A 72,089-nucleotide genomic window follows, 5' to 3' on the forward strand; every position below is an offset into this window, starting at 1 on the left:
ATGCACATATATATATACATATATATATTCTTTTCCTTTATAGTTTATTATAAGATATTGAGTATAGTTCCTTGTGCTACACATTAGAAGTTTGTTATTTATCCATTCTAAGTGTAATAGTTTGCATCTACCAACCCCAAACTCCCAGTCCATCCCAGAATTTTTAAATTTATTGTTACCATAACTAAAAGTCTGAGGTAGCTGGCTTCAGATACGGCTTGATCCAGGGGTTCAAAAAGTGCCATTAGGGATCCTCAGCATGTCTTGGCCTCTCCCTTGTGTGTGCCTCTTCTTTTATCAGTTTCCCCTCAGGAGTGGTCAGGACGGCACTAGCAGCTCCAGACTGACATTCGTCCAGCTCTGCAGCTTCAGTGGTTTAAAAAAAAAAGTGTCTTTTTCCAATAGTTTTATCAGAAGCCTGGAGCTGACTCTCACTGCGCTCACTTGGGGCAAATACCGATCCCCAAGCATGCACTCGATTCAGGGAACAGAATTTGTTGACTGGCCAGAATTGGGCCCTGGATCTAACCTATCTCCAGAGGTGAATTTAGGACCACTGAAAGCATGTGGACTGACCACGGCTCATCTGCCAAATAAAAGAGGAGCAGTTTGCCAAAATATACAGAGATGACTCTTGGCACTCGGAAACAGATGGCCACTACAAGTAAGCAAAAATTCAAAAAAAAAGAATAAATAAATAAATCAACAGTGGTCCAGAAACTTAAGAAAATAACTAAAGCTGTGATTTGTTAAATAAGAACAGCCTCTTTTGCATTATTTAGATGTTATGATTAACCAAGTAACTGCTTTCATATGGAGAAAATAAAAAAATATAGCAGATAAGTTAGCAGATAAAATATGTTTGGCCACAATTATTTTTTAGGATTTGCCGTTCTTAAAAAAAAAAACAAAACTCATATGAGATAAGTATAATTCTAATCACAAATGGTTTAGTCTAATATTTTTTATTTCCATTTGAAGCATTCTTATAAGGATGATTCTAGATTTTTGTGCCAACTATTTCCATGAAATCATCTTTATTCATTGGGGGTGTGTGTATGTATCTATGTAATATATATGTAGCTCTGTGTTTGACTTGTAAAACAGAAATAAAGGAAGAAAATGTTTCCCTTTTTAAACTATGTTTTAAAGTAAATAAAATAGATCATAATTTTTCATCACCATTTGCTAGGCTAGGGTTAGGGGCATGTGAATAAGCATTCACCCCAGAACAAAATTTAGGGGGGTGCCTATTATAAGGTGGGGGCTTCCTTGGTGGCTCAGATGGTAGATTCCACTTGCAATGCAGGAGACCCAGGTTCAAGCACTGGGTCAGGAAGATCCCCTGGCGAAGGGAATGGCTACCCACTCCAAAATTCTTGCCTGGAGAATTTCATGGACAGAGGAGCCTGGTGGGCTACAATCCATGGGGTTGCAAAGAGGTGGACACAACTGAACAACTAACACTTTCACATATTTCTATTATAAACTAAATTAATATCTACACTCCAAAAAATTTGTAACTGAAGCCCTGACTCTCAGTGTGATGGTTTTTGGAGCCAGGGCCTTTGGGATGTGAATAGAGTGAGATTAGGTCATGAGGTTGTGTCCCTCATGATAGTATTAGTGGCATTATGAGATGAGGAAGAGATCTCTCTGTGTGTGTCTCCTTCGCTCCTCCAGTTTGTGCTCCAGAGAAAGGTCGTGTGAGGACACAGTGAGAGGTGGCCATCTGCAGGCTGGGAAGAGAGTCCTCCTTCACCAGAAACCAAATTGGCACATTGATCTTGGACTTACAGCTTCCAGAACAGTGAGAAGCAAATTTCTGTTGTTTAAGCTACCCAGTCTAGGTTTCTTTGTGACAGCAGCCTGAGCAGACTAAGACAGCATCAAAATCAATATAAATAACATTTTAATACAATGTTTTTAAAATGCAAAATTAATGCAAAAATCCACAATGAATAAAATATCAAAATTCTATATCTTCTGGGGCCTAATCTAGTTATAGTGCACCTGCTTATGACGTCTTAGTAACTATGAAGATAGTTTTGATTATTAAGCTTTGAAAACTCTTTCTGGAGTTCCCTGGGTGAAGACTCTCAGTGTCTTGGCACTGAGGATGGTGCTCCTGCAAGGCTGACTCCATGAGTGTGCCACCTGTGTGGGCACTCACTCAGAAGGACACTGTACATAGAAGGATTTCATAGTTGGTTAGTGATCTATGTGTTGCCATCTTGAAAGTCTTAATAATCTCTGAACTAGGGTCCCTGCATCCTCAGTTTATTTTCAGCCCCACTAATTATGTAGCTGGCCCTGTACACCCGCTGCAGGTGCCCTTTACTCAATAATAAGATAAAATCCACAATAAAGAAGACATGCTACATATATACAATGGCATACTACTCAGCCATAAAAAAGAATGAAATAATGCCATTAGCAGCAACACAGATGAACCTAAATATCATCATACTAAATTGTCAGAAAAAGAAACACCATATGACATCACTTGTATGTGGAATCTAAAATATGACACAAATGAACACATCTACAAAACAGAAAAAACAGAAACAGACCCACAGACCTAGGGAACAGCCTTGTGGTTGCCAAGGAGGAGGAGGGGGGCAGGAATGGATTAGGAGTTTGAGATTAGCAGATAAAAACTATTATATAATGGACAAACAACAAGGTCCTACTGTATATTCAGTTTTCCATAATAGACCATAATGGAAAAGAATATGAAAAAGAATGTATATATGTATAACTGAATCACTCCACTGTATAGCAGAAAGTAACACAACATTGTAAATCAACTATATTCAATAAAATAAAACAATTTTTAAAAGGTAAAATCCTTGATTCCACAGACCCTACACTGTGAAATCCAGCTATACCTAAACCTTACCCCAGTCACAAAGGGAGACTATAAAACACTTGAGATAAAAGAGAAAGCTGGATTTCACCCTGCAATGTACTAGTCATCACAGAAGCCAAGAAGAGTAAAAAGGGAAAGAAAAGATCAGTGAGGCAGGTTCAAAATATCCATCAGACTCATCATAAATAAAAGCACATTGGCCCTTGGCAGGATACTGTATGTATTCCATCAGAAGTTTCAATCTTGCAAGATACTCCAAGAGAAAGGAAGTCACTCATGGTAGTTTAACAAATTTGGGACATGTTTCTACCTCCTGCTCTTGGAAAGTTATAATGAGCTTTGTCATATGGAAGAATTCAAGAAAAAAAATACCTTAGACCATGCAATTCTTTTCTTTGTGAGTCCCTTTAACAGTCTACAGAGTATTCATTGGGAAACACTGTAAAAGTGCATAGCATATTAATCAGAAAGTGTAGCCTACAAGGAAAAGGCAACTTGGGTTCCAAGAATAAAAGAAGTATAGAGAGTTGCCAGGTAAAACACAGGATACCTAGTTAAATTTGAATTTCAGAAAGACAATAAATACTTTTTAGTATAAGTTTTTCCCACACATAAATTTGTCTGAAATTCCAATTCAACTAGGCATCCTGCATTTTTATTTGCTAAATCTGGCAATCTTAGTAGTATACCCATTCTGCCATGTCCCCCAACCAGGTGTATTTCATATGGAGAGTGGGTGGCTTATGAAAACTGGAAGATGAAGGAAATAAAAGAGGCAGACACTTCTAAAAGGTATTCCAAGGTCCTTGTAGGTTAGGGGGTAACTCCCAAAGCACAGAGATTCTCAACCATGTGGAGGTCTAAAAGTGCTATTGGCCAGGCCCTACCTCCAATGACAGGTGGGTAGGTAGATTCATCCATTAGGCACAGTACACAAGAATAAAAATTATAAACATATATATATATATCTTTTTTTCTGTATGTGTTGTGCTGTGCTATGCTTAGTCATTCAGTCGTGCCTGACTCTTTAAAACCCTATGGACTGTAGCCGGTCAGGCTCCTCTGTCCATGGGGATTCTCTAGGCAAGAATATTGGAGTGGATTGCCATGCCCTCCTCCAGGAGATCTTCCCAACCCAGGGATCGAACCCAGATCTCCCACACTGCAGGCAGATTCTTCACCATCTGAGCCACCAGGGAAGCCCAAAAATACTGGAGTGAGTAGCCTATCCCTTCTCCCGGGGAACTTCCTGACCCAAGAATAGAACCAGGGTCTTCTGTATTGCAGGGGGATTCTTTACCAGCTGAGCTACCAGGGAAGCCTATTCCATATATAAGCATATAAATAACATATTATTATATAATAATAATATAAACTACCTTGGATTATACTTCTTATATAGTAACACAGTCACCAAATATAATTTTGATAATTTGCATTATTTTTTTATTGGTGGACAGGACCTAAAAAAGCAAGGTGCCTAGGGCCCACAAAAGTCATAATTCCATGCTGCCCAGAATTTCTGAATTAAAGACCACACCACTTCATCCATATAATTCTCACTTTTTATTTAGTTATGACTAGAATTCCCATTGGAGAAGGCAATGGCACCCCGCTCCAGTACTTCTGCCTGGAAAATCCCATGGACAGAGGAGCCTGGTAGGCTGCAGTCCATGGGGTCGCTACGAGTCGGATTCAACTGAGCAACTTCACTTTGACTTTTCACTTGCATGCATTGGAGAAGGAAATGGCAACCCACTCCAGTGTTCTTGCCTGGAGAATCCCAGAGACGGGGGAGCCTGGTGGGCTACCGTCTATGGGGTCACACAGAGTCGGACACGACTGAAGTGACTTAGCAGCAGCAGAATTCCCATGGAAAGTAAAAATGAGTTTTTCAGTCTCCTGAGGAATAGTTAAAAATCAAGTACTCAAAGACCTTCTAAGCTACATTTCAGAATTTCTTTTTCAATCTGCTCTTTCCTATTGTAGAAAAATCATAATTCTTCCAGGTAAGCATGTTAATTTCATCCAAATTTCCAATGGGCTATTCTGTTTTTACTGCTATCACTACCAAAATGTCTAGGGTCTCTTCCAACCTAAAAGAGACAGACTTCTATGGAGTTTTATAAATGATTCTTACCCAGCTACTTTATAGGAATATGTCTACATGAGTCTAAGTGCCCCTAAATATCAAGAGCCTCTTAAGAATGGGCACCATGTTCTATTGGTTTATCACTAGACATTCAATAATGATAGCTGTTAAGAACATGCCATCTTCAAGCGTTCTGTTTGGTTTTTAATACCAAATGCGTAATGTAGTCACCTCTATTTCGTTTTCTCCACTGAGTCTCTCTCAGCCCCCTCCCGACATGGATTGTTTGTAAGAGACATGCTAAACTGGAAGGATTTCTGCTTCAGAGAAGAGGATCATTATTAATATCGTGGATTTCCCATTCCTTATCAGTCCACCAAATGCATGCGCTGCCTCAGCAGCCAAGGAACCAGCAGGGCCAGATGGAGCATGACGGAGGACAGTCCCTTCCATTCTTTTTTATGTCAACATCTCCCAAAAATGTAACAGAAGAAAAGTAGAGCTAGCATACAGAAAGTTATCATTGACACTAACAAGCCAAACTTATCTCCTGTGAATGGTAGAAAATCCAGCCTGGAGAATGAATGCTTAATCTTTGAGTCAAAAGACTAATGATATAGTTCCTGCAGAAAATAACACTGGCCGATGAAAGAAATCAAAGCCATGTGCCACAGTCTTAGACTGGATCTTGTACCAGTACTGATGGCCAAAATGAACAGCAAACAGCTTAGTGAAACAGTTACTCTAGCTTTTGAAAAAAATAATTAGTACTGGAGCAGCCTTTGGGGATTAAAAAAAAAGCCAGGAAGGAGATACTTGGGTCCAAGTCTTTACATAGACCAAATAAAATCACGGATCGGTATTGCCACCTCAGAGCCTCTTGCTTAGCAAAAGATATCTGCTGCTTAAGGAATTATATAATCTACCATCTAACGTGTGGTATGTGGGGCATGAAGCTCTTTGTCACTAACATATTACCTCGTTGCTTAGCCCTGGTGTTAATGAAGCAAAGATCATAGCTTTGATTGACAGATGGGCCTCATTGCTCTCAGGTGTTCTGCAGCCAAGTGTGCAAGTGATCGACTTGATTCCACTATCAATATTGACTATGTCCATACTAAGTACAAACCAGTGGGCTGTGTGACGTAGAGACTGCAAAACATAGTGAGACAGACAAAAATTCAAGATAATTTTTGTCCTCATGATCTAGCTGGGGAGACAGATGCATTCCCAAATAGCTCCACTACAAAGTAAATTATGCTAAGCACAATAATAGAAGCACAAAGTGTAGTGGGAAATCAGAGGAGAAAGATTAATTCCAACCCATGAGGATGTGAATGGATCGCCACGAATTTATTACCACCCCAGGAACAACAACTTACCACATATGTTATAATAACAGTGGGTTTGGATTGCTATTTTAAAACACAAATGAAAAATATATTGTAATTAGATGAGATCTGCCAGCCAAACAGAGCAAACCAACCAGAAGTCTAAAATACAAAATGACAAATAATGATTTGGGCTTTTTCATTTTGTGCAGAATTAGTTTGCTGCTTATTTTATTGCTATAGGTAGTAAATGGCAATTTTTTTTTAGTGTGATCTAGGAGGTATAAGATCTACCTGCACATGGCGGATCTCAGGACACATTAGAGTGGTCCCTGGGGAGTGACCAGATCGTGCCTGTGTGAGTTTAAATCCACGTCATGAACAAAGTTAGCCTTTCAACCTAATGCTTTAGTTTCAGAGTCATCTCATGGGCTTATGTCTGCAAGCATGTAAATACTAGGACTAAAAATGCTTTCTGTCTGTTTATCTTCTGGTGTGCAGTGTGTTCCTGCCATCAAAACCTCTAAGAAATTCAAAAGTAGGTGGAGACAAAGGGCAAAGCCCTGTTTCTACAAGAAAGAAATGGAGTGTTCACAGGAGAGAAGCTCAAGTTCCTTAAATATCTGTAGCCTGGCTCAAGCTTCCCTCAGATGTTATTTTAACATTCCACTGTATTTCCTGGCCCAAGGAGCAAAATTTGTAAATAGAAGGATATAATATTTTCAAAATAATAGGTTTCATTGATAACATATGTGCTCTCCTTCTATACCCCAAATACTAGGCTAACCAGAGGACAGTGCCAGAGACATGAGCCTTTCCTTCACAAAGAATGCCTTATTTTTAGCCTCCCCCCATTTTTATTTTAAAATAATCCATCAAATAATAATGTAAGGCCTAGCTAATATAATAGCCATGCACATCCAACAACCTATAAGACAAAAATATATTTATCCCTATTTGATGGAACAAGCTAAAGCATAGGACCTTACTCAGAGTTAACTAGCAAGAAAGTGGCAGAACCAGGGATTCTGGTTCCAGATACCACATACTGATCTGCTTATGTATAAAGTGTTAATTTCTCAGTTGTGTCTGACTCTTTGCCATGCCATGAACAACCGTAACCCTCCAGGCTCCTCTGTCCATGGAATTCTCCAGGCAAGAATACTAGAGTGGGTAGCGATCCCCTTCTCCAGGGGAGCTTCCCAACCCAGGGCTCAAACTCAGGTCTCATGCATTGCAGGCAGATTCTTTACTGCCATGGGTTCAATCCCTGGGTCAGGAAGATCCCCTGGAGAAGGGAATGGCTACCCATCTGAGTATTCTTACTGGCAGAATTCCATGGACAGAGGAGCCAGGTGGGATATAGTCCATGGGTTTACAAAGGGTCAGACACAACTGGGCGACTAACAAAGTATTAATATAACATAATCAAACATCAGTAAATAATTTAGCCATCATGTTTTAAAACTTAAAATCAACTAAAGTACTCTTTAAGTGCAGCTATTCTGAAATATTCTTGGTAAACATTTTGCAAAATTATAAATTTGCACTATGTTCCTAAAGGATATTACATAAACAAAGCAAATATTCATTTGTTTGATACTCTATACGATGTGTCCTTGCCTGGAGAATCCCAGGGATGGGGGAGCATGGTGGGCTGCCGTCTATGGGGTCGCACAGAGTCGGACACGACTGAAGCGACTTGGCAGCAGCAGCAGCTATACCATAGTCTGCCCCTTGTGTATCTCATGGCTTTAAGTTTGTTAATTTCTATTCCTCAACAGGACTCTTGCCTTGAGTCATTGAGGGAAGGGATTGTGTCTTCAACTGTCTTTCTCCAACATCACAATGGCTTGTTTCGAAGGTATCATTCAATAAATACTTGTAGATTGGTAACAGACTGAAAAACTTTGAGCTGCCAGGAAAGCCCTAATGATCTTAGAAAGTGTGTGACTATCATGCAGGCAAGTAGTAAAGATTAACTCTTTCTAAATGTCCTATTCCAAACTTCTCTTAAAATTACATATGCAGAATACATGTATGCATATGCATTTCCGTTGGTCTTATATCTAGGAATGGACTACACCTACTATATATATATATATATGTTTAATAAATTATTTGTACTAGAATAACACTACTTATAATAGCCCCAAACTGGAAATTATCCCAACTCCTGTCAACAACAGAGTGGAGAAACAAATTATACTACAGGCATATAACTGAGTACTATACAGTGTTCTTGCCTGGAGAATCCCAGGGACGGGGGAGCCTGGTGGGCTGCCGTCTATGGGGTCACACAGAGTCGGACAGGACTGAAGTGACTTAGCAGCAGCAGCATACAGCAATGAGAGTGAATATTCTACAGTTATGCACAACAACATGGATAAACTGCACCAACAAAAATGCTAAGATAAAGACATCAGACCTCTCAAAAGTATATCATGAATGATACCATTTATATAATGTGCAAAACTGAGCAAAACCAAGCAATGGTGTTAGAATTCAGGAGAGTTCTCTCTCTCAGGGAAAAGTGGCGGGTAGCTGGAAAGGGTAGGAAGGAGGCTTCTGGTAATGTTCTATTTCTTGATCAAGATCTTATTACACAGGGGTGTTCAGTTTGTCAACATTAATTGAGCTGTGTACTTATTCTCAGGTATGCTTTTCCATCTCTATTATACTTCCAGTGAAAACAATAACTCTCCACATACTTGCAAACTCTACTCAGATTCTTTCTTCACTCCCTACCAACGAACTCTTCTCATAGTAGGCTCACACGACTTTTCATTAGAAAATCATGTACATGTTGTATGTGCTAATTCAACTCTAACTTCCTTGAGAGGTGGGGCTGTCTGTTATTTATCTTTACTTTTCCTCATAACATCTAGAGTGGTAACACAGGAAAGTGTTTTGTTGAAAGAATGAAAAATAATGAAAGAATAAACAATTCAATCTTCGATTCCTCTAGACTAACAGAAGCTCACTGTCATGAAGATGACAATCATTGTTAGAGGATTATGTCATACACGGCAGTCTACTGACCTTCCTGTCTATATACATGGGTCCAAAAAAGAAATATCTAGACTAAAAAAGCTTAAGTCACCTGATATATTAATTGGATAATTCTTCATTTCATGAATAGATTCACTGCTAAGTTTTTCTACTTCTTCTAATATTCATTATTTAGTCAGGATTTATTTTGTACTAGAAACAGTGCTAGATAATTTGTTATTTGATCACTTAATTCTCTAAGCAGTAAAGTCTGAGTTGTTAAGAAATCAAGATTTGGATTCAGACCAACTTAGGTCCTAATCATGAGTCTCTCACCTAAAAACTGAGCACCTAAAAAAATGAGTTCTCTGAACCACAGTTCCATAGAGTCTATGATGGAGATAGACATATCTACCTTATTGCAAAGATTCCATGAGACAGTTGACTCTTGAACAACACAGTTGGAATTGTGTGGGTACACTTATAAATTTTTTCAATAGCAAAGACTTTAGTACTACACAATCCACTGTTGACTGAATCCAAGGAAGCAGAACCATGGATATGAAGGAATTGTGTGTATGGAGGGCCAAATACAAGTTATACATTTGTTTTTGATTGTGAGGAAGATTAGCACCTCTACCTCCCACCCCTAGATTGTTCAAATGTTAACTGTAAATGAAGCATTTAGGCTGGTTCTTGGCAGATTTTGTATGAAAGATTTCTATTCAATATCACCAGGACCAGAGGTTGAGAAATTTCCCCACATCTATCTATGCCCATCCATCAGTAAGTTCTGTTGATTGCATCTCCAAATTATAGTTCCAAACTTCTTCTCTCCATTTCCATTGTGTGTGTGTGTGTGTGTGTGTGTGTGTGTGTGTGACTCAGTCATGTCCAGCTCTTTTTGACCCCATGGACTGTAGCCCTCCAGGCTCTGTCCATGGAATTCTCCAGGTAAGAACACTGGAGTGGGTACCCATCGCCCTCTCCAGGGGATCTTCCCAACCTAGAGACTGAACCTGGGTCTTCTGCATTATAGGCAGATTTTTTACTGTCTAAGCCACCTCCATTTCCATTATCACCTCTCTAATCTAGACCACCCTTTTGTTCTGTCCACTTTCATAGGCTTTGTAAATCCTTGCCCTCTTTCTGCTTTTTCTCTCTTCAACTCCTCTCTCCATAGCAGCCAGAATGATCTTTTCAAATCTTAAATTGCCGTAAACATGCCAATGTCCTCCTTTGAAAGAAATTCCAAATTCTTCACCAATCAGTTCAGTTCAGTCAGTCAGTCGTGTCCTATTCTTTGCAACCCCATGGACTGCAGCACGCCAGGCTTCCCTGTCCATCACCAACTCCTGGAGCTTGCTCAAACTCATGTCCATTGAGTCAGTGATGCCATCCAACCATCTCATCCTTTGTCATCCCTGTCTCCTCACGCCTTCAATCTTTCCCAGGATCAGGGACTTTTCCAATGAGTCAATTCTCCACATCAGGTGGCCAAAGTATTAGAGTTTCAGCTTTAGCATCAGTCCTTCCAATGAATATTCAAGACTGATTTCCTTTAGGATGGACTTGCTTGATCTCCTTGCAGTTCAAGGGACTCTCAAGAGTCTTCTCCAACACCACAGTTCAAAAGCATCAATCTTTGGTGCACAGCTTTCTTTATAGTCCGACTCTCACATCCACACATGACTACTGGAAAAACCAAAGCTGTGACTAGACAGACCTTTGTTGGTAAAGTAATCTCTCTGCTTTTTAATATGCTGTCTAGGCTGGTCATAGCTTTTCTTCCAAGGGGTAAGCATCTTTTAATTTTATGGCTACAGTCACCATCTGCAGTGATTTTGAGCTCCAAAAATAAAGTCTCTCACTATTTCTATTGTTTCCCTATCTATTTGCCATGAAGTGATGGGACCAAATGCCATGATCTTAGTTTTCTGAACGCTGAGTTTTAAGCCAGTTTTTTCACTCTCCTCTTTCACTTTCATCAAGAGGCTCTTCAGTTCCTTTTCACTTTCTGCCTTAAGGGTGGTGTCATCTGCATATCTGAGGTTATTGATATTTCTCCCGGCAATCTTGATTCCAGCTTGTGCTTCATCCAGCCCAGCATTTTGCATGATGTACTTTGCATATAAGTTAAATAAGCAGGGTGACAATATACAGCTTTGACATACTCCTTTACCAATTTGGAACCAGTCTGTTGTTCCACTTCCAGTTCTAACTGTTGCTTCCTGACCTGCATACAGATTTCTCAGGAGGCAGGTAAGGTGGACTGGTATTCCCATCTCTTGAAGAATTTTCCACAGTTTGCTGTGATCTACACAGTCAAAGCCTTTATCATAATCAATAAAGCAGAAGTAGATTTTTTCTGGAAAAACATCTACTTCACCACTATCCAGTCTCATATAAGCTGATCCTCACTACCACTCAGCTCTGACCCTTCTGGTCCTTAGAGAACACTAGACCTTTCACATGTGCTCTTATCTCTGCTTCTCTTCCTTTATGGCTCAGCATAAAAGATGAATCAGAAAAAGTTCCCCATGCCACCCAGTAGATCTTCCCATGATTCACTGTAGTCACTAACATGTAAATTTCACAATTCTGTGTTTACCTGTTTATTGTCTGTCCCCCGTTTAGACTGTAACCTCCTCGACAACTTTGCCTTGGCTATTCTACACTCCACTGAATAGCCACCACTAACTCAGTGCCTGGAATAACTATCTTCATTCAAGTATGTACTTATGGCCTTTCATGAGCACATGCTAGAACTGTAGATTAATACACACAATAAATAAGTCAATGTATTATGTTAGCAAGTGATAATCCCTATTGAGAAAAGCAAAACTGGTGGGAGGTAGATAGAGAGGAATGGTTGGGAGTAAGGGTACAGTATACACCAGGGTGGTCAAAGGGGACCTCTCTGACAGGAGCATTTGGGCAGAGACTGGAAGAATGTGAGAATAAACCATGGAAGGAGATTCAGTTAGGAGTAAGGGCAATGTTCTTGAGGTAGGAACATGCTGGAGAGTGTGAGAAAGAGCCGAGGGCCAGTGCAGCTGGAGCTGGATGAATGAAGGTGAGAGTGGTAGAAGGTGAGACTGCAAAGGCCAGAGAAAGCCTCTGGGCCCCTCTAAAGATTTGGCTTCAAGTGGGGGAGATGGGAAGCCATGAAAATTTCTGAGCACAGACAAATACAATCAAATGCAGATTTTAACCAGATGCCTCAGGATGCTGGATTGACGACTGTGTATAGAATATAAGGTGTCAAGAGTGAAAGCACAGGTGTCGTTTAGGCCAAGTGAGAGATGAAGGCAGTTTGGAAGTAGTAGTGGGATTGCCAGAAAGTGGTTAGATTCTGGATATAATTTTAAGACAGCACTGAGAAAATTTGCAGACCTTTGGTTTCTAGAGTGTGAAAAAGAGGAGTCAAGAATTACTCTGAAATAAATATTCAGTTAACCTTTGTTGAATGGATGAATAAATGAATGAGTGAGTGACACATAGCTATTAAACAGCAGGATCAGGCTTAAAGCAAGGTTAGTAGGCCCACAAAATTCTAGTTGTGATTCTCAACTTTTTAGAATCTGAGAGAGAGCCTTTCTTTAGAAAAATGTACATATGTATGTATATGCCAAATTTGTACACAATCTTAGGAGGCCCGAGAACCTCTTGACACCCATCCAGGAATCCCCTGTGTGAAGAGAGCCTACATATGATCATACAAGCAACTAACATAAAACTTGATTTTCAAGATGCAGTTTGCATATACTTTTGCAAAAAATAAAAATCTCCTTATAAAGTACCCACTGCAATCTTACAAAATAGATTCATACAACAGGAAGAAGACACATTGCACTTCTGTGTTCTATGTTTGTAAGTAATGATTACAATTCATATTAGTGGGATATGGCAAAAATTTTGAATTCAGTAGCATAAAAAATAGTAATTGGGGACAATAAATCATTCTTAATATTATAAAAACTAAAGAAAACTACATTTTCTTACAATAAGATCACAGAAGTTAATAAAACATCCTTTCTTTACTAATGGCTGGAAACTTAATAACTCAGTCTAGTGACACTGGTTTTCTCACTGGTAGACGTTTCCTTGGCAGATTTAGGTGACCTTATTTGATAACAAATTATTAAAAGAATTTAATAAATGCAATTTTGTGATCAAAATAAAGAGTATGCTTCATGGAAGAAAAATAAGAAATGTATTTCCAGAAAGGACTGCAGTGTTGTTCTGCACAAAGGTTAAAATCAAAGACTGCATATTGTAGTGCTTTGTGAGTGGCCTAAACAACAATGTATTTTATTGCATAATAACTGTACCATTCAATCTAGTTTTCACTCTGAAAGAAATCTAAAAAACAATCCAAATGTTGCTTTATTTCCAGATTATCTGTATTCTAAGTCATCCTTGCATATATACATGTAGACAAACTATTAAGACATCTTCATTTAAGTTATATTTTAAGCCCTCTAAAGCTTCAAGGGGAATAAGACTGTTTTGTGTTTTTGTCTTATAATTTAAATACCTTTATTTAAATCCCAAGGGCTGTTTTCCAAAGTGGGGGATGCTCTGCCACAGCCATAAAACTCTTTCAAGGCAATGGGGATCACAGAGTTAAAACTCTAGGGATTAACACTGGTAGGCTCACAGGCTTCCAGGCTGCCCTGAAGCGCTTAAAAAAAAAAGAAAGAAAAGAAAGAAAGAGAAGGCAATAGAGAAAATTGTCCAATATCTATCTCAGGAAGTACCCTACTTGTGAGGAAAAGAACTCCAGTCTTGAGGTTTTGTTGCCTAATCCTGAGCAGGTCGACAATCTACTGCCTTATACCCTTGGAGAGCTAAGGAAAATGCTTGTCATGTTCCAAACTGATCTCTTAAGTAATGAGGGGATTGTGAAAAGGAAAGTCAACAGAATTCCCATTTGCTAAGACACAGGTACCAACTGAATGACCTAAAAATAATAACACTTGAGCCTTAATTTAGACTTTTAGTCTCTGTTGCCTTGCAACTGAGTCAAATTATATCTAAATTTACCCTGGGTCATTTTTATAAGTGAAATATAAACATTCACCCACTGAAAGCAAGACAGAGGCAGACAGACAGACATTGGGCACTTTAAAAAATCTATTATAAAATGTCACGGCCCCAGAAGCAAAGATCATATCAGTTCAATTAATAACAAATTGAGTTATAGGTGTAAACTTTGGTGTGCAGCGATTGCCGTAAAATGAGAAAATAGGTTATAGAAATGGGGATGATACATGCCCCACACTCTGAGTATGTGTCTATAACTCAGAATGTATTTCTGTTTAGAGTATTAGTGTTAACATGCTTTCTTAGCAGAGAGTAGAACAGCCGTTATGGTGTATGTTATGAATGCATATTAACAGCACAGACATTTGCATATCTTAACTATAGTAGAAAATGCATAATGAAATTTCATTTGAAAGATTATTGTACAAACATACTGAATCCTTGCTAAATCTTGACATAACAACTTTTTGTTTCCTCTTTTTTGGGGGAAAAAAACTAAGACTATCAAACAATAGATTAATATTCAGAAAACCTCAACACAGATTCTATTCCCCCACCCCAACACATCACTACCACCACCAAAGGATTTTATTTCATGTTCAAAGGCAGAAATAGAACAGCCCCAAATGTTTTCATGGAAAAGCTGTTTCTCATTTGTCTGCACATCGCAAAGATAAAATATAAAATCTATCCCTGGGATGAGCTACTCCGGTGATAATTTTCTACCAACACGTCATATTATCTGTTCCTTGGATTTTGATTTTCATGTCTGTGATGCCTGTAATACAATGCGGCTTCTGGAGACTTTGCAACTTTAGAATATAGTGCACTATGCAACATTCATGACAAGGCTGGCTGCTCTGCGGCTTATGATTCTGATACTTAGGCTCCTTCACATTTGAAAAGTAAACTATATTTGAGAACAAAAAAACCTGCACCTGGTCTTCCTATAGAAACTCTCTGTGCTGATATAAAAAGTATATGTAGTTTCTGAACCACAAGCTATAGGAAATAGACTCAAGGGACCCATTACCAGGGCTATCCCCTTAAACAAGACATTTTGAAATGCCTTTGGCATATCGGATTATTTAAAAAAAAAAAAAAAAAAACACATGAGCTAGGCCAACCTACCCACCTATTTTAAGTTACGCGTGTATAGCCTTATTTTTATTTTAAATTTGCATTTTTAAACCAAACCATTGAGAGAAAAAAATAACCCTCCTTTACTTAGCATGATTCTTCTTTTTGTCAACTTCTTCCAAATTTTCTAAAACAGTCCAAGAAAAGTCAGGTAACTTTGAGAGGAGACGGAAATGAGTGGGGTATGACAGGAGAAAAGCTGCATTTAGCTTGAGGCCCCCGATGCCAATTTGGAACTAAAATGCATTAAAGCAGCAGAATTTTAAACCTTTCAAAACTGGGATTTATAAGGGGAATGCTAACACAGATTCAACAGTTACGACTCTGCCAGGGATTACTTTAATACCAAAAGCATACTGTCTCACTTTATAGAAAGAGATTACTCAGTTGTCAAACAACAAAGGTTGTGTTTGTCTATTTTTAAACTTTTATTTTTTTTTAAAGTGCACTATTAACTTTAGTGACAGGCAATCCTGAAATAAAATGTCCTCTTATTTCAGGGGTTGGAGGTGATGGTGGCAGGGGAGTAGAGAAAAGAAGAAGGCAAGGATTGCCTCTGGCTTCACAGTTCGTTTTATCCACAAGGCTTTGCCAGCCTTGCTTAACTGTTTCTACCCTGCTTTTGTTAAGAAACCAAAAGGGAAAAGTGGGAGGAAAAAGATAAATATGAAATAAATCTGACAGAGAAAAATAACTGGACACTGGTATAAAGAAGATATTTAAATTGATTTTGATCTACAGGGGAAAAAATGTGAAGGGATGATTTTTAGGAGAAAGGGGAAAAAATCTGAAAGCTCTAAAAATAAGAAAGCTAACCTTTGATTAAAATACTCATCAGAATGTCAGGGAGAGAAAGACAAAAACCTAAGTGATCATTTTTATGTTTATTGTTAATGAAATGAAATGAGGAACAGGTCAGTGAAGGCTGTAAAGACAGGGACAAGAGAGTAAAGTTGTGACTTTGGGAAGAGGGCATGAGAATATAGTTTGAAATCTTTTCACAGTGGGCTTGCAGTTGTCTGTGCATTTTATACAGATACACAAAGAATCTCTCTGAAAAGTTGTTGAAAGATACCAGCAAGTGTAGAAAGGGGAGCATCTGAGCATGTCTTTCACAGACCCCAGATGGAGAAACTGTTCTTTTATTCCAAATTCTTAAGAAGCACAGAAGTCTTACATGTTAATAAGAGAACACACAGACACACACCCATAAGTTTCATGCCATGAAACAAAACAAGGAAATCAGAAGACCTTTGTTGATCCCCGTTCGCTTACACAAATCTTAGTTTGGTTAAGCATCTCAAGACCATTTTCCTGATTTCAGCTCCTTTTCACTGCCTTTTTTTCCCCTGGGTACCCAGGTGCATAAACGGGATGGTGATCTTTACAAAACATCAACAATAACAACAACAACAACAAAAAACCTCTCTCGCTCACACAAAAGCCCATCTTGTAAATGAATGGAATATTAACGACTCCCTAATAGTTGTACCGTTGGCAGGGCGAAACTGAACACTAACACAGCTATTTCTACAGATTGCCGGTGAAGCCGAAGCAGCTCGAGGAGAAACGCACCTACTGTATGTGAAAGGCTGGTGCAGATTTTTTTCCTATCAGTCTAACCTTCTGTGTTGATGCATGAATGCTGGTACCCACTTACAGGGATGCCAGATGATCAGTGCAGAATGAAGGTCCCAAGAGAGAGGATCACATGGTTCTCTCTGCCCTGTGACGTCACTAGCAGATGGCATGGGTACCAGCTCTGGCAGTTGGCATCAATGTCACTTTTTAGAGATCAATGAGATAGTGCAGATACACACAGATCTAGAGACTCCAGGAGACGATGCGACACTCAGCCTGAAAAGATTTGGAAGATCCAAAATGAAAACTGATTATTGAATGAAATTAAAACCTAAGGTAATATAAATAAAGATATACTTCAATTGATGCTGGCTTTGCATGCAAGTATTTAAAGATACAGTGTCACTGTCTTATAGTATTTATATGCTCTTTGTCATCTATAACTTCTTATCATATTTCATTCTTATGATGTAATTATCACATACTTTCACTGCTATTATGTAACTGCAAGTATGTGGACATTACTAAGAGTTTGTGTGTGTGTGTGTCTGTGTGTGTTGAGGGAGCTAGAGATTGTTAAATTAAAAAGTCTCTGTTTTATCATGCCTATTTGTTTGAAGACTTTAGATGAAAATACTTGCTGCTTCACCAAACAAAAGCCAAATTGCATTTGAAACACAAATTATTTTTCCCTTTCATTCAGGATTCTGAATACACGTGCACAATTGCAGTCAGAATCCTTGGACTGTTCCTGTCAGATATTAGCTAGAGGGAGACTTCTGTGGTTCGTAGAACAAAAACACTACGAGAGTGTTTTTTGTCAGGATGATTTGAATAGCAGTAAACAATTACATTGAGAAAAATTTTAAATAGAAAAGGAGTCTCACTATTTTCTTTGACTTAAAATAATGCCAGTGATTTTGAAAATTTATTTATAGAGTTTATCTCAAATTAGCCTAATCCTCTCCCCACTTTTTTTTTTTTTTTTTTTGGTAAAGGTTTGGAAAATAGTGCTCTTTTACATATTTCTGTACTGATCAGAAAGAAAGCAGTTTTCTAAATTGGCTCTGATTAATCTTCTCTTTAAATTTGTGTATTTCTACAGCTACTACCTAAATTCACTGCTATATAATACAGTAAATAAAGTTAAGGCTTATTTTCTTCCTAAAAAAAAAAAAATCTCCACAAATTTGTCAGCTAATGAGGAAGCAGCACTTTTTCTTTTAAAAACTGGTGACTCTTCTCATTTTGCACTCAGGGGAATTGGAATTAATGAAATTCTGCATTGCTATATCATGTTTTGCATTTGATTAAATTCCACAGTCCTTTTTGTGAATTAAAAATCAGTTTAAAATCAAAGAGAAACGGAGGTAGTGGTGGTATTACAGTAAATACTTTATGTTTTATTTTCTTTTGATAGTTTGCCTGTATACAATAATCCTATTGCATGTGTCAATTTTTTTATAATTACTAGGCTGCACAAAGTCAAAATTTTTATTTATTATAAAAAAATTAGTCCTGGAATCAGTTTTTTCTTATGTTTTCGTATTCTTATGATTAAGTCATTGAATATGTTTTACGTGTATAAACTTTAAAAATGAAAACACTTTAAATATTGTGCTGGCATTTTTTCAGGTAATTTAAGGTTAGAGAACCATGTTAACACTACCGTTTGATGAGTCTGTTGTAATGCCAGAATCCCAGATGTGCAGAAAGTTTTCTAGAGAATGCGAGGACCAGAAGCAAATTAAGAAACCAGAAAGCTTTTCCAAACAGATTGTCCTTCGAGGAAAGAGCATCAAAAGGGCCCCTGGAGAAGAGACTGAGAAAGAAGAAGAGGAGGAAGACAGGGAAGAGGAAGATGAAAACGGGTTGCCCAGAAGGAGGGGTCTTAGGAAAAAAAAGACGACCAAGCTCCGACTGGAGAGGGTCAAGTTCAGGAGACAGGAAGCTAACGCGCGGGAGAGGAACAGGATGCATGGCCTCAATGACGCCCTGGACAATTTGAGAAAAGTGGTTCCCTGCTATTCTAAAACCCAAAAACTGTCCAAAATAGAAACTTTACGACTGGCCAAAAACTACATCTGGGCACTTTCTGAAATTCTGAGAATCGGCAAGAGACCTGATCTGCTCACATTCGTCCAAAACTTATGCAAAGGTCTTTCCCAGCCAACTACAAACTTGGTGGCAGGCTGCTTGCAGCTCAATGCCAGGAGTTTCCTGGTGGGTCAGGGCGGGGAGGCTGCACACCACACAAGGTCACCCTACTCTACCTTCTACCCACCCTACCACAGCCCTGAGCTCACCACTCCCCCAGGGCATGGAACTCTTGATAATTCCAAGTCCATGAAACCCTACAATTATTGCAGTGCGTATGAATCCTTCTATGAAAGCACTTCCCCTGAGTGTGCCAGCCCTCAGTTTGAAGGTCCCTTAAGTCCTCCCCCAATTAACTATAATGGGATATTTTCCCTGAAGCAAGAAGAAACCTTGGACTATGGCAAAAATTACAATTATGGCATGCATTACTGTGCAGTGCCACCCAGGGGTCCCCTTGGGCAGGGTGCCATGTTCAGGTTGCCCACCGACAGCCACTTCCCTTACGACTTACATCTGCGCAGCCAATCTCTCACCATGCAAGATGAATTAAATGCAGTTTTTCATAATTAATGAGGAAAATGAAAATAAACAGTGGTCATTCACCTCCCCCGTCTAATTAAGACAAAGCAGATGCTTGTGGGCTGAATAATTGGCACAACTCTATCTAAGGTGTTTACTAGTTTCTGGAGTGTGTTTCAACTATTGTGAGAATTTTTTATGTAATAATAAATCTCTTTTCCTATGAGAACTTCTTTTCCTTTCCTTTTGTTCTGTAAAGCACTGTGATTTTGTTTCTACTGGAAGGATTTATTTTTCATGTTTTATTTTCTTTTAAATTCATTTAATTTGTTTGAGCAAGGTGTCTAAGAATATACTGTTGAATAAAGACATGCACACAGCATAATTCAATGTCTACTTCAGTTGTACAGTAAGTAATTATGAAAATGCATGTTATTAAAATCAAATGAATAAAATGTGTTTATAATTATTAGGAATTTATATATTATGTATCTCTGAAAAATCGAACATTTGAAAAATCGAGAATAAGACTAAGCTGACAATGATATTGGAAGATGCATTTGAGAATGTACAACAGTATAAAAAGCTATGCAATTTTCTTTTTATTAAGAACGAGTCTAAATGCATTGGATTGGTAACTATTCCTCTTCAAGGATTTGCAGATGGGGCAACGTGATATTTGGGTAGGTGGTGTCATAATTTGGAACAATTATTTCAATCCTAAACAAAAAATTTTCAGCACTTGTTTTGTATTGTTCAGAAATTATCTGTACAGGTTTGTTATCACAATGTATAATTGTGTTTTTCCACCCACATTTTTAAAGCAATTAAATAGATATTTCCACTCCTAAAGGACATCTATTAGCTGTGATATTTTTGCATGATACTTATTATTTCCTGGTACACAGCTGCTTTCTGTCTCCAACCTTCCCTCCTCCCCATTTCAGAAATATTTCTGGATTTCAAAATCAGACGAGATAAAACAAATTTCTTAAACAAAATGGCCAAAGTGCTTACATGATTGTTTTTTAAGTATCTTAAATGAAAGAAGAGGTGCCCATGAGGGTTAAACATCCTGGGGAAACAATGATAAATCCTGGTAACCTTCAGCTCGAGCCGAAATTTGGTGGCAAATTTCCAGCAAACACCAGAGTGGATGTTAAAACTGGAGGGTTTTCCTCTGTGCCTTTTAAATAAGTCTGGCCGATTAGAGGCTAAATTCTGTGTGAGTGTAAGTTTAAACCCTACTTGAAAAACGCAGAGCAGCTCGCTCTCTTAAGCACAACTAAGCCCCTTCCAAAATAAAAACCAGGGTGGCAGTGACCTCACTCCAGATGCCCCTGTACTCAGGTTGCCTCCCGAGAGCAAGATGGGGACAGCTGCGAAGGCTGGTGAGGCCACTAGAAATGGGTCCCCGGGTGGCAGGACCGCGCGGGGCTGGTTGGGCCGGGGCAGGGGTCCGCGGCCCACGGCTGCGCCCACGCTGCCCTCTTGTGTGCCCTGAAGGCCCGACGGCGCCTCGCGGGAGGCGCGGCGAGGAGTGAAGGCGGCTTTCCTTCACCTGCAGTCACCGGCGCGCAGGGACACGGGCTGCACTGCCCGGGTGCGGCCCGCAGTGGGCGCCCTCGGGCCTGGGGCCGCGGCTCTCGTACCGTGCGGCCGCGAAAGAGACTTCACCATCGTCGGGGGCGGGGCCGCCAGACCCTGCCCCGAACCGGGAGGAGGCGACCTCGTGGCGATCAGGCCCCGAAAGGTGGGGAAAGGGTTCCCCACTTCACCTGTGCAGCGGGGCACGCGCGGCGGCGACTGCTCCAGTTTGCCCAACCGCTCCACGGCTGGCGGGGTTTCTTGAGCCAAGTTCGAGAGACGCAGCTTCCCCGGTCTCCAAGCTCCCCCTGCCTTAAACTCCCCGTCCCGCGGCGCGTATGGCCGCTGCGCTCCCAGGGGCAAGGGTGCCAGTAGTCGCTGGCGCGGGACTGGACGGGTGATGAAAGCACTTGCCCCTTCAAACCCCTCGAAGGCAGGGGCAAAGGAGTCGGGAAAGGGGAAGCCGAGTGCCCCCTTAGGGACAGAGAGAAGTTTGCCTTAGGTAGAGACCCAGCCGCCTGTCCCCTGTGTGTCGCGAACGCAGGAGTCACTGGCCGTTGCTTCCTCGCATCCCCGCACACCTGCCCTTCCCTGGGACTGTGTCCTGGGCTGTCTGGCCTCGTTAAGGTCCTCCAGACGCTGAGTCTGATCATTGCTCACCGTGTCTGAGCAAAGAGCACGAAAGTGAGGAAGCATCTGAAACTAGAAGAATCTGTTGTGTTTGATTTTTAAAACAGGCAGTTCTGTTTAGCCTTTAGCGGAATAGGTGCGGTCTCTCCCCCTACCCTTGCTCTCTCCAAGGTGACCCGCCCTGCACCTTCTCAGTGTCTTGTTGGTCCAGAAAACCTTTGAAAGCTGTATAGTGTTTCCACGGTCACAAACTCATGTTGGAAGTAGAGGCTGCAACAGGAGATGCGTTCTCTTGTCTCCCTTCTGGCAATGTGGGAGAGCTACGAAGAAAAGCAGCTGGCTGAATGTCTGGGGAAGAAGCAAACATTTAGAAAAAGCGTCTCATCTGAGAGCTTTCTTCGCATGAAATTCAAGCAAGAGTGGGACTGTAGGCAAAGACCCCAGAGATAATGAAATTTCTTCTGTAATTGGGATGCACAAATCTGATGTGTGCTCTCTCCTTCAGTGGACTAGTGGAATCCAGGATACTGTGCTGTGTGTGAGCAGGGTGTGTGGGACTGATTCCTGTGACTTAATCATCCTTCAGATTTCAGATGACTCCTGGAATCACCCAGTTGCCCCCTTTACACTCACCAAGGGCAGAGTATCAGTTCTCTTCCTTAATAGGGCTGTCTCTGTTCCCTGTTTTCTGCAACCCCAAGAAATCATATGATTTGTTCATTCATACACCAACATCACAGATTCAATGCCCTGCAGAATCCTTTTAAGTGATACTTTTACGGTATCACTCCAATGGAAGAGGAAATAGTATAGAACAGAGACTGCAGTTTAGGATCAGGAAGGCCTGGAAACAGATTTGGGTCAAAATGCTATTTCACTGCTAACCTGTTATTGCAACCACAGTGAGATGGTACACAGCACCCAGGAGGTTTAAGGTCAGGATACCTTAGCTCCTTGCCCAATTCCTGACCTCATACTTTCCTTACCTCCGAGGATGAGAGGTCTTTACTGTCTTTCAAATTGATTAAGCATCTCTTCTTTTGAGCTGTTATGTGACTCCCATATTTAACTTCTCAAAAGTTTGTCTTTTCTCCTTCGACAGGATTAATATATATATTATATATATAATATATACATACATCTATATAAGTGGTCTTAACAAAGTACTCTTGCCTGAAAAATCCCATGGACGGAGGAGCCTGGTAGGCTGCAGTCCATGGGGTCACTAAGAGTCCAACACAACTGAGCGACTTCACTTTGACTTTTCACTTTCATGCATTGGAGAAGGAAATGGCAACCCACTCCAGTATTCTTGCCTAGAGAATCCCAAGGATGGGGGAGTCTGGTGGGCTGCCATCTATGGGGTCACACAGAGTCGGACATGACTTAAGCGACTTAGCAGCAGCAGCAGCAGCAATAAAGTAAAGATGCCTTTCTTGCTCATATAAGAGAAGCAGTAGGTAACATAGGACCTGTATGGTTCTTCAAAGGCACCAGAAGCTTAGGCTCCATCTCCCTTTCTACTCCACTAAACTTAGTACGGGGCTTTCATTCTCAAGTTCACCTCATGGCCCAAGATGGCTGCTGGAGTTTAGTCATTGCATCCTCATTCCAATTAAGAAGCAGAAAAGTGGGTGGCAAAAGGATATGCCGCCTACCTGATCAGATCACTTTAGAGAATATTTGTGAAAGCAGGCCCCCAATGACTCTACTTACATTTCACTGACCACTTCTAGATTTAAGAGAAACTGCAAAATACATTCTTTTCATCAGAACATAGTGCCACCTGGAATGAATTCAGGTCCTGTGAATAAGACAAACAAAAAGGAGAAAATGGATACTGGTTAGGCATCTAGTATCTATCAATCTCTGCCATGCGTCTCCTCTAAATTCTGAAGCCTCAAGGTTTGAACCTCACCTTTTACACTGTGAGGACCTCCTCAGCAGTTTGCCTTGCACATCATAGGTATTCATTATAATTTTCAGCTGTTTCAAAAATCCTCATGATGGTTTGGAAGGGAAACATTTCAGGACATGTCTTCCATCTGTGTGCTAATGAGATACACTGAATATCAAACCTCCACTGGACCACTAATGCAGTGCATCCATCCTTCATTAGTATCCCTTGAGGGACTGTCTTGAATCACACTGACCTTTATATCCCCACACTGCACTACTCCTGGCCTCCAACATAATACTTTCGTGCCACCCATGGCATCACCTGCCTTACTCACAAGAGTTTAGCCTGCCAGAGGCTTAGTCCAGTGAGCCCCACCCCTTCCCGGCTGTATGGTTTGCTTGCCTCTTTCCAAGACCAATGTCTTTACCTCTGCTGTTCACCACCAGTTCCTTCTTCTCTCTCAGATCTTATACTTTTCCTAAGTATTCTTTTTTTCTGTTTCTACTATCTCTTTCCTCTTTGACTACATACATTCATGCTACCAAATGGTTTCTTTGGCTTCCCCAGCTTATAGATTCTAAGCAGATTTGTTCTTAAGTCCAGTCCTCCTCCTCTCTCCTTGTGAAATGCAAGACCTCCAGTCTCTTGCTGTCTGGATTTTGAAAGCATGAAAGGAGAGGATTTCATCTACCATTCCTGGCACTACTGATGCCTTTTCTCAGGCATGCCCCCATGCACAGGTTGCCTGTACCAGTGCAACCTCCAATGAAGCATTATGTGGCCGAAGTTATACTGTGTAGCCCACCTGGTGTCACCGACCCACCTTTGACCATCAAATGTCTTCTGAGTGTTTGTGATCTCCCTTAAAACTGCTTTCCTTCTCTCTCACCTCTATGTGGGTCTCTGGCTTATAAGGAAAAAATATGTTCATATTTTGAAGAGAGGGCAAAGTTCTTGAGTTCCTGATAAGGGTCTCTTGCTTTAACGACCCAGCTCTCTTGGTCCCAAGGCACTCAGGCACACAGGGAGATGGGTCTGGATAGGTTCAAACATGGCCTCCTGTTTTTTCAAAGCTTGTCTCCCATTGATCCTGATCCTGAGTTGTCTTCAATGCATCTGAGCCATTCCATATGTGTGGGGTATCCTCCCTTTCCAACAGGGACCCTATTTATTAATCAGGCTTCAGTGGAAACCCCAAATAGGACAAGGTTCAAGTTCTTCCTGTGAGTAGCTGTATACCAGGAGCATAGGAAGGGGAGGGTCTATACCCTGTACTCTTATACTAAAGTATATTAACATGATGCTCTAACCTAGGCAGAAACCCAGCTATGTATATGAGGTGTGCTCAATCATGTTTGACTCTGTGACCCCACAGACTATAGCCCACCAGCCTCCTCTATCCGTGTAATTTTCTAGGCAAGAATAGAGGAGTGGGTTGCCATGCCCTCCTCCATGGGATCTTCCTGACCCAAGGATTGAACCTGCATCTCTTGCCTCTCCTACATTGGCAGACTGATTCTTTACCACTGAGCCACGTGGGAAGCACTGTGTATATAAGGCTTTCTTTCCAAGAGAAATCAAACCAAAACAGCAACAAAAGACCCTTCGTCTTTGTAAAGCCTCCACCTAGAATTTTCCCCTCTTTCCTTCCTAGCCAAAGTTCTTCAATAAGTATTTGTCTCCAGAATGTCTCAGCTTCTTTAGCACCTTCTCTCTTTAATCTGCTTTAGCCCTTCTTTCATCTCTACCACCTGAGGCTCCATGTATTTTAATATTTACCCCTAAAAAATCCTTTTAACAAAGCATATTAATGTTTCAAAGAAAGAACTGCCCCAGCCAACAAGAAGCTGCCGCTGGCTTAGCAGCCAGTGAACCAGCCCTGGGGCAAGCGCCGTGCCCCTGTGGCGCCTCTGGGAGGTGAAGGGCTGGGAGAAAAGGATGTGGCTCCACATGCTGGTTGGGCACTGCGGGCCAAGGAAGGAGGTGGACATCCTGGACCAGAGAGGGTTTAGACAGATGGGTAAATAAATAAATAAGAAAAAGGAAGGGGGGCAGGGTGGGGAGTGTATAAAAACCACTGACAAAAAGAATTCAGATATCATCAAATTGGAAAAGTTGACTAGAGCTCTCATTATACAAGGCCCTGGGGGCCAGGTGGGGAATACAGAAGATCACCCAAGGGTGTTAAGGCTGAGGGCCCAACTTTCTCAGTTACTTCCATTAGCTTTGCACCCCTGGGCAAGCAACACGCATGATATTGCAGATTCTTAGTTTCTGATAAAATAAGGTTCATACGAAAAAACAGTTTACTGATATTCGATGCTTTTCATCCAATCCTTATTCTCGTTGCTGTCTCTCTGGCTGCTCCCACCCTCCCAAGCTATTGTGGGTTTCCTCTCACTTTATTAATGATCCTTCTGTGTGCTTCACAAGCCCGTCCTCCCCTTACCTTTCCTCGGCCCTTTGCACCTCTTCCTTGCCTTGCAGACCCCACTTCTCCTCCTGTCCCCTCTATATGAAAACTACAAGATCTGCCCTTAAGCCCACCAAATATCTTCACTTGAATATCCCATTGTCTTCTAAAACAAAGTCTATAATGAAACACTACCCCTAAATACTCCCCCTCCAAAACACTACCTGCTCCTGCTAGCCTTATCCAGAACATTACTGAAGTTTCCTGTGAATAAAGTCTCTGAGCCTTCTTTGTTTAAATGAGCACAAATGTGAAAAACATTTTGTAAAAAAAAAAAAAAAAATTAAATATTTCTTATATTTCCTTCTTTTTCTGGTCATTGCCCTTTGAAGTTAGTCTTCAGGTTCTGTTGACTCCCCTTATCCCTTCACATCTAGACTAATTTACCAATCTCCAAACTAATTACTTCCTGGTGGCTCAGTCTGTAAAGAATATGCATGCAATTCAAGAGACCTGGATTTGATCCTTGGGTCCAAAAAGATCCCCTGGAGAAGGAAATGGCAACTCACTCCAGTTTTCCTGCTGGGAAATTCCCATGGACAGAGGAACTTGGCGGGCTACAGTCCATGGGGTCACAAGAGTTGAACATGATTTAGCGACTAAATAACCACCACCAAGCTAAACACCCCTACTCCACCCTTCCTCCTTCCAGCCAGTTTCCCAAGGTCAGCTTAATCTTCCCAAACTACTCTAACACTCAAATGCCTTAGAGTAACATCTTTCACAGTTCTCATTTTCTATCTGATGAATGATAAAATTTTTTAATTTGTCTAAATTCTCCATGCTGCTGCTGCTGCTGCTAAGTCGCTTCAGTCATGTCTGACTCTGTGCGACCCCATAGACAGCAGCCCATTAGGCTCCTCTGTCCCTGGGATTCTCCAGGCAAGAATACTGGAGTGGGTTGCCATTTCCTTCTCCAAAGCATGAAAGTAAATAGTGAAAGTGAAGTCGCTCAATCATGTCTGACTCTTAGCGATGGACTGCAGCCCACCAGGCTCCATCCATGGATTTTCCAGGCAAGAGTACTGGAGTGGGGTGCCATTGCCTTCTCCGATATTGAAAGTTAAATCAACTGCTGACCTCATATAGGAGTTTAGAATTTATAAAGAGTGTTTCATGTATTCAGCTTATTTACTCCTGGGAACTTTATCATGAGATAATAATCCTTATGATTCTTATTTTATTGGAAACAGAATCAGCCAAGTCATATCACTCATCCATGGGTGCAGAGACTATAGACATAAGTGGACAAAGCCAGTTCTCAGATTTTTGCCCCTTAGTTGAGCACCTAAGGTCTCATGTCCTCTTTTCCAACCTGATATCCTGTTTCATTATATAAATGGTTTTCACCCACTTTTTTTTTTTTTAAAGCATCAGTATCCTTTATTTTCAGATGATTTCTTAGGAGCTAGTATACACATGAAAATGTTTCTGACCTTGGTAAAGATAGGTGTGGAGAGTCAAGAACCAAGACACTCTCCATCTCTGCCCTAGCTCCTGAGATATCTCTGAGGAGCAAGATTAGACAACCTCTACTCTACATCTGGTTCCATCACTTTATGGCAGATAGATGGGGAAACAGTGGAAACAGTGTCAGACTTTATTTTTTCTGGGCTCCAAAATCACTGCAGATGGTGATTGCAGCCATGAAATTAAAAGACACTTACTCCTTGGAAGGAAAGTTATGACCAACCTAGATAGCATATTGAAAAGCACAGACATTACTTTGCCAACAAAGGTCCGTCTAGTCAAGGCTATGGTTTTTCCAGTGGTCATGTATGGATGAGAGAGTTGGACTGTGAAGAAAGCTGAGTGCTGAAGAATTGATGCTTTTGAACTGTGGTGTTGGAGAAGACTCTTGAGAGTCCCTTGGACTGTAAGGAGATCCAACCAGTCCATCCTAAAGGAGATCAGTCCTGGGTGTTCATTGGAAGGAATGATGCTGAAGCTGAAACTCCAATACTTTGGCCACCTCATGCGAAGAGTTGACTCATTGGAAAATACTCATTGGAAAATACTCTGAGGGATTGGGGGCAGGAGGAGAAGGGGACGATAGAGAATGAGATGGCTGGATGGCATCACTGACTCGATGGACGTGAGCCTGAGTGAATTCCGGGAGTTGGTGATGGACAGGGAGGCCTGGTGTGCTGTGATTCATGGGGTCACAAAGAGTCAGACATGACTGAGTGACTGAACAGAACTGAACTGAACTCTACAGACATATGTGCTTGCATGCTAAGTTGCTCCAGTTGTATCCGACTCTTTGTGACATCATGGACTGTAGCTGCCAGGCTCCTCTGTCAGTGGGATACTCAGGCAAGAATGGTGGAGTGGGGTGCCATGGCCTCCTCCAGGGGATCTTCCCGACCCAGGGATCCAACCCACAGCTTTTATATCTCCTGCATTGGAAGGCAGGTTCTTTACCACTAGCACAACCTGGGAAGTCCCTACAGGTGTACATCCCTAGTTGAACATGTTTACTGTATGTTGATCCTCCAGCTGTTGAGACGCTCTCATTTCTATTCTTTATCATTTCAAACTCACATGTCCTTCAAGGCCATCTACACGAAGCTTCCCAGTTCTCTCCAGTGTGCAGTGATGTCATGCTGCTCTGAAGTCACAGCTCTATTGTTTGGATCACACAGTTGTCAACTAAATGTTCACTGTCTAGACATCATGTTATATTCAAAATCTCATTTAGGTCATGCTGCTGCTAAGTCGCTTCAGTCGTGTCCGACTCTGTGCGACCCCATAGACGGCAGCCCACCAGGCTCTGCCGTCCCTGGGATTCTCCAGGCAAGAACACTGGAGTGGGTTGCCATTTCCTTCTCCAATGCATGAAAGTGAAAAGTGAAAGTGAAGTCGCTCAGTCATGTCCAACTCTTAGTGACCCCATGGACTGCAGCCTACCAGGCTCCATCCACGGGATTCTCCAGGCAAAAGTACTGGAGTGGGGTGCCACATTTAGGTTATACATTGCTATTTTTTTTAACTTTTTATTTTGTATTGGGATATAACTGGTTAACAATGTTGTGATAGTCTTAGGTGAACAGCAAAAGGATTCAGCCATACATATACATGTAAACATGCCTTGCTATTTAAGTTAGAGATTTGACTAGATTGTACACTGTATGTGAGCAGGGGCAATGTTTTAATCCTCTTTGTGTCTCTATGGGGCATGCACTCATTAAGTTCTTGATTCATTGATTGTAATTAGTGCTATAAGCTCTTGTTTTATTACAGAGTAACCTCAGTTCAAAGGCAAAACAGCCCAAAACTTTCATATCAAACAACTGACACTGAGCAACCATGTAAGATTCAGATTTTTCACCTTTAAAGTGAGAATAACACATATGTCATAGGGTTTTGAAGATAAAATGCAATCTTTATGAAAAGTGCTTAGCCCACTTCCTGATTCAGATTAAGCAAGCAGCTGATGAAACTGCTATTATTTCTATTACAAGTATGGTATAAGCATATTTTTATACCTTGTTTCTCTCCAAAGTTTGAAAAAGGCAGTACTGCAATGAGAACTTTGAGGAAGAGATGTTGAAGAATCTTTTTAATATCAGGAAGGGGAGGAAGACTCAAATAAGGTCAGAGAATTTACATTGGAGAAGGAAATGGGAAACCACTCCAGTATTCTTGCTTAGAAGGAACCAAAAAAGAAAAAGTTTAAAGGACTCATCAGAATTGCCTACAAGAATCCAATCAAGTCCTAGATTTGGAGGTCAGGACTCTCAAGTTTTGGTAAGCATCAAAATCACAAAGAGATCATTTTTTGGAACGTCAATTCTCAGGTTCCATCTCTCCTTACTAAATCCTTTGCTACTTCATCACCTGGTCCATATACGTCCCTGGAATGCCAATACCAGAGACATTGGTATGGTATGTTTGTGACTCTTTGTGACCCTATGGACTATAACCCACCAGTCTCCTCTGTCCATGGGTCTCTCTAAGCAAGAATACTGGAGTGGTTTCCCATTTCCTTCTCCAGGGGATCTTCCTGACCCAGGGATCAAACCTGGGTCTCCTGCATTGCAGGCATATTCTTTACTGTGTAAGCCACCACAGAAGCCCCCCAAAACATATTCAGTTCAGTTCAGTCCCTCAGTAGTGTCTGACTCTTTGTGACCCCATGAAGCAGAGCACGCCAGGCCTCCCTGTCCATCACCAACTCCCGGAGTTCACTCAAACTCACGTCCATCGAGTCAGTGATGCCATCCAGCCATCTCATCCTCTGTCATCCCCTTCTCCTCCCGCCCCCAATCCCTCCCAGAATCAGGGTCTTTTCCAATGAGTCAACTCTTCTCATGAGGTGGCCAAAGTATTGGAGTTTCAGCTTCAGCATCAGTCCTTCCAATGAACAGCCAGGACTGGTCTCCTTTAGGATGGACTGGTTGGATCTCCTTGCAGTCCAAGGGACTCTCAAGAGTCCCCTCCAACACCACAGTTCAAAAGCATCGATTCTTCAGTGCTCAGCTTTCTTCACAGTCCAACTCTCTCATCCATACATGGCCACTGGAAAAACCATAGCCTTGACTAGACAGACCTTTGTTGGCAAAGTAATGTCTGTGCTTTTCAATATGTTATCTAGGTTGGTCATAACTTTCCTTCCAAGGAGTAAGTGTCTTTTAATTTCATGGCTGCAATCACCATCTGCAGTGATTTTGGAGCCCAGAAAAATAAAGTCTGACACTGTTTCCACTGTTTCCCCATCTATTTCCCATGAAGTGATGGGACCAGGTGCCATGATCTTAGTTTTCTGAATGTTGAGCTTTAAGCCAACTTCTTCACTCTCCTCTTTCACTTTCATCAACAGGCTTTTTAGTTCCTCTTCACTTTCTGCCATAAGGGTGGTGTCATCTGCATATCTGAGGTTATTGATATTTCTCCCGGCAATCTTGATTCCAGCTTGTGCTTCTTCCAGCCCAGCGTTTCTCATGATGTATTCTGCATATAAGTTAAATAAGCAGGGTGACAATATACAGCCTTGATGTACTCCTTTTCCTATTTGGCACCAGTCTGTTGTTCCATGTCCAGTTCTAACTGTTGCTTCCTGACCTGCATACAGGTTTCTCAAGAGGCAGGTCAGGTGGTCTGGTATTCCCATCTCTTGAAGAATTTTCCACAGTTTATTGTGATCCACACAGTCAAAGGCTTTGGCATAATCAATAAAGCAGAAACAGATGTTTTTCTGGAACTCTCTTGCTTTTTCGATGATCCAGAAGATGTTGGCAATTTGATCTCTGGTTCCTCTGCCTTTTCTAAAACCAGCTTGAACATCTAGAAGTTCGTGGTTCATGTATTGCTGAAGCCTAGCTTGAAGAATTTTGAGCATTACTTTACTAGCATGTGAGATGAGTGCAATTGTGCGGTAGTTTGAGCATTCTTTGGCATTGCCTTTCTTTGGGATTGGAATGAAAACTGACCTTTTCCAAAACATATTAACTCCTGCTAAATCTGAACAGTATGAATAGTTTTCTAAGTACAAATTTCACTGAGGTTGCACATTGTGATACAAATTTAGTATAGTGAACTTAATCAATATATTGTTAATAAAATAAAAAATGGAGTCCCTCGCATACAGTAAAAGTAAGTACTAGTTCATCTGAAACTTTGTTTCATATACACACGCTCTCACACATAGAGTACAATGTATTTTATGACATCAAATGTCAGGTAAAGATGAGTGAAAGAAAAGCTGAAATGTCTTTTCTACTCTCAGAAAGGTAGTTGGGTACAGACTATGGAAAAGAACCAAGAAGAGGAAGAATACTGAGTGCCCATTAGTGTTTGGCAATTGATTGATGAATTGGAAGAATTGATGCTTTTGAACTGTGGTGCTGGAGAAGACTCTTGAGAGTCCCCTGGACAGCAAGGAGATCAAACCAGTCAATCCTAAAGGATATCAACCCTGAATATTGATTGGCAGGACTGATGCTGAAGCTCCAATACTTTGGCCACCTGATGCACAGTGCCGACTCATTGGAAAAGACCCTGATGCTGAGAAAAATTGGGGACAAAAGGAGAAGAGAGTGGCTGAGGATGAAATGGGTAAATAGTAGCACCAACGCAATGGACATGAACTTGAGCAAACTCTAGGAGATAGTGGAGGACAGGGAAGCCTGGAGTGCTGTAGTCCGTGGGGTCACAAACAGCAACTGAACAACAACATTAGTGTTTGTGTTAAAGAAGAAAGAAAGTGCAGTTCCAACATGAGTCTCAGCCTTTGTACAGCAGTGTTGGTCAGGAACATCACAGGTGTGTGATCTGCTGAGACACAAAGGTCATTTTTCTTTCCAACTTTTGAGCAGTCAGCACTCTAGGCAAAAAGTTGGATAAACATGTAGAAGACCTGAGATAAGTCATTAGCAATGGTACCCAACTATTTTGGCATTCTTCCTAGTACACTTTTGAAATACATACACTCTTAAATCCCCCTTGCTGAACGTTCTGTATTTATTTCTTCTCAAATATAATGGAAGTAAAATTAGTCATGAAGGAGTATTTTGTGTGTTTGTATTAAGACATAACCCGAGATAACAGAGGACATCCACATGGATCCTGACCTGAGACTGTCCCTCCTCTTTTGTGAATAAATACAGACTTGCATTAAATACAGATTTCCTCATGGCAGTATCTTAAAAGACTGTGGGCTTATCCCAATGGATAGGGCTTTCCTGGGGGCTCAGGGGGTAAAGAATCCACACGCAATGCAGGAGACGGGGGTTCGATCCCCAAGTTGGGAAGATCCCCTGCAGGAGGAAATGGCAATCCACTCTGGTATTATTGCCAGGAGAATCCCACGGACAGAGGAGCCTGGCGTGCTACAGTCCATAGGGTTGCAAAAAGTTGGATGTGACTGAGCAGCTTAGCACACAACCACATAATGGATAAACTGGTCTTTGTGCATCCTCTCCAAGACTGTCTCGTGGACTTGGAAAATAAAAGAGCTATCTCCCCAACCAATTTTTAAAATTTTATTATTTACTGCATCTGGAAACTTGCAAATTCCCACTGAGTAACCACACAAGGGAGTCCCACGTCACATCAAATAGGATCTAGACAGGAATGTAGACTGACCAGCACCAGCAGAAAACTGGAATTGTAGTTAAAAAAAAGAAACCACCAGAATCTCACCTTCGCTGCTGTATATTCAGGACTCTGTAGACATAGATTTCAATTAGTATGTGACTCAAGGCCAATGGAGAGAGGAATAGAAGTACTGCCAAGCTTCCTTACAAAACACTAGGGCAACACTTCTGTAATAGCTGTATGCCTTTTAAAAAGGCATATTTATGAATTCTTGGAGGTTTCATTTTCTTTTTAAAGAAATTAATTTATTTAACTGGAGGCTTATTACTTTACAATATTGTAATGGTTTTCTTTAATTCAACAAATCAACGCTGTTGGCTTCTTAAGGGAATGTCTGTGAAAAATTACTTCTCATATTTGAACCTTTCAAGGGTGTGTCATTTACAACATTTTTAAGATTCTACTCTAACTGGTGATGCTTCCAGCATTAGATGATGATTTTTTTTTTCATTTATGTATTCATTTATTTTTTTTTTCACTTCATACATGATATTTTACATGTTTCAATGCCATTCCCCCAAATCTTCCCGCCCTCTCCCTCTCCCACAGAGTCCATAAGACTGTTCTATACATCAGTGTCTCTTTTGCTGTCTCGTACACAGGGTTATTGTTACCATCTTTCTAAATTCCATATATATGCATTAGTATACTGTATTGGTGTTTAGTCCCCCATTTTGCCAACTAAACCGCTTTGCATGGTTGGAAACATTCTGAATATAAAAGGAAACTGAGTCACAGTTGCAGTTTGATAACTGAAAGACTCATAAGCATTCAGTGAATGCTTAGAAAAGTACAATATTTCAAAAGTATAAGTGGGATTTACTTATTAAAGAGGATTTTTATATCAGCACTGTTTACTAGGATATAGTAATTCCATGAGGATCATGGAATTTACTAGGTACTATGGCCAGCTACTTTTATAAAAAAAGAAAAAAAAAACAATATAGTGGGTGTTGGCCTTCACCTTTCTCTGTACCAACAGGGAGAGAAAAATGAAGGATTCAATGAGAGGAGTTGTTTATTCAACAATTACTGACTGTGTCCCTGCTCTGATGAGTTCTTCGTTGCTCCGGGCAGTGAGGATACAGTGACACACGACGAGACCAGCTCCCTGATCTCATGGAGTTTCTGGTGTGGTGAGGATGCCTGTGTGTCCTTCGCCCAGGTAAGAGGCTGTGCCACCTTGCACCACGTGCTACTAAGAGGGGGCCACGAAAAGGGTGAGCATGGAGGCAAGCAGGCTAGGTGTGGTCCTTGCTCTCTTGGATCCTGACTAATCGAGGCCAAAAGGACACCTGTTCACTCAACAATATCTATTACTCAACTGCTATTTTTCAGATACTGCATTAGATGTGGAAAACATAGAAATGAAAAAGACTCCACCACTCTCCAAGAACAGATCAAGGAGTCCAAGTCAGAAGACAGACATTTAGATGAGTGTAAATTAGTAAATGAAAAACTTTAGTAGAGTGGACACAAGCGGAGGCATAATGCACTCTGCCTCCGTGGCAGAGCTATGCAGGGAGCAGGATGAGTTTTCCAGAGGAGACACTTGAGCTGGGCTGTGGTGAGTTAGAGACATTTATTTCATAGGTGGACCGATGTGAGAAGGTGTTAGGTAGTGATGCTTCTTCTCTTGTTACATTTCCATCCAGATAGAGGTATGACATCCTTGGCCTCTCGTTAACCTCCTAAACCCTCTCTCCGGAAAAGAACAGTCTTAATCTGATTGGAGGATATTGGAAAAGAACATTGGATGTTCTTGGCTTAGCTCCTCCTTCTTTCCAGGCAGCCTGCTCTTGTGTGTTCCCAAGAGTTCCCAGTTAAGGAACTGTCAGGGGGCGTGCAGTGGCCCAGGGTCTTCTGTGGTTATGCAGAAAAGCCTGTCCCTTTCTAGGGTTGAGTTAGCAAGCTCATTTAGCTCACACTCTGAGCAACATTTTCTGACCTTAACTTTCTCAATTATAGAATTGATCTTTGGCTTCCATCTGCCTTATTTCTTATCTTATTAAGCAGTTGGATTTGAAGGGGAAGTGGATGTTACTTATTGGGAACCCCCCTCCCCCCACCCCGGCCACCCGCCGCAAGACTCTAACAGAAGGGAGTATCAGGTAGAAATGTTCACCTGGAGAGGGGAAGTGCAAATCTCTTTCAGGTTGCAAGTCAGCTTGAAGAGGGTGTCTGGAATAAGGAAGGATCGGTCTGAGGTGAGCCTAAATTAGCCAAGGCTGCACCACGGAAAGCCTTGCAGGTCTGCAGGGGAAGTCTGCTGAAGGATCTTACACAGAGGCGTACATCAGCAAATTTACATTTTATTGCTGTGGTTACAAAGTGAGAGGCACAACCAAAACTCAGAAACCAACCAGAAAATAGTTCTAATAAAAGACAACGATGGGATAGAAAGGACGGGAGAGACCTAAAGGGAGATGAATAGAGAGAAATCATAGTACATATTTCCTGGACCCAGAAACTGAGGAAAAATGGTTACACATCTGTGACTTGGATCAGGCAGGTTGGGATAAGAAAGCTCTCAGTTTTAACTTGTTGAGACTAAATGCCTTGTGGACAGTCATGGTTCCGTTATGTTTAGATGGTTCAATGGCAGCTCTTTAAGTCTGGACTTCAGGAAACTTTCCTGGTGGTCCAGTAGCTAAGACTCCTCACTTACAATGCAGGGGATGTGAGTTCGATCCCTGGTCAGGGAACAAAGATCCCACATGCCATACAGCGTGGCAGGAAAAAAAAAAAAAAAAGCCTGGAGCTCAGAAGAAGTATCTGAGCTGCAGCTCTAGACTTAGGGGTATGAATAGACCTAAACCCAGAGTGTGGGTTCTGAAAAGAAAACGGGAGTAAGACTAGAGCATTGATGATGTTTCTCTAAGCATAGCCCCCTCCAGCCACAGGACAAGTTCTCTGTTTGCCTTTGGAGTTATTATCCCAGATTCCTCTCAAAACTGCTGTAGGACCCGTAGCATAACTGTACCAAAACGGGCCTCTGATTTCTGGATAGGATTAATAAGGACCATGCGGAAAAATTAAAACATGGTTCCTAATTTTTTTTTAAGTTCTTTGTTGTAAAGTTCTGTGTCATGAAATCTGATGGTAACAAGGAGAGGCTGAAACTGACCACTTACACCATTCTATCACTTAAGCTGAACAATCAGTTTAGGAAGTGACAGGAGTATTTTTTTTAAAACCTCTCTAATCCTTATTTGCAATTATCTTATTTTTATTTGCAATTGTGAGAACCATAACAATTGTTTGGTAGCACTTAGGGGAAGATTTAATTAGATATTGTGGAGAAGGCAATGGCAACCCACTCCAGTACTCTTGCCTGGAAAATCCCATGGACGGAGGAGCCTGGTAGGCTGCAGACCATGGGGTCGTGAAGAGTCAGGCATGACTGAGCGACTTCACTTTCACTTTTCACTTTCATGCATTGGAGAAGGAAATGGCAACCCACTCCAGTGTTCTTGCCTGGAGAATCCCAGGGACGGGGAGCCTGGTGGGCTGCAGTCCATGGGGTCGCACAGAGTTAGACAGGACTGAAGCGACTTAGCAGCAGCAGCAGCAGCAATTAGATATTGTATGTAAATTACTCAGCCTGACTGACACATAGTGAGTGCTCAATAAATAATAGTATTATTATTTGTGAAGTAGCTGAACATTTAGATGATACAATTCCAATTACTCACAGGCAGATTACCCATAGTACTTTTTTTTTAAGTACTAGCTAGTATATCTCTTTTCTATCTCCTCCTTTCATTGCCAGTCTGTGTTATGCTGGGAAAGCCAGATAACTGTAATATCATCTGATACCAAATATAATTAGGAAGAAAAATCTGTAGCCAAAACAATACATTTTTAAAGTAATATATAAACATTTTTTGTATTATTTGTAAATATAGATTTTTCATACCACTATTCCCTATTGTCAGAAGTTCCCTTTGCTATGGAGCCTAGGAACACAATGAGGAATTAGGCCATCTGACTTAGCTGTGACCCCACCATCCAGCCCAAATAATAGAGATGACACTACTTCCCACAGAAGAGAAGGGAAATGAATATTAATGAATGTTTATTGAGTTGACTCATTGGAAAAGACTCTGATGCTGGGAGGGATTGGGGGCAAGAGGAGAAGGGGACGACAGAGGATGAGATGGCTGGATGGCATCACTGACTCGATGGACATGAGTCTGAGTGAACTCCGGGAGTTGGTGATGGACAGGGAGGCCTGGCGTGTTGCGGTTCATGGGGTCACAAAGAGTCGGACACGACTGAGCGACTGATCTGATCTGATCCGATTGAAACTACTACAGGACCAGCACTATGTGATACTTCTTTACAGTTCATTTTATATATTCCTCCCAACAATGCAAGGAAATTAGTTTATTATGAGAATCTCATTTTTTCAGCCAATCTCATTTTTTCAGCCAAAAATTAAGGTTCAGAGCAGTGAAGCAACTTGTCCAAGGGATAAATGATGGACCTGGAATTCAACCCAGGTCTCTCTGACAGGTAGCCTCACAGTCTCCACATGAACCTCATTCTCCCCCAGAGAATTACAGTAGCTCAATTAATGATGCTTCTTTGAGGCAGGTCTCATCTGTGCACTTGTCTTGTGTTTTCTCATTTAATCCTCCCAACAACCTGGGGGGCATATACTGTTATCAGATCCCTCAGGAAACTGAAATACAAAAACTAACCAGGTTCCCACAGTTGAGGAGTGATGGGGTGAATTGGATCCAAGGGGGTCTGCCTCCAGACCCCACGCTCTCCACACCAAACCGAACAGCCTCGGATAAGACAACAAACCATGACTGTCAAAGCTATGCACTGACATGAAAGTATGATTAGCATCAATCCAGCAGAGGAGAGGAAAATGGTGAGCAATATGATAAAGACAAGTCACCTATAAACAGGGACGAAACACTTGCAACAACTTAGTTCCCACCTGGCTGGACCAGGAGACTGACTGCTACTGACTAGTAACACAGCGATTCCTTATCAACCCAGTTATCCAACTTGAGCAAAACTGTTTTCTCTCTAAAAACTTGGTATTAAGGGAAATAGTAAATGAACTCTTAAGCTTTCAAAATGATAATCTAACATTACTTAAAAGTCTACAAATTTGTTCCTAAATGTATTTAAATCTTACCAGTGAACACGATGCTTGGTTATTAAAAAGTAATTCTGGAGAAATTAGCTTGCAGCTACAAAATTAATATAATTCATTTACTACTTGCAGCCACAAATCAAGATGCTGTTAACACTGCTACGCGCAGTTTAATATGCACAGTAAGTTTCCATATGGCTTCAATTTTAGGTTTCTGGTCACTCTATTGAATCATTTACAGAAGAGCCCAGCATGTCTAATCAGGGGGCACTTGAACTAAGCAATGAAGCTTTGACTTTCAAACTATAGAATTAAAGGTTTGATTTATTTCTTATCTTTATCATATTAAACAAATATATTTTAAAATATGTAGGCTTATTATTACTATGAGATTTAGTGATGGAGAAAAACCAAAAGCATACAATCTCCAATGCTAAACAAGGCTCATCTGCTTTTCTTGTTTCTCAGCTTTCTTCTTCTTTTTGCTGTTTTTCCTTAGAGGATGAAGGACAAGGAGGAGAAACACACACACACACACACACACACACACACACACACACACACCCCTATTTGATTTATTAAAGAAAGTTGACATAAAAGAATTCAGAGTTTAAACCTTCTTCTTCATGATTCTACCAGAATGATATGTCATCTGGGTTTCATAACTAGAGTTCATGCCTCTATTAAAAGGAGTTCAAGTTCACTAATGAATGAGATAGACAACTTGCATCATTCTCAATGAGAAATAAACATCATAATTGTACTGCATGTCTCAAGCCTAAAAGACAGCAGACAGCCTAAAGAGTAGGGAATATGTCTTTCACCTGTATTTTCCTTTAGTGTTTCGTTATCTTGGGAACTTGGGTCTCCACAGACCCCCTCAGAGTACTTTGTGTGGGTAACTGTTTTTCTTCCTTCATCATTCCCAGCATGAAGGCTGGTTGAACAGATCAGACAAATCACTCGCTTTTCTCCCAGAATTTATCCTGGAATGGATCTCTTCATCCATCATGGTGAAGTCTCTGCTTTAGTCACTCCATTTCACTCTCTAAGTCTTGCCAAATTTGTTCTACTGCCACTTTTAAAAGTTTAAATGAGGGAAACCTATGATTCAGAAAAAAAAAAAAATAGTGACAAAGATTTCTCAACTTTATATTTGGCAATTGCACCTTTTTGCTTCTGTTATTTACAGGAGGGGTGGGTGATGGAGGTGGAGGAAGACGGGAGCTGAGAATGCAAAAAGGCAATACACTTTGGCTCTCATTCATATTGTCTCACCAGAAAGGGGGCCAAGGTTATGTGAGGTAACAACCCCAAAGGGTTTCTAAAGGGTTTCTATTCTCAAACCAATGTAAAGGTGCACGTCTCTGTAGAAGACTTCTGGGGTTTGATCCTAAGCTAGGAAAAAGTAGAGAAACTTAGGGAAGAAATATTCTATAAAGATCAGTGCAGAAAATTACAAACACAACATTGATAACTGTTAACAGCTAGGGAAACAGGAAGCAAACTCTACCCAAGAGCTTATTTCAAAGCTTGTTCTAACAGTGATGTCTTTCATCTGAACAATATCTTTAAGTATTATTTTACGTGGATTATCACAACAAACTTTTTGACACTGCAGGAAATAGATGTAATTGCTAGTCTTGGATATGGAAAAGCAGAGAAGTTAGGTGACGCACCAAAACTTAGCAGTGGCAGAATTTAACTTAGACTCAAGTCTTTCAAAACCCAGTTCCAAAGACACATGTTCCCCAGTGTTCATTGCAGCACTATTTACAATAGCTAGGACATGGAAGCAACCTAGGTGTCCATCGACAGATGAATGTGTAAGGAAGTTGTGGTACATATACACAATGGAATGTGTGTGTTAGTCACTCAATCATGTCAGACTCTGCGATCCCATGAACTGTAGCCTGTCAGGCTCCTCTACCCAAGAAATTCTGCCAGCAAGAATATCAGAGTGGGTTGCCATTTCCTTCTCAGCTGTAAAAAGGAATGCATTTGAGTCAGTTCTAATGAGGTGGATGAATCTAGAGCCTATTATACAGAGTGAAGTAAATCAGAAAGAGAAAGACAAATATTGTATATTAACACATACGTATGGAATCTAGAAAGATGGTACCGATGATCCTACATGCAGGGCAGCAAAGGAGACACAGACATAAAGAACAGACTTTTGGACACAGTAGGGGAAGGAGAGGGTGGAATGATTTGAGAAAGCAGCATTGAGACATACATGTTACCATATGCAAAATAGATAGCCAGTGGGAGTTTGATGTATGGCACAGGGAACCAAAGTTGGTACTCAATAACAACTAGAGGGATGGGGTGGGGAGAGAGAAGGCAAGGTGCTTCAGGAGCTAGGGGACACATGTATACCTGTGCCTGATTCATGTTGATCTACGGCAGAAAACTATCACAATACTGTAATTATCCTCCAATTAAAATAATAAATAAGTAAAATACACAAAAAAGTAAAAACCAGTGCCCTGGTCCTTCCACAATAGTAAAGAACCTGCTTGCAATGCAGGAGACATAGGAGATGTGGGTTCAATCCATGGGTTGGGAAGATCCCCTGGAGGAAGACATGGCAACCCACTCCAGTATTCTTGCCTAGAAAATCTCATCGACAGTAAGCCTGGTAGGCTACAGCCCATAGGGTCCCAAAGAGTCGAACACGACTGAGGTGACTTCGCATATATGCATGCATGGTTTCTTCGTATTTTGTTGCTTGAGGAGAACTTTGTCTAGGTGCAAGCACTTCAGCCAAGGGTCCCAGGTCCCAGCCTGTCTCACTCCAGCCTGTGGGACAGGAAAAATGCAACAAATACTGCCACAGCTCCTGGAAAAGATGACCTGACAAAACAGAACACAGACTTCGGGGCTCGGGCAAGCAGAAGCACACTCTGCTGCTCATCTGACAGCTGCCTTGTCACCATGGTTGAGACTAATAAGCAATACGGTCCTCATGCCGCTCCCGAGAGATGGAGCAAACCATATACCTCACCGAGTAAGGCCACCCTGGGCTAGTGGGGTCAGGTACTCACACAGCTAGAATTTGCAATATTAGCAAAAAGAATTCATTCTTAGATGAAAAAAATTATTGTTTTTGGGAAAAGAGAAACAGTAACATTAAGCGGGACAGTGAATTTCTATCATACAGTTATTTAAAATTCTAAGCACTGTTATTTGTGTTATATAACACTTAGAGAATGATAGAATTAGGACAATTATATTAGGAATATAATCACGTAAACCATTGGATAGCTTCTCCCTACTTGTCAACTGTTGTCAAGAACCTGCCATTGGTCCCCTCTTAACCTAAACCCTGATTCTGTCTCCTTCTGTGTCCAGACTTGGACAGAAGGAGTTGAGGCTCCACAGTTTTAAATTCTAATAGGCTGTCCTGAACATCCAGGCTTCAGGACAATCAGACCAGCATTCCCTGCAGATGATGGAACCTGCACCTTTGATCGTCTCTTTCTACTATTTGCTCTTCAGTAATCTCTATCAAAACACAGGGCCCCTATCTCTCTGCGAAAAGAGGCAGTGGGCTCTGCATTTTGTTCAGCTCTCAGGTCCACGTGGTGTTCTGCCCCACATTGCTCAGGAGAAACTGGAAGGGAGCGATCAGAGCCCCACTAGGCTCCTCAGTGTGACTCCCTGCTAATGATGCTTTTCCAATCAGAAGGGAGTAATTTTCCTCCACCTCATTATTTTCCTGCCTAGCTTTCCACCCTTTGAAGCTGAGTCTTTCCTTCCATTAACAACCAACCAGGAAAGCTCACTCTTGAGTACTTCACACTAATCTTGTAGTTTTATAGCCTGACCTCTGACCAACCTTCTGACATAAGTAATTTCTTAAAGGGGCACTGCCTGCTTTTTCTAAACATATAAAAAGATATTAAAAAGATTTTTTTCTTCTTCTGAGATCTCCTGGAGAAAATAATACACACAAAATATTGTCTTTTATTCACATGGTGGGGTGCCGTTTTTTACTGTCTCTATATCTGGGTCCACATGGTGACCTGGATGCTTGATATTCAGAAACCAGGAAATTAGTATTTCCAACTGATACTAAACACAACTTAATCATTCTAATCTTCTAGGGCAGAATTAGCATTTGGTAAACACATAGGGTACTTTCTGCATACAACATAAATGGATTCAGTTAAACATTTATTGAGTACCTGCTGTATGCCAGACACTGTAACGAGTGCTGTAATGAGTGCTGTGAGCTTATGCCTTTATATAGATATACAGTCATCCCTCAGTATATACAAGTGATTGGTTCTAAGATCCCTGCAGATACTAAAATCCATGGATGCTCAACACACTTGGATAAAATGGTGTAGTATTTGCATACAGCTTATGCACATCCTCTTAAATATTTTAAATCATTTCTAGTACATGTCTAATGCCTCACTTCAGTTCAGTTGCTCAGTTGTGTCCGACTCTTTGCAACCCATGAATTGCAGCACGCCAGGCCTCCCTGTCCATCACAAACTCCCGGAGTTCACTCAGACTCATGTCCATCAAGTCAGTGATGCCATCCAGCCATCTCATCCTCTGTCGTCCCCTTCTCCTCCTGCCCCCAATCCCTCCCAGCATCAGAGTCTTTTCCAATGAGTCAGCTCTTCGCATGAGGTGGCCCAAATACTGGAGTTTCAGCTTTAGCATCATTCCTTCCAAAGAAATCCCAGGGCTGATCTCCTTCAGAATGGACTGGTTGGATCTCCTTGCAGTCCAAGGGACTCTCAAGAGTCTTCTCTGACACCACAGTTCAAAAGCATCAATTCTTCAGCGCTCAGCTTTCTTCACAGTCCAACTCTCACATCCATACATGACCACTGGAAAAACCATAGCCTTGACTAGACGGACATTTGTTGGCAAAGTAATATCTGTGCTTTTGAATATGCTATCTAGGTTAGTCATAACTTTCCTTCTAAGGAGTAAGCATCTTTTAATTTCATGGCTGCAATCACCATCTGCAGTGATTTTGGAGTCCCCCAAAAATAAAGTCTGACACTGTTTCCACTGTTTCCCCATCTATTTCCCATGAAGTGATAGGACCCGATGCTTTAAGCCAACTTTTTCACTCTCCTCTTTCACTTTCATCAAGAGGCTTTCTAGTTCCTCTTCACTTTCTGACATAAGGGTGGTATCGTCTGCATATCTGAGGTTATTGATATTTCTCCCGGCAATCTTGATCCCAGCTTGTGCTTCTTCCAGCCCAGCATTTTTCATGATGTACTCTGCATAGAAGTTAAATAAGCAGGGTGACAATATACAGCCGTGACGTACTCCTTTTCCTATTTGGAACCAGTCTGCTGTTCCATGTTCAGTTCTATCTGTTGCTTCCTGACCTGCATATAGGTTTCTCAAGAGGCAGTTCAGGTGGTCTGGTATTCCCATCTCTTTCAGAATTTTCCACAGTTTATTGTGATCCACACAGTCAAAGGCTTTGGCATAGTCAATAAAGCAGAAATAGATGTTTTTCTGGAACTCTCTTGCTTTTTCCATGATCCAGCCGATGTTGGCAATTTGATCTCTGGTTCCTCTGCCTTTTCTACAACCAGCTTGAACATCTGGAAGTTCACGTTTCACATATTGCTGAAGCCTGGCTTGGAGAATTTTGAGTATTACTTTACTAGCGTGTGAGATGAGTGCAATTGTGCGGTAGTTTGAGCATTCTTTGGCATTGCCTTTCTTTGGGATTGGAATGAAAACTGACCTTTTCCAGTCCTGTGGCCACTGCTGAGTTTTCCAAATTTGCTGACATATTTAGTGAAGCACTTTCACAGCAACATCTTTCAGGATTTGAAATAGCTCAGCTGGAATTTCATCACCTCCACTAGCTTTTTCGTAGTGATGCCTTTCTAAGGCCCACTTGACTTCACATTCCAGAATGTCTGGCTCTAGGTGACTGATCACACCATCGTGATTATCTTGGTCATGAAGATCTTTTTTGTACAGTTCTTCTGTGTATTCCTGCCACCTCTTCTTAATATCTTCTGCCTCTGTTAGGTCTATACCATTTCTGTCCTTTATCGAGCCCATCTTTGCATGAAATGTTCCCTTGGTATCTCTAATTTTCTTGAAGAGATCTCTAGTCTTTCCCATTCTGTTGTTTTCCTCTATTTCTTTGCATTGATCACTGAGGAAGGCTTTCTTATCTCTTCTTGCTATTCTTTGGAACTCTGCATTCAGATGTTTATATCTTTCCTTTTCTCTTTTGCTTTTCTCTTCTTTTCTTTTCACAGCTGTTTGTAAGGCCTCCCCAGACAGCCATTTTGCTTTTTTGCATTTCTTTTCCATGGGGATGGTCTTGATCCCTGTCTCCTGTACAATGTCATGAACCTCAGTCCATAGTTCATCAGGCATTCTATCAGACCTAGTCCCTTAAATCTATTTCTCACTTCCACTGTATAATCATAAGGGATTTGATTTAGGTCATACCTGAATGGTCTAGTGGTTTTCCCTACTTTCTTCAGTTTAAGTCTGAATTTGGCAATAAAGAGTTCATGATCTGAGCCACAGTCAGCTCCCGGTCTTGTTTTTGCTGACTGTATAGCGCGTCTCCATCTTTGGCTGTAAAGAATATAATCCATCTGATTTCGGTGTTGACCATCTGGTGATGTCCATGTATAGAGTCTTCTCTTGTGTTGTTGGAAGAGAGTGTTTGCTATGACCAGTGCGTTTTCTTGGCAAAACTCTATTAGCCTTTGCCCTGCTTCATTCCGTATTCCAAGACCAAATTTGCCTGTTACTCCAGGTGTTTCTTGACTTCCTACTTTTGCATTCCAGTCCCCTATAATGAAAAGGACATCTTTTTGGGTGTTAGTTCTAAAAGGTCTTGTAGGTCTTCATAGAACCATTCAACTTCAGCTTCTTCAGCATTACTGGTTAGGGCATAGACTTGGATTACCCTGATATTGAATGGTTTGCCTTGGAAATGAACAGAGATCATTCTGTCATTTTTGAGATTGCATCCAAGTACTGCATTTCGGACTCTTTTGTTGACCATGATGGCTACTCCATTTCTTCTAAGGGATTCCTGCCCACAGTAGTAGATATAATGGTCATCTGAGTTAAATTCACCCATTCCAGTCCATTTTAGTTCATTGGTTCCTAGAATGTCGATGTTCACTTTTGCCATCTCCTGTTTGATCACTTCCAATTTGCCTTGATTCATGGACCTAACATTCCAGGTTCCTATGCAATATTGCTCTTTACAGCATCAGACCTTGCTTCTATCATCAGTCACATCCACAACTGGGTGTTGTTTTTGCTTTGGCTTCATCCCTTCATTCTTTTTGGAGTTATTTCTCCACTGATCTCCTGTACCATATTGGGCACCTACCGACCTAGAGAGTTCCTCTTTCAGTATCCTATCATTTTGCCTTTTCATACTGTTCATGGGGTTCTCAAGGCAAGATTACTGAAGTGGTTTGCCACTTCCTTCTCCAGTGGACCATGTTCTGTCAGACCTCTCCACCATGACCTGCCCATGTTGGGTGGCCCCACAGGGCATGGCTTAGTTTCATTGAGTTAGACTAGGTTGTGGTCCGTGTGATTAGATTGACTAGTTTTCTGTGATTATGGTTTCAGTGTGTCTGCCCTCTGACGCCCTCTCACAACACTTACCGTCTTACTTGGGTTTCTCTTTCCTTGGACGTGGGGTATCTCTTCACCGCTGCTCCAGCAAAGCACAGCTGCTGCTCTTTACCTTGGACGAGGGGTATCTCCTCACCGCCACCCTTCCTGACCTTTAACGTGGAGTGGCTCCTCTCCTCCCTCCTGCGCCCGCACAGCCACTGCTCCTTAAATACTATGTAAAGGCATACCTGTGCACTACAAATTCAAGTTTTGCTTTTTGGAATTTTCTGGAATTTTTTTCCCAAATATTTTTGATACATGGTTGGTTGAACCCACAGATGCCAAACCCTCAGATATGGAGGTCTACTTGTACATAGAATTCTTAAAGTTCATAAACTGGATAAATACAATATGGCCAGGTGATTGAGTAAACATCCCAGAAAGTCAAGAGGGAGGAGACTGGGGAGAACAGAGGGAATCCATGTTTCAGATTTTCTTTCTCATATTTTCTTTCTCCTAAGGTTTTCCAAGCTCCAACACTAATTCTCCCAAACCGGTCAGTGACTCCTCAAATCTTCTACAAAGGTATAGCATTTTCCATGGTCTGGAGTCTGTATTCAAATTAACAAACAGGTTTATAATATTTGAAAATATTTTAAATATTTAGGTTCATAGTGAAACTTTCAAGGAACTATATTCTTATTAAAATCATAAAGCACAAATAATATTATGGTACACAGTTAGAAATGTACAAGTAGTACTTGTCTCATCCTTAAAGCAAGATTTTACCAATACTTTACTAAAACAATGAAGCTTAGATTTTACCAGGACTTTTTGAGCAATACTATGGAAGGCAAGACTACTGAAGTGGGTTGGCATGCCTTCTTGCAGGGGATCTTCCTGACCCAGAAGTTGAACCCATCTCCTGCATTGCAGGTAGGTTCTTGACCACTGAGCCACCAGGGAAGCTTGTGTCACAATAGAGTGTGGCCTATAGCACCTGGCATTGTGCTAATGGGGGAAAATAAGAAGCTGGAAGCTGGTAGTGGGAAATCCTTCCAATTATCAGATCTGTATAGTCATAAGTGAATCTTTCAGCTTCATCCAGATCTGGCCAAATGGAGTTCTCTCCTGTCAAGAAGGCTTCTGATAAGGCAGCATATTCAAGTATAAATGAACCCCATTTTTTGATGCAATAATATAGATAGAGCTAAAAAGAATATCATTTTTACTGCCATTTGTAAAGCTATTTTGAAATGTTGAATAAAATAAGTGTGAAGTTACAAAATCCTGATTTAAATATATGTGAAATGTATCTTTCTTGCTAATAATTAAATTTATTTGTAAGCACACACACGTACAATTTGGATAAAAACAATGGACCATTAAACAAAAGTGATATTGTGATCAATTATGGTAGAGGAAAGACTGGCTTAGCTTTCTACTCTATTAAAAATTGTCTTACTAAATTGTTGTTATATGAAGGATTGGTCAGTGAATATGGAGCAAAAAAAAATTGTAGGGGGAAAAGTATTTTTACGTTGTCAAGCTTCCCAGGTGACACTAGTGATAAGGAACCACCTCCCAATGGAGGAGTCGTAAAAGATGCAGGTTCGATCCCTGGGTCGGGAAGATCCCATGGAAGATGGCATGGCAACCCACTCCAGTATTCTTGCCTGGAGAACCCATGGACAGAGGAGCCTGGCGAGTTACAGTTCATAGGGTCGCAGAGTCAAACATTATGAAGCAACTTAGCATGCACTCCAGTTAACTACTAAAAATATTGTATGTGTGCATATTTTTTGGATTTCTTAATGTTTGTAGTATTTTCCAGCTTTTTAAAAAAAAATCTGTAATGTGCTATGATTTCTTTTCTCCACCATAAGTAAACACTTATTTTGGCCCTAATTTTGTATTTTTTATTTTGCAGTCTTTATGTTAAAAATCCTCTTCCCCACCTTCACCCCCATCATATAAACTCTAGGTTCTACAAACTTAGGTCTGACTCTGGGTTCAGGGATGGAACAAATCAGCAAAGGTGGGCAGTCTTCAGCCTTACAGGTAGGATTAAATCCAGAAAGTCAGTGACAAGCAGAGAGTTTAAAGGGATAGGGAAGATATTCTTTAAATCAGATTAGAAGGTATGAACATTGAGTAAAAGTCAAAATAATTCAGACTAATAGAAGGTAAAAGTCAGTATAAATGAAGAAAATATTTGGCTAACAGATGATTTAATAGAAATGTGCTTTGTTTTCTTTGAAGTCCATACATGAGCTGAATTAGTTCAATAAAATATCTAGGTATACTTGTGTGTTCCGAAGAATAGCAAGGAGAGATAGAAAGCTTTCCTAAGTAATCAGTGCAAAGAAATAGAGAAAAACAATAGAATGGGAAAGACTAGAGATCTCTTCAAGAAAATTAGAGATACCAAGGGAACATTCCATGCAAAGATGGGCACAATAAAGGACAGAAATGGTATGGACCTAACAGAAGCAGCAGACATAAAAAGAGGCGGCAAGAATACACAGAAGAACTCTACAAAAGAGATCTTAATGACCCGGATAACCACAATGGTATGATCACTCACCTAGAGCCAGACATCCTGGAGTCCAAAGTCAAGTGGGCCTTAGGAAGCATCACTACAAGCAAAGTTAGTGAAGGTGATGGAATTTCAGTTGAGCTATTTCAAATCCTAAAAGAGGATGCCATTAAAGTGCTGCACTCAATATGCCAGCAAATTTGGAAAACTCAGCAGTGGCCACAGGACTGGAAAAGGTCAGTTTTCATTCTAATCCCAAAGAAAGTGAAGTGAAGTCGCTCAGTCATGTCCAACTCTTTGCGACCCCATGGACAGTAGCCAACCAGACTCCTCCGTCCATGGGATTTTCCAGGCAAGAATACTGGAGTGGGTTGCCATTTCCAATGCCAAAGATGTTCAAACTACCATACAATTGCACTAATTTCATGCACTAGCAAAGTAATGCTCAGAATTCTCCAAGTTAGGCTTAAACAGTACGTGAACCAAGAACTTCCAGATGTTTAAGCTGGGTTTTGAAAAGGCAGAGAAGCCAGAGATCAAACTGCCAACATCCACTGGATTATAGAAAATGCAAAAGAATTACAGAAAAACATTTACTTCTGCTTCATTGACTACACCAAAGCCTTTGACTCTGTGGATCACAACAAGCTGTGGAAAATTCTCCAAGAGATGGGAATCCCAGACCACCTTTACCTGCTTCCTGAGAAACCTGTATGCAGGTCAATAAGCAACAGTTAGAACCAGATATGGAAAAATGGACTGGTTTCAAATTCGGAAAGGATTATGTTAAGACTATATATTCTCACCCTGCTTATATAACTTATATGCAAAGTACATCATGCGAAATGCCAGGCTGGATGAAGCATAAGCCAGAATGAAGATTGCCAGGAGAGATATCAATAATCTCAGATATGCAGATGACACCACCCTTATGACAGAAAGTGAAGAGAAACTAAAGAGCCTCTTGATGAAGGTGACAGAGGAGAGTGAAAAAACTGGCTTAAAAACTCAACATTCAAAAAACTAAGATCATGGCATCCAGTCTCATCACTTCCTGGCAAATTGATGGGGAAACAATGGAAAACAGTGAAAGACTTTATTTTCTTGGGCTCCAAAATCACTGCAGATGGTGACTGCAGCCATGAAATTAAAAGATGCTTGCTCCTTGGAAGAAAAGCTATGACAAACCTAGACAGCATATTAAAAAGCAAAGACGTTACTTTACCAACAAAGGTCCATCTAGTCAAAGCTTTGGTTTTTCCAGTATCATGTATGGATGTGAGAGTTGTACCATAAAGAAGGCTGAGCATTGAAGAATTGATGCTTTTGAACTGTGGTGTTGGAGAAGACTCTTGAGAGTCCCTTGGACCGCAAGGAGATCAAACCGGACCATCCTGTAGGAAATCCATCCTGAATATTCATTGAAATGACTGATGGTGAAGCTGAAGCTCCAATACTTTGGCTACCTCATGTAAACAGCCAACTCATTGGAAAAGACCCTGATGCTGGGAAAGATAGAAGGCAGGAGGAGAAGGGGATAACAGAGGATGAGATGGTTGGATGGCATCACTGACTCGATGGACATGAGTTTGAGTAAGCTCTGGGAGTTAGTGATGGACAGGGAAGCCTGGGCTACTACAGTCCATGGGGCTGCAAAGAGTCGGACACCACTGAGCGACTGAACAGCAATACTTGCATGTGTGCGTGCCCAGTCGCCGTCGTGTCTGACTTTTTGTGACCCCAAGGAGTATAGTCCACCAGGCTCCTCTGTCCATGGAATTTCTCAGGCAAGAGTACTGGAGTGGGTTGCCATTTCCTTCTCCAGGGAATCTTTCCAACCCATGGATCAAAACTGCATCTCCTGCATTGGCAAGTGGGTTCTTTACAACTGAGTCACCAGGGAAGCCCTGAAGTATACAAATCCTTCAGTTAATCAGATACAATCCATTTACTTTTTAGGGCCATTTATTATATTTACATATAGATAGTTAATATACAGTCCTACAATTATAAACACAAACTAACTTTTTTTAGAAAGCAAGAGGTTATAAGAACATGGCCTGTAGATTCGCCCCATGTAAATACAAATCCTGTTTCCCTTGTATATCATATGTGTGACTTGGGCAGATGACTTACACTCTCTGACGCTGTTTTCTCGCTTGGACATTTAACCCAACAATAGCACCTGCCTAGTGGTATTGATATGAGTATTAAATGAGGTGATACTTGTAAAATGCTGTATTCTGACCCAGAATAAGTGCTGAATTCATGTCACCTGTATCTTGTTAATCAAACACTTTCTTACAGTCCGTGATAAAATTCATTTCAAACAAGCCAGGATGAGTTATTGTAAAAACCAAAATGGATATTAGCCAAATAGGTTTGGCTGAACAAATTGTTTCATCTCTGGCCCAGTCACACTGTGGCAGAGACTTTGACAGGTCATGTGGTGTTAGGCTGATGGGAGAACATGGTAAGAAGGAGATTAAATTAGTCATGAGTGTAGCAAATGATTGATATTGTCTGTAACCCTCTAGGATTTCTCTGCATTGCTATGCTGACCAATTTAAAGCACAGCATTTATTCTCTCCGTCAGATGTTTGAATTCTAGATTTACACCAAGCAACTTCATCCATCTGAAAAAATATAGAAAAGAATTACAAAGACAGAATAAATCTTAAGTGGTTAATTGTCATGGCAATAAAACAGATTCACCATGTGATGATAATATAAAATTCTAGGTACTGTAACTGATATTCACAAATATATATTTAAGAATTTTGTACTCTAATGCAACTCTACTGCAAATTAGCAACTTATAGTAGGAAAATATTAGCATTTCTCCTCTTTATCTTTATTTTTTTTTTAATTTTATTTTATTTTTAGACTTTACATAACTGTATTAGTTTTGCCAAATATCAAAATGAATCCACCACAGGTATACACGTGTTCCCCATTCTGAACCCTCCTCCCTCCTCCCTCCCCATTCCCTCCCTCTGGGTCGTCCCAGTGCACCAGCCCCAAGCATCCAGTATCTTTAAAACACCTTCCTTTCCTTGAAAAATTAGCTTTGGGCCCACAACAATAATGATGTTTTAGAAAAAGAAACAATAAATGCTGGCATTAAGCAAAAGGCTCAGTATTTTTCAACTATAGACTCAATGGCTGTCTAGAGAATAACATGTGATGTTCATTGCACAAAAATTTCTTAAAAAGACTATTAGCACCATAAGCTTTCATGGGTTTTTTAATAACATTTTCCTACTAAAATACAAAAGAAATTAATAGATGTAATTTAAACCATATTCAGACACAAAGAAGAGATAAGAATTGGGTAGTTCTTAATATGCCTTGTACCTCATGATAGGCTTGGATTGAAAAGTAGCATTTTCCTCAATGATGAGTCAGGAAATGTGGAACAGATGGGCAGGTCCTTAGTTGTGTGTCCTAATTAAAATACAGACCCCTAGTATTTTATGTGATTAATGTTATTTCATTAAACATGTGTGTACAAGCCACCAGTCACAAGTGTGGACAGTGCTACAGTTAAATTCTCTTTTGTGAAGTTACAGGTATAGTTAAAACTGAGCCAGAAATAAGTCCTTTAAAAAAGATCTGAGGGAGACTTCAGAAGGCTGATTTCAAGTTCGCTTGACCGCTCTTTCCCCAAATTCCACTGAACTGTAGAAATAAGTTCAAGAATGAAGTACACAGGGCGCTCAAAAGCTAGGCAGTATAGTACCAACAGATCAGAACAGAGAAAATTGTCTCTAATATGTAATATAAAAAGGGAAAATAGAATTGAAAAACCTACAACCATTTCAAATAAAAGAGAATTGTCTGTGTCCAGGTGGGTTTCCCAACAGAAACTCTAATAATTCCAAACCCAGAAGTAGCAGAGGCTAAAAGGAAGGCAAGAGAGACTGGCTAGTTAGTGAATTAAGTGGCAATAAAAGTGTTAGGGCAGTTCTATCCTTTAGTGCTTCTGGATGTGGCATTTGGCTATGGATTAAATTCTGGAGTCTTCCCTGGCTTCAGAATTCTGACTCGAGACACCCAGCGATTGGTATGGGGCTCTAGAAGCACGGAACATTTTAATAAGCATATGGTCACTAGGAAAATGGTCTTCATAACCTGCAAGAAAAACCACCCATAGACCTGAAAAGAAAGCTTGACCAGCCCTGCCACATCCTCTTCCTCCATCCAGCCAGCAGAAGCAAAGCTTTCCAAATCAGAACACAAATTCAGGGAGAGATAGGAAGTTTCCATTGAGTGGAGGAAATAACTCTTCCTAATAACATCGTTTACATTAGATCCTCATCTATAATATGAGCAGACCACAAAGAATCACCAAACATCCAAGAAAATCTCCGGCTTGAAAGAGACACAATATTTAGCAAACAGAAGAACTATATCCAGAGATCACAGAAGAAATGCTGAGAACAAAAGAAAATTGGTAGTACGTTACTCTCCAAAAGATTGCTAAAGCTATCATTTTTATACATTTAAAAAGAAATAGCAGGCTACTATAGTGGCTGTACTAGTTTGCATTCCCACCAACAGTGTAAGAGGGTTCCCTTTTCTCCACTATAAAAAAAAAGTAAGCAGTGAGGACTCTTATCAGTTAAAGCAGATTGCTAAAAAAATCAATAGATGATCTGAAGTGTACAATGTACACACTGAACATCAAAACAAAGCAATGTTCAAAGCAGTGTTAGTCACCATCTCTTCCGTTAGGAAAGAAATAGCGGGGAAGAGCACAGGACAAGTTCGGGGCAGGGAGTCATTTGGTATTGGCCACAAGTCAGTTATGAGTAGCAGGAATGGAGGGAGATCCTGCTGGAAGTAGGGCTTAGGAAGTCGCCAGGGAGAAACAAAGGTTGTCCCAGGGCTGGCAAAGAGTCAGAAGCAGAAATGTGGCAACAGAGGGAGCAGGTCCAAGGCAGCTGACTGGTTAAGCCTCAGCTGCCTTTATCTTCCTCTCACTCTGATGAGAGCTAATCCCAGGAGAGCCTACAAATACAACAGAAAACATCTGGCTGGATATTCTGAGTGTAGGAGTAAGAGCAAACTGTTTTCTAGCAGCTGCAGTTCTCTGTAGGTAAGGAGCTAAGAATCCAGGGAGGCTGCCTGACCCACATTGGAAGGAATGTCCCCATCTTAAGCTCAGTAATGCTTTAGAATAAGAAGCTAATTAGCCACAGGTCAGGGTATTTACCTGTCTTTCAAAGGAATCCCATTTACAGTATTCCTGCTTCTCAAACATCCTACCCAAGTCAGACTTTAAATAAACCTATTTTTGTTGACTGATCAAAACAATGTTTCAGTGAGAGAAATTTATCCCAGATAGAGTAGTGTAGACAATAGAGATGGCATTTACACTTGTGTCATTGGTGAACACAGTAACAGTACTGTACTAGTAAGTGTTTAACAGCAGACTCTGCAGGGAATATGCCTAGATGGTAGCATTTGCCGGTTTTGTATTGTGACTACCCCATCACTGCCAATTTCAATCTCTCGGTGTAATGCCCCTGTATGTGGTATTGGGAAGAGAAGCCCAGCCAAAGCCAGTGAACCATTGCCTACAGATCATTTCCATGTTCACACTGGACTTTCCAACACAAGTCTCATGACTTGTTGTGATTTTTCTGACTCTTCATGAATCATCAAAAAAAAAAAATCAGATACTTAAAAAGTATTTATCCTTCACTCTTTTGAAAATCGGTCAGCTCCTTATCCATATACTATGAAATTTTCTTCCTCAGTACCCTTTCCCATTGAATGAAGCTCATTTAAACAGGTATTTAGGTAAGAATATAGGATAGATGTCTAAGAACAATTCATAGAAAATTAATTCAGAAACCTATTAAAATGACACAAAACAGGGAAAAAAGTCTTCCTCTGCCTCTAAAAAGCTGGAGACAAATCTGGACTCTCTTCCACTATTTTCCCAGAGCTAGAAAGAAAGTAACTAGTTCATAAATTCCATCAGGAGCTTGGGGATTTTTGATGTAATGAGTTTTACAGTTTCAGAGGAGAATGCTTTGCTAATAATTATGTAACAGTAATTAAATCTGAAAAAGGCTGTACTCTAACTATGTTGATTTATTGCAGCTCCTACAAAGTACTCCTCGAGCGTGCATTGGAGTGTGCGCGGCCTCCCTCCAGTTTTCTTTAAATTCTCACAGAGCACTGGGTCACAGATGGTCTGAGCTGCTATATTTTCCCTATTAAATTCCTAATAATCTTTTTCTGAGGCTGAGTCATGGAAGCCTGGGGATTTCTCATTTTAATTAGAAGGTTTAAGGAGCTAACTCTGTTTGAAATTTTCTCCTAGGAGAGATGGGTGCAGGTGATCCCATTCAGAAGAATGACACAGTACCATGGCCAGGACATATTTCCATATTAGATTGCAGCTTGCCTGGCTCAGCTCCTGTTTCTGAGGCTGATGATGTATTGTCTGAATCTGAAGAATAAACTTTGAAGGGTATGGTTATTTGGGAATTTTTCTTCCGGGGGACATATTTTGGCATTTGGTTCCCATCCCTACTTTGCACATAGAGCAATGGTTCAGGGACTTGAAGTGTTTGTTATTCCAAAAGAAGTTTTTAAAGCATATCAGTCTGAGCCAAAGTCTCCAGGGAACAGATTTGAGGACCATTTGTCCATTTTTATTCCTGTAGTTTTCTCCCTTTGCCCCCTTCAAATCCAATTTTTACTTCTTCCAGGTTTGAGGACAAACTCATATTAAATACCATCTTTCACGTTTAGTTTTAATAGCAGAGGAGTGTAAAACATGTATATAAATAGACAGGACTCGCTAGTTAAAATAACACCTAAATGGACTGAGTATCCAGAGAGTAGTGTTCAGGATGAGCTATACAACTGAAATCAGATGATCTTCTGGAATTTACCAATGAGTCTGATCGTTTTATAGAAAGCCTGTTATATAAGACGAAGTGTGTGGAGCTAGGCACAGTTCCCTTGATATTATAAATGTACAAAAAAGAAGATGCGTCTTGTAAGACAGCTGTTCCAGTTTTGTCTGTCTGGATCCAAAGCTGGTTTCTCTGCTTTTGCGAAATAATGAGCACCTCATGCTTTGAATGTGGTTCCATCCAGAGAAGAAGTCACACTAAACCGTCACTACCTTTGCAGCCCCCTGTAGTTTTCACGTGCGCACGTGTTCCAGAGCTAGAGGCACGTGTGTCTCACGGAGCTAAAAATGTATCAGCAGAACAAATGCATCACTGAAAAAATAGAGTTTTGTAAATGTAGAATGCTGGCTTTTTAGCTAATTGACATCACGAAAAAAGATTTTTCCCCTTTTCACATCAAAATGATATTCTCCTTTCAGTCTGTACTACTGAATTCTCTTCAGCTTCAGCAAATCGAGTTATTTCAAGATTTGAGAAGTATCCTTATTCAGTTATTATTTATCTCCAATGACTATTTTTGTGGTTTCATTTTTGCATAGCAACTCATTATTTTTCTCAGGACAGACTCTAGCTTTTATAGCCATAATCTTATTTTTTTTAATTTTTTAATAGTTTCTGTAAAGATTTTTTGTAATGTGGACCATTTTTAAAGTCTCTATTGAATTTGTTACAATATTGCTTCTGTTTTATGTTTTGCTTCTTTTTTTGGCTGCAAGGCACGTGGGATCCTAGCTCCCTGACCAGGGATCAAACCTGCAACCCCCTGTGCTGAAATGTGAAATCTTGACCAATGGACCGCCAGGGAAGTCCTATATAGCCATAATTTTAAATGTAAAATTCTGTACCTATGGAAAATAAAATACAAAAAATATACAGGTATGTATATTTTCCACTGTTAAGATATATCACTTGCCATGTGTTATTAATACAATCAAAATTAAATCAAGAGAGGAAATAGTTTCTACACCAAGTTCTAGGTTATATCAGAAGATTAAAAAAGTAAAGACATGGGCAACTTGAGAATGTTATACTGAAAAAAAAATTTTTGAAGGCATGTAAGGATTTTTAATCTGCAAGAATAAATTTTCTCTCAGATACTCCTGGGCCAAGCTGATGTTTCTAGAATGTGCTGGTGATAGCCATATGCTTAGTGATTCCATTCTTGAAATGTGTGGACAAGGTGGCTGAGAGCTGCCAGACTGCCACTGTGTGAGCAGGTTGGCCTGCATGATGAGTGTGGATAACACTGTAATAATAAGGAAAATGACACCCAGCATCGTCATTGTGTGAGAGATCTAACCACAGTCACTTCAAAGTCTGGGTTTAGGAGAGGAGGAAATCTTTTCATATCTCACTCATAACATGGCTGGACAGAAAAGGAAATGGTAAGAAATGGACAAATAAAAAATGTATGTGGATACATGAAACTGGAGAGAATTTTAAGTTATGCATGTTTATTCAAGTTCTTAATGACCAAACCCTTTCCCTGGAAATTCCAGATCTCCATGTACCAGACCTAACCTAATGTAGGAAGCACACTGTCTAAGCATTTGGTCAGGGGAATAGTTAAAGGCATGATGCTTACAGCCAGGTTCTTGAAGGAGTTAAACAAGAACATGTTTCAGATTTCTGATTAATGGCCAGGGACATTCCAAGCTGCTTTGCCTACCTCAGCAGTACATGACTCGTACGGCAGGGTAATATCTAATAACTAATCTTTGACACAAGAATTAAGTCATTTTGCAAGAAAGCAGATCATTAGAAGCCAAATTGAATTATAAGTAATACTATCTCTGTAGAGGATTGTAAATTAATTGGTTTTTAACAATAACATTTCTGTATTTTATTAAAGCAGTGTAAGAATTCAGCAAAGAAACGAATGTAGCAGATAAACAGGCCAGGTGCTGGTGATGCAAATGAAATAGATGACAGATGGTGAGTAGCACGCTCACTCACTGTGTGTGTATAATGGATAGAGGTAATCAAAGTCCTTTGTGAATTGGCGACTTTCTTTACATCCAGAACTTTAACACAGACTTGCTTACACATCTCTATATGCCCTGCTCTCAGTATGCACATGTGCCCATACACACACACATATATGCACACCCCCACACACACACACACACACACACCATCATTACATACACATGCATCCTAACTATAGCCTATTTTACTATCAGAAAGATGGGCTATAACTCTATTTACATAACACTGCACACAAATATCATTCTACCAAATCAACCTGTATACACTAAACAGCAGATTTTTCTGAAGAGAACATCACACTAAGGAAACAAAGCAACCTGTTTCCATGAAAGTAGTTCTATTCTGTAAGGAAGTGATACTCAGACCAAGATGCTGGGCTTCAGTGGGAAAAAATTACTTCTGGCTTGTTATGTTGAGTTTTCCAGTAGAAGCTTTAAAATGATGAGCATTCTGATGAGTTTCATTTTACCTTCAAACAATGGTTAAAGCATCTGAACACTTAAAATGCTGACCTAAGTTTGAAATATTAGATTTCTAGATTGTATGCAGACTTGTCTCCTCTCCCTTCTGGTACCAAGAAGATTGCTTTATTTTACTGCTCCTACTAATAAAGGGAAAACTGTATTCAGTTAATTCCAGGACATAAATTCATACTCCATGTGGAATACAGAAAATAGTTCCTCTTAGGATCATAATATATGAACATACAACTCACTGAGAATTACTTTGCATTATGATCAAATTGTATTTCCTGTCCTAAGTTTTATCTTAGCTTTATTCCCATTGCTCTAGCTGCTTACTGGACTTCTACTCAGATGTTCAGATGTTACTTTAACATCAATATGCCCAATATTACATGCATTGTCAGTTTTCCAAAAACCAAATTCACATGGAAAGTTTCCTTTCTCCAACCTTCCTTTCACTCAGACTTGAAATTCTGGACTTTTCCTCAATTCTTCTCTTCTTTAAACTTTATGTACAAAGTTTTTGTACAAACTTTATGTACAAAATACAAAACCTGTTGATTTTCCTTATAAAATGTCCCGACATGTAGCATGTTCCTCCCTTGTCCCATTTATAGGTTCTAAACTGGGCACTGTGGCTCAATCCCTTCATCAGCTGGCTGCCATGTGGTTTCCTCAGGCTCTGTCTCTTCCTTCTCCCTCTTTCCCTATTTCCATTCTTTTCATGCTGCTTTCAGGGCTCTCTGTTTCCTACCTCATCCTAACCTTCACTGGTCCTCAAGCTTCTCCACTCAGACAGAGTTACCCCTGGTTCTCACAGTGTACCATTTGCTCCACTGGGGCCAGATTCCTGTGGTCTGTGCAGGGCTATGTTTGTTATGGGCTAATGGCCCATGATCCATGCAGCTGCCATGTTCCTTCAACCTCAGGACCTTTGCACATGCCATCACTTTGCATGGGATGCCCCCAATCTGTCTCCCTTCCCCTAAGCTTATTGAAACCTGCTTGAGCTCCCTTCTCTGTGAAGCTTCCCCTGACTGTCCTCTCTGAATATCATACAGTCAGCAACCTGATACTTAGTCCTTCATCATTTGCTATTTTGAACCATTCTCTGGTTGGAGAAGGAAATGGCAACCCACTCCAGCGTTCTTGCCTGGAGAATCCCAGGGGTGGGGGAGCCTGGTGGGCTGCCGTCTATGGGATCACACAGAGTTGGATATGACTGAAGCGACTTAGCAGCAGCTGGTTGCTTCACAGGGGATCAAGTCAGCCCAGCTACACTGGAGTTCTCAGAATAGAAGAACTTCATGTTGCACGTGTCTGTACCCACCCCCAATGGCACACACTCATGGTGCCTTGAAGCCATTGTACCTTTCTTACTGAACAGCAGGCACCAGCCACAGAGGCCACAAGCACTGTTACTCTTCCTGTTACACATTATCATCCAATTAGAGTCTGTGCCCTTGAGGTTTGATTCTAACCACAGACTTCCCTGATGAATGCCTGCCCTCATGAACCACACTTCTGACCAGGTGTCCTACCTTAGGTAAGCCCCCTTTTGGCTCACGTTGGTCCTGGGACCCTAATTTGGAACTCCAACTCTTTATCGTTTGAGGAATCTTCTCAGGTAACCTACCTTTATGAGTGCCGGGCAATAGTAAGTACCAATTAGGGTATGTTCATTAGTGTGTTGTTTATAGGAAAAACACATTTATCTGTGTTTTTAAACTTTATCAAAAATCTGCCAGACCATTCTAAAGTACACTTTACGTGCCCTTACTTTATTATATATATGCGCCTACCAGAACACCTCTATACACCAGGCCTTAAATTTGATTTCAAGGAGTTAAAATGACATTTGCATTGCAGGATTCTGTGCTTAAGGCTGCAGAAGGCGCTGGAGTTGGCCTGATGGTACTAATTTTGTGTTGACTCTTCCTCAGGGAATAGTATGCTTTTGGACTGTTTCTGATTTCCTATTAGATGGCATTAAAGGAAGTGTATTATATCCTGAACCTAAAAAGATCAGCTCTTTAATAAACCAAATTGACCTTTCTGCTTTTTTCCCAAAGGGATTAGGGTCCTTCTCCATGCCTTTAAGCCCCCTTTCTTCCCTGGAAACAAATTGATTTTGTGACTGTTTTGTTTGGCTTTTTTACATGACAACCACATATATGGTGAAGAATAATGACCAAAAGTCATATTCCTGGGCAACTGGATATAGCCAGATGAGATGATAAATATAATTTGCTGAATTACAGAAGTAGCTCCTGTTCTGGGTGTGTGTTCAGTCAGCTTCAGCTTCTCGGCAAAGAGATGATGTCACCAGAGTCACGAGGCCAAGCGGCAGACCACCTGTTAAGCACCCAGTCACAAGTCACAACCAAGAGCCATGGGTTTACAAATGCTCCCATGATTCCATTCTGAAGTTACACTGTTTTCAACAAAAATCTTTTTATTATCAAAAGATTATTATGTTAACGATAATCAAATATCAGAAGACAATGTTTTAGAACCTGTCTATAATCACTGAATTTATTGTGGTATAAATGGATAGCCTTGCAACTTATGGATGACTGGAAGGCTAACAGTTGTTTAGCAAAAAGGAACCATATTAATACTCTAAATGAAAGATACTTTGGTATGCTATTGTGGGACTGTGTAAGAGTAATGGATACATTGGGGGATAAAGGCATGACTGTACTGTTTTGAACCTAGTAAACTTTCTTGTGATCACTCAAAACCAAAGTTTTGATTCATTACAACTGTAAGGCTCAGGGTTAGCACCTCGAGCTCTTGCTGAAAATTAAATTTACTTATATCCCTAGATATCCTCCCTGTCCTACAATTTTGGCCTTTCTTTTGCACAGGAGAAATTCTGCAACTGAGTTCCAAAATCTCTCCTTCCTAATGCATCTGTAAACAGCTGCAGCTCCCTGTTCAATATTGGCTGCAGCTGCCATAATGCCCCAGAAGGATAACCGAATGGAGAGAGCTCCCCTTAATTGCCTTGCCACCCCCGATTGAATTTATGTTTTGTTTTTAAGTAACATTTTGTTGCATTTGCATTACTGAAATTACCAGGTTACAGTAAACTATATTCCCAAATCAATGTCCCCCCAAAGAAAGCAGACGTGAACTTTATCACCAACAACAAATTCAATTTTCACATTACCTACTGACAAAGAAGCGTGTGCCAACAACACTTGCGGATTCCTGAAAAGTCCGCCAAACAAGAGGAAATTCACAAATTTCAGGTTTTAATGTCTCATAGCTTTGCTATTTAACTATTGCTTTTCACCTCTAGGTGAAAATTAATCTTTGCATGTTTTTTTTTTGTTTGTGTGTTTAAAAATAAGATAGGATAACACATAAGGATACTCCCAACTAGAACTGCAATGCATTGCTGGTGGGAACGTGTAGGCTCTGTGGAAAACAGTTTGGTGGATCCTCAAGTAGTTAAATATAAAATTATCTCATGACCCACCAATTACATTCCTAGGTATATACCCAAAAGAATTGCAAGCAGGGGCTTAGGTGCTTGTACACTAGATCTCATAGCAGCATTATTTGAAATAGTCAAAAAGTGGAAACCACCTGAATGTCCATCAACAGATGAATGAATAAATGCAATGTAGTATATACCTACAATGGAATGTTACTCAGCCATAAAAAGGAATGAAATTCTGATATATGCTACAACATGGCACAAAAGGACAAATATATGATTCCACTAATATGAGGTATCTGGAATAGACAAATTCATAAAGATAGAAAGTGGAGTAGGGGTTGTCAAGGGCAGGAAGAGAGGGAGAATGGGAAATTATTGCTTAATGGACACAGAGTTTCTGTTTGGCATGATGAAAAAGCTTTAGAAATAGAGATAATGTCTATAGTTCTCAGTGGCACTGAATTAATACACTTTAAAATGATAAATGTTCTGGCATGTATATTTTACCACAATTAAAAAAAGGTACTTCCAAACCATCTAGAGATTCAAGATGTGTTACAAAGTTTCATGTGGTTTCTAATAAATTGAGAATAATATGGGTCAAAGTAAGGTTTGAAGCAACAGGAATATTATCTATTGATTTCTAAAATCTTTGTCAAAGATAAAGTTAAAATACATGTTTTTATGTCTTTTGTTTCATTTTTCTCAATGATTTATAGAAATATATGCACATATATAACATTACTAATTAAATATTATATATATTTGAATTGGAGAAGGAAATGGCAACCCACTCCAGTATTCTTGCCTGGAGAATCCTGTGGACAGAGGAGCCTGGTGGGCTGCTATCCATAGGGTTGCACAGAGTTGGACACGACTGAAGCAACATAGCATGCATGCATGCATTGGGGAAGGAAATGGCAACCCACTCCAGTGTTCTTGCCTGGAGGATCCCAGGGACAGAGGAGCCTAGTGGGCTGCCATCTTTGGGGTCGCACAGAGTCGGACACGACTGAAGCGACTTAGCAGCAGCAGCAGCAGCAGCATCTTTGAATTTGTGACTTGTCTTTCACTTTATTAATAGTGTTTATGAATTAATTTTACATTTTAATATTGACGCTATTTTTATGCTTCATCTAAAAAAGTCAAAAGGACGTTTTGCCTAAACAGAGGTAAAAAGATAATATTTACTTATCTTTATTTGCATTTTTAAATTGTGGCTGGCATTTATTATTTTTGTGTATTGATCTTAAATACAAACACTTTAATAGATTTTCTTATAATTTCTAATAATTTGTAGATTATTTTGTGTTTTCTAGAAACAGTCCTACTGTCCACAAATAGTGACAGTTTTGTTTCTTTTCTAATTTTTATGACTTAATTTTTATTCCCTGTCTTAGTCCACCAACTAGTATTTCCAAAACAAGCTAAAAAAAAAAAACAAAAAACCATGAGAATGGACAGTCTTGTCTTTTCCTGCTGTTGAGGGAACTCTTGTAAAGTTTTCCTACAAAGAACAACGTTGGCTCAGATTTGGGGTAGATATTCTTCATAGGTTTCTAAAGATTTTCATGACTACCTGGGTTTTTAATAATAAAATGGTATTGAATTTATTAATGCCATTGCTTTTGGGGCTTCCCTAGTGGCTCAGGTGGTAAAGAATCTGTCTGCAATGCAGAAGACCCAGGTTCAGTCCCTGGATCAGAAAGATCCCCTGGAGAAGGGAAATGGCAACCCACTCTGGTATTATTGCCTGGGAAATCCCATAGACAGAGGAGCCTGGTGCGCTACAGTCCATGACATTGCAAAGAGTCAGACACAACTTAGCAACTTTCATTTTTCACTTTTTTTTCCTCTTTTTATTGAGATGATCATATATTTTTCAACTTTAATATATTACTGTGAATTTGGTAATAATTTCATATGTCTAACACTTTTAAAGTAATAATAATTCATGTGACTAAAACACAGAAATAACTAAAGTAACAGCATGTAATTTGGGAAATAAAAAAGCATTCTCCTGCTACCCTGAAAGTGATTGGGGTCAGAAATATTTAAATCTCATAGTATGTGTGTAATTTAGAGGAGTTTGATTAAAATCCATAAATGGCATACTTAGGAATCCTTGAATTATGTTCTACTTGAATTCTTTCAAATTGTGTTTCTTGTTGAGACACAGATGTACAACAATAATTTTGCAGAGGAAAACAAGTTAATACAGAGCTATAGGCCAAAGATCTTCTCAGTTCAAAGAGAAGTGAGGGTTACAGAAACTTAATTTAGACAAAACAGCTGTAAAAGACATTTTGGGAAATTTGAAAATGGGCTGAGTATTATAGTAGAGAACTATTGATGATTTTGTCAAAAATTACATAGGAACATGGACCCCTTTTTCATTGATGACTATTGAAGTTTTTCTAGGTGAAATATCATGATGACCATAACTAACAAAAAGTACTTAATTAGAAACAAGAAAATTAATGAAGCAAGTATGACAAAATGTTAATAATTATTAAAGTTAGGTTCTGGATATATGATTGCTTATTATATGCTTTCAATTTCCCATAAGAAAATAAGACACCTTATTCTATACTCTTACAATTTTCCATAAGAAAATAAGACACAATTTCAGGTATTAAGTAATAAGAGAAAATGCTGTTCTGGGCAACTCCTGAGAAAGCTCCAAATGTCCCTGCCTCCTGGTACCTGCACCTGTGTGTTCCCTTCCCCTTGGGTGTAGGCTGGACCTAGTGACTTACTTCTAATGAACAGAATAGGGCAAAAGTGACGGCAGATCACTTCTGAGGTTAGAGAACATAGAGACTTTTGACTCACTATCACTTGTTTCTCTCTCTTTTCTCTCGTTGCTCTCCCTCTGGGAATAGCCAGCTGCCAGGTTGTCAGTCGCCCTATGGAGAGGCCCAGTGGCAAGGAATGATGTCTTCAGCCAACAGCCTGGGAGAATCTGAGATCTGCCGATAGCCACGAGTAAACCCAGAATAGGAATCTTCCCTAAATCAGGTTTCGAGATGACCACAGCCTTGTGAGAGACTCTGATCCAGAGGACTAGCTGAGCTGCTCTGGCTTCCTGACCTATAGAAACTATGATATGGTACAAATTTGTTATTTTAAGCTGTTAAACTTGGGGGTAATTTGGTATACAGCAATAGATAATTAACACAAATTTTATGAGAAGAAAAGAAGCTAAACAAATAACATTGCTAGAAATATTTGGAAGCATCATGATTTCAATTACTGTTTTCAACAAGGAGTTAGATCTTCCTATTTTGGGAGTTAATCAGTTTGGTAGGAAAGGGAGTTCCATTTGGCAATAGGAAATAATCACTATATTAAGAAATACTAAGCTATCATTGTGCAAGAAAACACAGTTATTGACTTACAATTAAATCATAAGCATGTATAAGACACCTACAATTTGTGCAATACTACTTTAGATGACAGAATGAAAACAACATAATCAAAAGATTGCCCCTACCATTTATTGAACTAGACTCTATTGATGCATAAACTACTCACTGAGATTATACTAGGCAGATTTTGAAGCCATTTTCATTCCTCCAGGCCATCTGGACACCTCACATGGAAACTCCAAATGGACAGCATAGCTTCTAAGATTTAGTTAGCTTACTTCTAGAAATCAGTTTATATTATAGATGGAACTGCAGTTAAATACTCACAACTTGCAATGTCTGTGTAAGATGACAGCATAAACATGGATGCGAGGGGATGCGTTTTCAAACTTCTCTTTTAAACAGCCTGAAAGCACACCAGTAGCAGAACATATGCAACCATCAGTGTGTTGTTGCTTTGTTCAGTCAGTCATGTTAAACACTTTGAGACCCCCGTGGACTGCAGCATTCCAAGCTTCCCTGTCCTTCACTATCTTCCTGAGTTTTCTCAAACTCATGTCCATTGAGTCTGTGATGTCATCCAGCCATCTCATTCTCTGTACCCTCTTCTCTTGCTCTCAATCTTTCCCAGCATCAGAGTCTTTTCCAATGAGTCAGCTCTTCACATCATGTGGCCAAAGGATTTGAGCTTCAGCTTCAGCATCAGTCCTTCCAATGAATATTCAGAGTTGATTTCCTTTAGGATTGATTGGTTTGATCTTGCTGTCCAAGGGCCTCTCAAGAGTCTTCTCCAGCACCACAGTTCAAAAACATCAATTCATTGGCGCTCATTTTCTACTTAACTTCAGACTCATACTTAACTCTCACATCTATACATGACTACCGGAAAAACCATAGCTCAAAACTATATGGACCTTTATTAACAAATATTTATTGAGCACCTACTGTGTGTTAGACACCCTGTTATGCGCAGCCTAACAAAGGTGAATAAATTAGATGTGGATCCTGCTCTCACTAAGTTTATCCTATGCTGGAAGATGTAGAAATAATATAACTATGTACTATGACAGATGGGGCTTCCCTGGTGGCTCAGATGGTAAAGAATCTGCCTGCAATGTAGGAGACTTGGGTTCGACCCCTGGTTTGGGAAGATGCCCTGGAGAATGGAATGGCTACCCACTCCAGTATTAGTGTCTGGAGAATTTAATGAATGGAGTTGACTAGCAGGCTACAGTCTATGAGGTTGCAAAGAGTTAGACATGGCAAAGTGACTAACACTTTCATGGAAAAATAGAGCATAGGAAGACCACTTAGGAAATTTAATTTAAGCTATGACCTGAAGAATGAATGAAAATGAGAATATCTCTAGTGAGGGCAGCAGCATTCCCAAAGGCCCTGAGATGAGAAAGAACTTGGTCTCAATAGAACAGAAAGATGGTCAGTGTAGCTGGAGTGTTGGGAGCATGAAGATAGAAGATGGCTAAAGAGGAGAGTGGACAGTTCTGTGCTGCTGCTGCTAAGTCGCTTCAGTCATGTCCGACTCTGTGCGACCCCATAGACAGCAGCCCACCAGGTTCCCCCATCCCTGGGATTCTCCAGGCAAGAATAATGGAGTGGGTTGCCATTTCCTCCTCCAATGCATGAAAGTGAAAAGTGAAAGCAAAGTCACTCAGTCGTGTCCGACTCTTAGCGACCCCATGGACTGCAGCCTACCAGGCTCCTCCATCCATGGGATTTTCCAGGCAAGAGTACTGGAGTGGGGTGCCATTGCCTTCTCTGGGACAGTTCTGTAGCTAGTGGAAAATGTTGTATTTCATTTGAAATGCAATGGAAAGACTCTGAGGGGATTTCAGTCTGATTTATACTATAAATAGATCTAAGCTACTGTGTCCGACACGACTGAAGCGACTTAGCAGCAGCAGCAGCAGTAGCAGTATAAGGAGATGGAGAAGGCAATGGCACCCCACTCCAGTACTCTTGCCTGGAAAATCCCATGGGCGGAAGGGCCTGGTAGGCTGCAGTCCATGGGGTTGCTGAGGGTCAGACATGACTGAGCGACTTCACTTTCACTTTTCACTTTCATGCATTGGAGAAGGAAATGGCAACTCACTCCAGTGTTCTTGCCTGGAGAATCCCAGGGACAGGGGAGCCTGGTGGGCTGCCGTCTATGGGGTCGCACAGAGTCAGACACGACTGAAGTGACTTAGCAGCAAGCTACTGTGTAGAAAACTGTTGGGAGAAACGGCAATGGACGCAGGGGCATAGCTCTCTCTTGGGTCCATACTTTATATATCTTAACTCTATTCCCATTACATTCTCCTCCATATTCTTTTCTTCTGCATTCCAAAAGAATTTACTGAACTCATCTATGTAATTCAATTTTCTGAAGCACCCAATTCTCTGCCTGTATTACAGTTTTGCAATTGTGATTTTCATCTTCATATAGACTTCTCAAGTCTTAAAATTGCATTTTCTTCATGTCTGTTTTATCTAGTTCCATGTGTACAAGATATCTTTTCTCTTTTGAAAACAATTTTATTGTCTGTTTTTCCTTATTTACAAAAGGCAAGACATCATCACATTAGGAAAAATTAGAAAGGATAGGCAAAATGAAGAAAATAAAAAGAGTTTTAATTGCACATTCCAAAGATAATCAATGTATGTCAATGGGATGTAAGTTTTGAGCCCTTTTATTGTCAATTTTCTTTCACTTAAAATACATCACAAAAATCTTTCCAGTGAATGTTTATTTCCATTGTCTTTTAAAGCTGAATACTATTTGCATGTATATGCTGTCATTTCAAGCAGTATCTTATTTTCCTATTTACCCCTAAAATTCCTCAGTTCCCTATGGTTCTTTCTCTCTCTCTCTTTTTTTAATGTATGTATTGTCCTTGAGGAAATTCATCTATTCTCACGACTTTAAGGATCGCTTTAAAGATATAGATAGATAGATATATATATATATATATATATATATATATAACCGCATCACTCTGCTGTACACTTGAAACTAACACAACATTTTTAATCAATTATACTCCAATATAAAATCAAAAAATGATGCAATGGCAAAACTATACCACTAGCCCAAACCATTTTCTACTTAACTTCAGACTCATACTTAATTAACTATGTGCCTAACAGATCCATCTGGATATCCTAGAGTATCCTTTCTCAAGTGTTAGTGTATGTTAGAATCACCCGGAAGCTTGTTCAAACACAGATTCCTCACACTGCCACCAGCAGGTTTGACTCCTAATACAACTGATATTAAGCCCAAGGATTTGCTTTCCTAGCAAGTTCCTAAGTGATGCTGCCATTGCCCTGGGAACCACACTTTGAGAACCACTGTCCCACAGATACCTCACATTCGGAATATTTCAAATAGTAATCATCCTCTTCACCCCCAATCTCCCTTACCCTTACTTTTAACATTTTTGCTGCAGTAATAAGTTCATACAGAAACATGTCCTTATCATACCGTTCAATATTGTTTTTCATAAAATAAACACTCGTGTTTAACCAGCATCTAGGTTAAGAAACAGAACATCACCAGTGGCCTCCAAAGCCACTTCATGGCCCATCTTGCTACCCTCCATCTACCAAATTGGTTTCAGACACCATAGATTAGTATTGCTTAGCACTGTGCTTATATAACCTGAATCATACAGTATGTACTTTTTTATATCTGGTTGTTGCGTGTGTGTCTACTTCATCCCTGTATCTGTCAAGCACACAACAAGAAAGCTTAGCACATTCTAGCCCCCCACCTTTCTTTTCACTCTCACATCTAACCTGTGAACAGGACTATGAACTATAACTCCCAGTTACATTTTTCAATTCATCTCTATAAATAAAGACTCAAAAAAAGGTTATAATCACCTCTCATGGGAACTATTAATATATCCTCTCAACTGGTTTCCTTGCCTCCTTTCTCTTGGTCCCTCTACTTGGTTCCAGTTTGGTCATTTAAAATCAATGACACTCTTCTTAAAAGTGAAACATCAGGAACCAGGTTTCCAAATACCACCATCTGTTTTCCTCTTTTCTTGGAACTTCACTCTTTCTCACTGCAAATAGGGATGTTCCTCATGGCAGAAAGTAGTTCAGTTACAAGCCAAAAACTGTACAGTTTGCTTCTCTTACTACTCAGGAGAACTAACATACTCCCCTTCATTTCAGTTGAAAAGAAAAGTCCTAGAGAAAGATGTTGATTGGTCCAGCTGGGGTCAAGTGACCAACCTTGGATAACCAGGGCAGATCCAGGCCAGAAAACACAGACATGGCCATGGAAGACCCACAGGAGTGGCATCTCCAAAGCCTTTAACTACACACTGGATCCTATACAATCCTTGTAAGTGGAGTTCTAGAAAGCTGAATTTGAGTACACAGAGGGGAAACAAATTCAAAAATAGAAAGATGGAAAAAGACTTGAGTCACCAGATCTAAAAGGTCCTGGACAGGAATATTGAAACCACACATTAGTCATATCATAATGACATTTCCAAATACCAAAGATAAATGACAAGTGAACCAGAAGAGCACTGGACTAAATACTAGATGATGAAGAAATGTTCACAGAGTTATAGGGAAACAGGAGTTTTCTGCTAGAATTCTGTACTCAGACAGGGTGTTGTTCAAACAAGAGGAAAAGTATGACATTTGTGGACATTGAAAGATTGAATATGTACCACCTATGTTCATTTTCTGGAAAAAACATCAAGTTTTAAGGAAAATAATATATTCAATCACTCCAACAACAGCAACAACAAAAATGACTGCAGAGCTCAAGAGAGGGAAAAAGAAAGATACAAAGACTGGCAATGTAACTACTAAACTATTTAATACTGCTGCTGCTGCTGCTAAGTGGCTTCAGTCGTGTCCGACTCTGTGCGACCCCATAGACGGCAGCCCACCAGGCTCCCCCATCCCTGGGACTCTTCAGGCAATAACACTGGAGTGGGTTGCCATTTCCTTCTCCAATGCATGAAAGTGAAAAGTGAAAAGTGAAAGTGAAGTCGCTCAGTCGTGTCGGACTCTTAGCGACCCCATGGACTGCGGCCCACCAGGCTCCTCCGTCCATGGGATTTTCCAGGCAAGAGTGCTGGAGTGGGGTGCCATTGCCTTCTCCTAAGCCTAAACAATTTCAGTTAATGGAATTGTAAAGTTTAATGCTGTTATTTAGAAAAGAACCTTAGGGATTTCCCTGCTGGTTCAGTGGTTAAGACCTTGGTCAGGGAGCTAAGATCCCATATGCCTTGTGGCCAAAAAAGCCAAAACATAAACAGTAGCAATATTATTATTGTAGTAAACTCAATAAAGAGTTTTAAAAAGTGGTCCACAACAAAAAATTATTTAAAAATATAGAAAAGAAATTTAACGTCAAAGATATCATGTCAAAATAAACTGAAACTAGAACTCTAGGTTATTAAAATAATTGGGAGAATGCAATTAGAAGGTAAATAAAAGCATAGTCATGTTCTTTTATTTTTGAAGGCATGTTATAAACACTTATAAATTCTTGTTGCTCAAAGATGAAGCTAAATTCCAATACATTTGCTACAAAACTAAAATCAAATCAGCAAACTATAGCCCAAGAGCTAGCTCAAAAAAAGAAAAAAAAATCAAAGTAAACGGATGTTTTTCATTGATAATAAAGATATTAGTTCATTTCTACTTGATAAGCAATATTTATTGATATTGATATTGATATTTAAGTATTATTCTGTATCAGAGACACACAGATATTATTTACCAATCAATATTGCATTGAAATATATATAGCAGCTTGAGTTGAAAGACAAAGAAATTTATATAAAACCTTCAAGGATTTTCCATTGTTCTTAAGGTAAAATTAGAAGTTTTTTCAACCTCTCCCTGGCTCTGTATGATCTGTTTTTTAGATTCTTTGTTTGAGTGTTTGTTTTTAATGTGGACCATTTTTAAAGTTTTTATTGCAATATTGCTTCTGTCTTATGGTTTGGTTTTTTGGCCGCAAGGCTTGTGAGATCTAGTTCCCTAACCAGGGGTAGAATCTGTACTCCCTGGATTGGAAGGTGAAGTCTTAACCCTTGGACAGCCAGGGAAGTCTTGTGCATGATCTGCTCTTAAACTCATTTTTGATGCCCTCTTCCATGCCAGTCACAAGCTTTCCCTATGTTGAGACATGCCAGACTGCTCCCACGTGGGGTACTTTCCTCCAAGCCATATCCTCCTGCCACAGCCCTCCTAACCTAGCTAATTTTGATGATCCTTCAAGACTCAGCAGAATTTCAGTCTCAGGAAGGTTTCCCTTGGATCCCAACTAGGATCCATCACTCAGTTCTATGTTTCTTAGCACCTTTTATTCTCCCTGACATTTCTCAGACTTTGAGAATATTCAGTTTATAATGGGGGCAAGTGTCTGTATATTGTTCACAGCCATAGCCTCTGGCATTTAGTACATGTCCAATAAATTATTTGTTGTTGAATGATTGTAATTAGGTCTTTACTATTATGTTTTTACAACTTATTAACTATTTCTATTTCAGTACCACAGGATTTTTATTGCAGTATTTTTAGTGTCTATTTATGGATGATAGAGTAAATGCTTCCCACTAGTTCTTTAAAATTCTCTTGACAATTGTCATATATTTTGAACCAGCTTGTCCAGGTCCAGAAACAAGGAAATAGAAAATGCAGTTGGGACTCTGATTGTAATTGCATTATACGTCAGTATTCATCTGGGAAAGATCAGCATTTGAATTACATTGTTTCGGGTCATAGTCACTGCATTTTTGCCTGCTATGGTACCCTCCCCAGGCTAATTCAGCTGATTGATAAATTTCAGGGGCTTTGGTTATACTCATGGGAGAGGTTCAGTTCAGTTCAGTCATTCAGCCATGTCCGACTCTTTGCAACCCCATGGACTGCAGCATGCCAGGCTTTCCTGTCCGTCACCAACTCCTGGAGCTTGTTCAAACTCATGTCCATCAAGTTGGTAATGCCATTCAACCATCTCATCCTCTATTGTCCCTTCTCCTGCCTTCAGTCTTTCCCAGCATCAGGGTCTTTTCCAATGAGTCAGTAAGACAGAGGGAATCAGGTAGCACCCCTCTCCCAGTATAATACATGAATATCCCACAAAGGGGGGCAGAACAGTGGAGCTATGTCTCAGGAGAACTTTGACTTTCTTCAACACTTCATCCTAGGAGTTCTCCAATTTTGTGAGCCTTTACACTTTTGTGATCTCATAACTCATACATTAACACATCCAC

At 40.3% G+C, this 72,089-nt stretch overlaps 1 protein-coding gene across 1 annotated transcript; it reads left to right on the forward strand.

Annotated features, from left to right (window-relative positions):
- Nucleotides 1–18,712: 18,712 nt before the first annotated feature.
- Nucleotides 18,713–19,726, forward strand: NEUROD6 (neuronal differentiation 6). Its single transcript, XM_055589472.1, has one exon. It carries the CDS (start codon nucleotides 18,713–18,715, stop codon nucleotides 19,724–19,726), a length of 1,014 nt encoding a protein of 337 aa, XP_055445447.1.
- The last annotated feature ends 52,363 nt before the right edge of the window (nucleotides 19,727–72,089 follow it).

This window comes from Bubalus kerabau, chromosome 8 (genome assembly GCF_029407905.1).
Source record: "Bubalus kerabau isolate K-KA32 ecotype Philippines breed swamp buffalo chromosome 8, PCC_UOA_SB_1v2, whole genome shotgun sequence".
Lineage (NCBI taxonomy): Eukaryota > Metazoa > Chordata > Mammalia > Artiodactyla > Bovidae > Bubalus > Bubalus kerabau.

Coding starts and splice junctions, on each gene's coding strand:
- NEUROD6 (XM_055589472.1), top strand. CDS start 18,713: ATGTTAACACTACCGTTTGATGAGTCTGTTGTAATGCCAGAATCCCAG.